Genomic DNA, 59974 nt, shown 5'->3' on the forward strand with positions numbered 1-59974 from the left:
GAACATGCATAGATATGTTAGGATAATTTTTAAAAGAAGTATAAACTGTCATGCAGCAGGGCAAAAGCCAAACATTAACTGAGGAGAGTTAGGGAGAATTTTCCCTTATGAGCTGATTGTTCCATAGTTGTCCACTATGTGGTTCTTGTCCCCTTCCTCAGGAGCAGCTGGTACTAGCCAATATAAGAGACAGGGTATTTAGCTACAGGTTTCACTGGCCAGCTCTGGTGTGGCCCTTCCTGCAGACTGATAGGCTGACCAGACAGCAAGTGTGCAAAATCGGGACGGGGGTGGTGGGTAATAGGAGCCTATATAAGAAAGAGCCCCAAATATCGGGACTGTCCCTATAAAATCGGGACATCTGGTCACCCGACAGACCGAGATGGCGTTAATCAATATGTTATCTGATGTTGTATATAACAAGAGCTCCCAGGCCAAAGGAGAAATAACTAGAGTTGAATGAAAATTTTCCGTTGAAACCTTTTTTCTTTTTAATTGCCTTTTTTTCTAAATGAAATTTTCACAGGAAAAAAAAGATTGTTGTGTTAGAAAGTTCCTGGTTTTCAATGTAAAACTGAAAACTTTTTTTTCCCCCCAAAATTTAATTTTTTTTCCACAAATGGAAAACCCATTAAAAAAAATTCTTTCAAAAACGCTCACAGAAAACACCATTTTCTGAGCAGCTCTAGAAATAGCCCAGTAATGGTGGCAACTTATAACTCTTGGGTCAAGATAAGGAGAATAAAAAAAGAGCGAGAATGCAAAGCCGATTTGCTCTAGGCACTAGAATAATGGGTCTACCCATTTTTAAACCAAGAGTGCCTGGTATAGGCTCCCTGGAGTGAATGACTCAAGGTCTTACATAAAACAAATGCTTCTTTCACACAGAGTTCACTGACTCATTTGAAGGTCTAAGGAATTGGATTAAGCATAAAGCAGCATTTTACGTATATGTTCCAGGGAGAAGTGGAATGTGTTGCACTGGAGACCAAGGAAAACAAGACATAGAAACTCATGACTTTGAGAAAACTACATCAGTTAAGGGAGAGGCCTCTTACTTTCACAAGATACTTAGGTAAAAGTTAGACCTTACCAAGAAGAGCCTCCACAGGTCAGATTGTGGAGCCCTTGTTGACTCTGGTGGGCACTTACTCTTTCAAACAGTTCCAGTGAAGTCCTTGGGACTGTGTAAGTAAGTGGGAGTAAGAGGTTCTCAGTCTGACCCAGGGTTAGCGGAAAGCCTGTGTGGTGCTTATCCCTGGCGCTATGTAGCTATCTGCATCCATTTTAGGGCCAGATTCTCGCCCCTTTACTCCTTTTGAGTCGTACTTTGCTCCACAAGTAGTAGGACTGCTCGTGTGGGTAAGGGTGTTAGAATCTAGCCCTTATGTAGCTGCAGTTGTGTTTACTCCACAGAATTTGAGCCCAGTCCTGCTCCCAGTGAAATCACTTAGGCACAGGTACACATTGGTAGAGCTAATGTAAATAGGCCTTCGGGAGTCTAAAGCTCTGTCTATTCTGGAGTATTTTGCACCAGTGTAGCTATACCCCAGCCAACCCTCCCCGGGCTGGGGCACTGCACTGGGGAAAGACAGGGAATGCACCAGTGCAATTTATCTCAGTGAATCACTGGGGTAAATCGCACCAACACAAGCACCGTTTTCACCAGTGCATTGTGACTACATTAGGGGTTTGCCTCAAAGTAGCTACATCTATGGAGCAGTACCTATGCAAATTTCCATAGGCTAGACCAGCCCTATTAACTAGTATAAAGGAATCGTAAACTAATGAAAGGGGGTCTAATTTGCACCACTCTGCATTGCCCCTGTGCATTTTGCCCTGCGTACTCCCAGCTACCATAGTGGGATGGTAGCACCACTTTAGTTAAGGTTGAGACTGGCTTACTGTTTAACGGCTGGTTGTTCCTAGTGCTGTAAAATCTACATGCTTACTGAGATTGTCTTGACATTTATTGTGCCTCAGGGGGATCTACGGTAGGGTCAGTGCTCTGTATCTGAGGGTATTTGGCAAGGAGTTGCTAAAATACAGCCTCCGCCCAAAAAGTCAAGGGTCTTTTACTGCACTTTTACGTTTTTCTGCACACAAATGGGGCTCAAATTGTCATTCTGACCCCCCCCCCCCACACACACACACTCACAACTGATATCAGAGGAGTTAAGTTCTGGAACAATCTTCCAAGGGGAATAGTGGAGGCAAAAGACATATCTGGCGTCAAGACTAAGCTTGATAAATTTATGGAGGGGATGGTATGATGGGATAGCCTAATTTTGGCAATTAATTGATCTTTGACTATTAGCAGTAAATATACCCAATGGCCTGTGATGGGATGTTAGATGGGGTGGGATCTGAGTCACTACAGAGAATTCTGTCCTGGGTGTCTGGCTGGTGAGTCTTGCCCACATGCTCAGGGTTTAGCTGATCGCCATATTTGGGATCAGGAAGGAATTTTCCCCCAGGGCAGATTGGCAGAGGCCCTGGGGGTTTTCGCCTTCCTCTGCAGCGTGGGGTACGGGTCACTTGCTGGAGGAGTCTCTGCACCTTGAAGTCTTTAAACCATGATTTGAAGACTTCAATGGCTCAGACATAGGTTAGGGGTTTGTTACAAGAGTGGGTGGGTGAGATTCTGTGGCCTGCGTTGTGCAGGAGGTTGGACAAGATGATCATAATGGTCCCTTCTGACTTTAAAGTCTATATCACCCGCTTGGGATTGATCTCAGATAGCAGACCTCAAGGCAGGGCCGGCTCTAGGCACCAGCAAAGCAAGCTGGTGCTTGGGGCGGCACATTTTTAGGGGCGGCATTCTGGCGCGGGCCATGCTGCCCCTAAAATGTGCCCCGGCCGCCCTAACTCACCTCCGCTGCTGCCGCTCGCGCGCCGCTGCTCGCCTTCCCTCCCAGGCTCTCAAACCCAGGAGGGAGGGGGAGATCCCGAGCGGCCGCGGCGCGCGAATCAGCTGTTTCGCGCACCGCGGCCGCTCGGGATCTCCCCCTCCCTCCCAGGTTTGAGAGCCTGGGGGGAGGAGGCAGGGCTGGGGATTTGGGGAAGGGGCGGAGTTGAGGCAGGGCCGGGGTTGGGGTAAGAAAAAAACGGGGCGGGGGGCGGCCAAAATTGTTTTTGCTTGGGGCGGCAAAAATCCTAGAGCTGGCTCTGCCTCAAGGCTGTATTTCCTAGTTTTCAGAGGTTTAAGTGTAGGTGCATTAGATGTTCTGGAAGGATATGGCGCTGCAGGTCAATCTTAACTCTGCGTTTGATTTACTGCAAAGAGGGACTTGGTGGCGGTAGCCACAAGTTAAGGTAGTAGTTACTGATATTGTGTTGTGTATGTTCCAGAGAGAGAACATTTACTGCTACGTATTAATTAGCCAACTTCACTTCCTCTTCTCTGAGAGGCATCATAGGGGAATCAGTGGATCATAATTTTTTGGCTTAAAATACCAACAGAACCCTACTTATTACCTGGATTCCCTGTAATAACTGCAGTAATCTAGGAGGAAAGAGTTGGGGGGTGCCCTTCTAAACTGCTATAGAAAGGATTCAAAGGAGACCAGGCCAGGCTAGGTTTAAAATGGTTCCCTTTATTTTGAGCTCCGTTGTGTGTTTTAGCCACCACTGCATGTTAGGGATGGTGTGAGAGGTGCCATGGTGTTTAGCTTGAAATGGTGGTGGGGTATGTAGGAGGTGATGGTGTAGAAGCAGCAGTAAGGTTGGATGGAGATGGAGGATGTGTGATGGAGACTTTGTGGGGACTGAAGAACCGGGAAGGAGTTCTTAGGCTCTGAGATGTGGGGTGGGACCTGGTTGGATGGGGAGTTGCAGGTCTCTGGGACCTTTGGCTTGTAGGGGGTTCTAGGGACATGTTGGATTTCAGGGTTATGGAGCTGGAATGGAGTGGAGGCTCAGTAAGGCTCAGAGTCTGGGGCAATAGAATAGGGGATTATAGGACTAGAGGGATTAGGAAGGGAGGTGAGGGGTTATAGGGCTTTAGTGTTTGAAAGCTAGTAGTGGAGACTGGGGGTTGTAGATCTTTGGGGAATCGTAGGACAGTGAAGATTGTGGATTATAGGGCTCTATGCGTAGGAGGGATGTGGGAGATTTATAGGGTTTTGGGGTAAAAGGGATTATACCACTTGGGTTTGGAGAAGGGTTACAGGTCTCTAGGAGTAGGAGGGGAGGTTGGGGGTCGAAGGGATTATAGGGCTTTAGGGATAGGTGGGGAAACTGGGGTTCATGGGGATTTAGGGGCTTCATTTAGGATTTAGGGGCATGGTTATAGGGCTCTAGGGGTAGGTGGGGTTAGAGGGCTCTAGGAGTGTGTGGGGGTCATAGGGTGGGGTGAGAGGGCTCTAGGGGTAGGTGGGGGTCATGGGGCGGGGTTAGAGGGCTCTAGGGGTGGGCAGGGCTCTAAGGCTCTAGGGGTAGGTGGGGGTTGTAGGGTGGGGTTAGAGAGCTCTAGGGGTGGGTGGGGCTCTAGAGGTAGGCGGGGTTAGAGGGCTCTAGGGGTGGGCGGGGATCTAGGGCTCTAGGGGTAGGTGGGGGTTGTAGGGTGGGGTTAGAGAGCTCTAGGGGTGGGTGGGGCTGTAGAGGTAGGCGGGGTTAGAGGGCTCTAGGGGTAGGTGGGGGTCATGGGGCGGGGTTAGAGGCTCTAGGGGTGGGCGGGGCTCTAGGGGTAGGTGGGGTTAGAGGGCTCTAGGAGTGGGTGGGGGTCATAGGGTGGGGTTAGAGGGCTCTAGGGGTGGGCAGGGCTCTAGGGGTAGGTGGGGGTCGTGGGGTGGGGTTAGAGAGCTCTAGAGGTGGGTGGGGCTCTAGGGGTGGGCGGAGTTAGAGGCTCTAGGGGTAGGTGGGAGTTGTGGGGCGGAGTTAGAGGGCTCTAGAGATGGGTGGGGCTCTGGGGGTAGGCGGGGCTCTGGGGGTAGGCGGGGCTCTAGGAGTAGGTGGGGCCGTGGGGCGGAGTTAGAGGCTCTATGGGTGGGCGGGGCGATAGAAGTAGGCGGAGTTAGAGGCTCTAGGGGTGGGCGGGGCTCTAGGGGTAGGTGGGGTTAGAGGGCTCTAGGAGTGGGTGGGGGTCATAGGGTGGGGTTAGAGGGCTCTAGGGGTGGGCGGGGCTCTAGGAGTAGGTGGGGGTTGTGGGGTGGGGTTAGAGGCTCTAGAGGTGGGCGGGGCGCTAGGGATGGGCGGAGTTAGAGGCCCTAGGGGTGGGCGGGGCTCTAGGGGTAGGTGGGGCTCATGGGAGTAATAGGGCGCGAGCGGCTGCGGTGAGTCCCCCCGGCCGCAGGGGTCGCTGTGCCCCGCCCGCGCGCCCAGCCGGTCTCCGCCGCGGACTCTCTTGCTGGCTGGGCCGCGGCCGCCGGATCAGCCCCTTTTCCGGGTTCGCTGCGCTGCGCTCGGGGCCGGCTCAGGCTGCCGCCGCCGCTGGGGATCGGGCCTCGGGCAGAGACCGCGCGGGACCCGGAGCCCGGCCCGCCAGCCCCGCCCCTTCCCCTCCCCCCCCCGCCGGGCCGGGACCGGCCCCCCCGCCCCGCTCCCCCCTGGGCCGGCCTGGCTCTGCTGCCCCCCGCCGCCGCCCTCCTGCGCTCCGTGCCCCGCCTCGGCAGCCCCGCCGGCCCCCTCCGCCGCCGCCTCCTGCAGCCGCCCCCGCCGCTCGCCCCCGCCATGCCCGGCCCGGCCGCCGGCAGCAGGGCCCGGGTCTACGCCGAGGTGAACAGCCTGAGGAGCCGCGAGTACTGGGACTACGAGGCGCACGTCCCGAGCTGGGGGTAAAGCGGCCCCCGCCCCGAGCCGGGCAGCGGGCGGGTTGGAGCCGGGGGGAGGGGCTGGGTGGAGTTGAGGCGCAGGGGGCTGGAGTGAGGGGGTTGGGCTGGAGCCGGGGGGCTGGGGAATGGCGGGGGAGGGGGCTGGGCCGCTAGGAAACAGGGGGCTGGAGTGAGGGGGTTGGGCTGGAGCAGGGGGGCTGGGGAATGGCGGGGGAGGGGGCTGGGCCGCTAGGAAACAGGGGGCTGGAGTGAGGGGGTTGGGCTGGAGCCGGGGGGCTGGGGAATGGCGGGGGAGGGGGCTGGGCCGCTAGGAAACGGGGGGCTGGAGTGAGGGGGCTGGGCTGAGACGCTTTGTGGGGGCCCGGGGTGAGATGGCGGGCTGGGGCTCTGGGGAGCTGGTGAGTGAGGGGGGCAGGCTGGAGATCCTTCCCACGATTCAGGGCCCTCCCCCAAATCCTGTCTCAGGGAGACCCCCGCTGCTGCCACCCACACTCCAGAGCTGGGGTAAGGGGGAGCCCGATATGCTGAGCCTTCACCCCTCTGCCAGATGCAGGGCCAGGGCTGGATGGATGGGAGTTGTCCCCCCTCCATGACCAGCTCTTCAGGTGGAAGATGGCTCAAATCTCACTGTGGGGTGGTGGAGTGTGGTACTGAGTGAACCCCAAGGATATGCATTAAGGGAGTTGGCACTGCCCCTCATAATGGCACTGTGAACCTGCCAGTGATGCCCACCCCAGAAACAACCTTGCCGTAGACTCTCCCTGAGGGCAGATGTCCAGGGGTGGGTGGAGATCTCAGAGCTGCCAGAGTGTCTCTTCTTCCCTGAGAAGGATATTAAAGGCTGTGGAGAGAGCAGGCTCAAGAAGGGGAGGGGGTGTCACAGTGCCCCCTCCCCTCTTCTCTGTGGGGTTGTGACACAGAGAGGAGGTGGTTGTGGGCACCTGTGCTGCTATTTGATTAAAGGCTTTTCTCAACCTAGAGAGACTAGTTTGGGGATGGGTTTGCAGAATGGTAGCTGTTTCAAGCCTGCCCCCTCATCAGAAAGCAGATCACTTAATGCACAGAGCTGTCTCCAAGTGCTTTGGATGTGAAGGGCTAATCTGGCAGGGAGGAAGGAGAATTCCAGCCCAGTAGCCTGTCAGTTATTTTCCTTTTCGCTGTCCACAGTAATCAGGACGATTACCAACTGGTTCGGAAACTCGGCAGGGGAAAATACAGCGAAGTCTTTGAGGCCATAAACATTACCAACAACGAGAGAGTGGTTGTGAAAATCCTCAAGGTGAGTGTCCAGTTGATGATCGTTAGTCTTTTTTGAGCTGGAAACGTGTAGGAAAGGGGACATCTTGCTAGGTTTATCAGGGGCTTGGGGAGGTCTTGGGTTTCATTCGGTGTCTCATAAATTTGGGTTTCAGCCCTGCCCTCTCTGATGTTGGGGTGCTGGATTACATCTCTGGAAACACATTTTCAACTTGTCCTGTAGTGATGTTTTGATCTTTCTCCCCTCCCACCCTGGGTAGTAGGAGTCATGGGGTGCTTGTCAGATTGAAACTGTGAGCTCTTTGGGACAGGAATGCTGTGCGTCCTGGTGTTTGAATGGAACTGGATGTGCTGTCTGAACTTAGTAAATAATATCTGGCAATGTTTGTCTAAAATGGCTTGTGAACCGTCCTGTCAACAGTAATGTGAAGCCTTGAGGGGGGAATCCTTCCATTAACCTTTAAATGATTGACATTTAACTGTGACAGAGCCAGGCTCTGTAGATTTTGGGAAAGCAAACTAAATCTTGGACTTGGGACTCTAGAAAGTATATTGGATGGCAAATTCCTGGCTATTTAATGTTAGGAGTAAACATAATTGAAAATCAAGGCAAAGGATGAAACTTGTTTACCATCGCTCACTGCATGGTATGTTCTGATATGGTAACAGCTCCATGATAGTGTCACATTAAAGACACAACTACAGAGGTAGCTATTAAAATCCTAATGGTTTGGTACAGCCAAGTGCTCCGTACTGGCATGTGGGGAGCGCAGTTTCTGGTATCACTGCTGCCTGCGAGCACTGGAAGCAGCATGCTCCGCCTATGAAAGGAGTGATCGCTGCATTATTTAGCAGCGGACCATTCAGCTGATTAAGGAAGGATATTTAAAGGGGAGAGAAATAAGAGATTGGTGAATTAACAGAATGCTTTGGCTTTGCCATAGTCCACCATCTTCTTGCTGTTCCCCCAATGTACAGAAGCCTGTACTCGAAATGCTGAGAACTCAGACATGCGTCAGACCTCAGTGCTCCAGTTCGGGTAGGCTGGCTATACTTAGGAAGTGGCCCCTCAGCCGCTGTGGCTAGTAGCTAACTGCCATGTATACATGCTGCTCTGCTGAAAAGGGCCATGCATCTGTCGGCCTGTGAACTGGCTACTAGGTGTGACCAAGTTTGCTCTGACAAATCCCCTGGGTAGCCCAGGCCAGCTAGCATTGGCTCTGCTCCTTTCCTTTCTCCTTCAGGACCAGGTGGGCCACTCATCCAGGGCCTCTGATTCCTCGACCTCGTCTCCCCGCTCAGCGTGTTCTGCCATGGATCTTGTTCTGCCTGGCAACAGTTGCTGAGTAGGGCATGACTTCCCAGCTGTTTCTGAGAAGTTAGCATCTCAGCAGCTTAACTAGGGTTCAGAATTAAGGTGGCAAAGTGATCTGAATCTTCAGTGAGCGTCCCCACACCAAACAGTTGGCTGGTTGGATTGTATATTCATATGTAGAAGTGAGGCTTGCATGTTGTAACTGAATTTTTTTGGTTTGCTGTTCAGGCCTGTCCCTCCTTTGGGTGCTGCTGCCATGGTCTCAGCATTTGTTTGTCACTCTGGGGGCAGAAAAGTCAGCATTTAAAGAGAGAATATTAAAAGATAGCCAGAGTATAATTGTTATATGGAGAGATGTCTCTTGACTAAGCACAGGAAACCGTAGGCTTCTGTTTACCACCAGTCCGGCTAGTCCACCCTACGACTTTGGTGATGGACCTCCGATGCTGATCCAGTGCCAGGAGAACCCATGTATTACCATATGCAAATTGGTGACAGTGAGCCACTGTTGCTAGGAAAGGATCTTCTGAAATCTTCCTGTCTTTCTTCCTCCCCCTTCCTGCCCAAAGGGCCTGCAGTGGGATGAGATCTTCTTCCTGTTGTAGATTGGGTCCATGTCCATTTTGGGAGCCTGTCAGCATCACTTGTGAGTCAGTTGGAGAGGCCGTTTGAGCAAGGCAAGGCGTTCCCTCTCCCCAGGGTCTATGTGTGCTGCTACAGCAATACACCTAGTGTCTGCTGGGCCTGGAAGTGAGATTGAACTGTCAGTGTGTTGTGCTGCCTGTTAGGCCTCAGGCTGACGTTGTTCACTCAGTGTGTAAACAGCATTCCTGGAGTCACATTGTGAAAGCAGAAAGTACAGGAAGATAAAGATGAGCTTTCTTCAGAGTGGAAACTGGATCAGTACAAGGCAACTTTCAGATTCACACCTTGTGTGTGTGATGCAAAATCATAGCACGTGTAGATAATGTCACAATCTGATCTACCTGGATTACTTAGTTTCCTGTCACTACATCTGTAATAATTAAGCCTATTTGTGTATTCTTGAGTTTTAGTAAATAGGACGCATCTTTCTGGCCCTCTGAATTCAGCCTCTAATCTGTGAAAGGAAAAATTAAACCAGAATGTAACAAGTTGTGCATGTGGCTTAAAAAAAAATCACTTGCTGATGGATAAACCTTTTTAGCATCTTAATTTTTTGTAACATTTCCTGAAGTGCTGAGCTGTTTGTATGGATTGCTGTACTTTCTAATGACATAATCACCTAGTATTTTTCTACAGGACCCATGCCTCATTCAGTGTGCAAGTTGACACAGTGCTTAGTGAACTAGACAGGTGTTCAATATTTTTACTCTCACTGTTCAATACAGCCCCGTGTCTTATCTGCTACACACTGCACTGAATAAAGGATATGTTTATAGGCTTTTCTGTGGCTCTCATCACCATAATGTCTGAGTTCCTGACCTCACCCCTGTGATATCAGGAAGTTTTATCATGATTTCTCAGATACAAAACTGAGCCACAGAGGGGATGGCGTGGGGCGGGAGAGAGACTTGTCAGAAGTCGCACAGAAAGTCTGTGAAAGAGGCAAGTCCCAGTCCTCTGCCTTAGCCGTTCTTCTCCCATAGCCTCTTGCCTCATTTGCTACATACCATACAGCTTTTACGGTGAATGAGGGCAGGATGCTGTGGGCTCCAGCTTTACTTCAGGACACACCATACAACTATGTGGTGAATAAGGCAGGATGCTCGGGACCGTATACCATTTCACTACAAAACCTTGCCTCATTCACTGTGAGCAGGTCATTAGGTATTGTCATAATGCATCGGCACAAGATTGTGCAGGCAACCGTAACTTTGTCACTTCCTGACTTTTGAATGCTTCGCTTGCCAACCGTAATACTCTTTTAATGTGACATTTTTGTATGAAACGTCCTAAGTGTGTGAGGTTTTTTTTAAAGCAAATGAAGAAAGCGAGTTCCTCCAGATCCCACTGTAGCTAGACAACAATGACATGCTCTGTGGTGCACATATGTACAGTCAGTGAGGCAGGGACCCTTGCCTTGTCCCCTACGCACTTTCAGAGATCACATTCCACAGCAATCAGCTGTTAACAGTGAGGTCCATTTGCTTGGCCTTTGCACTCTTCCAGTGGTGCAAAGAATCTGTAAGGTCGCCCATAGCAGGCACCACCTAGGAAGCAGGCTACTGAGGACTTTCCTAGTATGGAGTATTCTTTGGCTGGTGTACCTAGCTCTCTGCCAGCTTAGGGTGTGTGTAAGGCATGTCCTTCAGCTTCGAGGAGCACGGTCAGGGTGCCACTGCTCTGGTGATCCCCATCTGGTGTAACTGCCTCGCGGTGGGGATTAGCAACTGAAGTTAGAACAGCCTCCGGGATGCTCTAATGTTATGCAAAGGGCCAAACCAATCTGAGGATCAAGAGATATGCAGAGATGGCATATGGCCGCTGTTGCCTCCCACTCAGGTCCTATCCCAAGAACAGCTCAGCTGGACCAAGGGTTGAGCCCTGAAATTCTGCTGCACAGTCAAAGGAATACCAGGGCATCATCTAGTCAGTGACAGTCCCCGTTAAGTTTTATGTAATGTGCATACATATTATCAATGGACTAGCGGAGTTATCTAACCTAATCCAGTGCAGATGTCCAAAGTCTGGTTTGTTTTTGTTTTTTTTAAACATCATAACTCAAACCCAGTCAAACTGGATTTCCACTGGACCAGGGAAAGGCCCATCTACAATTTAGGTGCTGTACACCTGTCAAATTTCAGTTTTCCATCACCTTCTGCTGAGGTGCTAAAGCTATTTTTAAAAAAAACCCAAACTTGGCTGCAATCAGTTTTCTTAAGGGGGGAAAAATGACACTTTTTTTCAATCCCTCTGTGGCTGAAAATGTCTCCTCTGTTTTGGCTAAAACCTCAGGGAGCCCTTCTCTCACTCTCTCTCTCTTCCCCTCCCCCCCTTTTCTGAAGGTAAGAATAAGCATAGCAAATTGCAGCCCCAAAGATAAAACCTTGAGAAAGTTACAAATGAGTGAAAGAAGATGGGAATACTTGGGACCATTATAGTTAAAGTTGCCAGTGCACACCTATAGTGCCACTTCCTTGCTGATTTTCACAGCCTATGAGTTTGAGTTCTCTCTGGTGCCTGTTATCTCCAATACTGGTGTCTGCCCAAGGCAGTGACTATAGCATCTATATAGCCAGCTCTCTGTAGGATTTTTCCCACTTCTGTTCTCTCTAGATTTGTGTATTTTGTTCAGTGTGCTATGTGTTTACAGACACACAAGGGGAAAGGTTCCTCCCCTGAGGCGTTTACCATCTGAATAGGCAGCATCCACACGAAGGATAAGGATGGCCTGCAATAAAAAGCAGAGGGATCGAGTGATGAAGTGTAAGGGCTTGTGTTTGTAGCGAGAATGGAATTGTTCTCTCGCTCGTTTTGGTGCTTTCAACCCTGGAGCTGCTGCATTAGCTTGTACGCCTAATTGCAATGTGACAGTTTGGTCCCTTCCCCCCCATCAGAGTTACTGGGGGGCGGGGCCTAACCAAAGCTACGTCTAAGCAGCGGTTTTGATGAGCGGGCACTACAGACTACTGTACAGTAATATATTTTATCATATCAATGTAATATCCTCTCAGTTGGGCGAAAACCTCCTTATCCGTCTTGTTTTATTAGATTCTGTGAGAACCACTATATGGTTTTCTTTGAAGGCTAGAGTCTTTATTAGCCTTTTTGAAGAAACTAACTTTAAGATACTTAAATGACTTCCATATCGGTGTGAAAAAGAGAGCCTGGAGTAGGATCAGGTATGTCACTGGTTCCTCATGGCTGCAGCTTTTGACTCAGTCACCATCTCCATCCTAAAAACTGAGCGTGCACCGAAGTTCTGTGCCTTCCCCTCTACTCTTTCAGTTGGGGCGTGAAGAAGCGCCTCCTTTCTCTTGGCCCAGATCATCTGCCTGTTGCATATCCCACAGCACTCGTTTAAATGCGTCACTGATGTTTAGCTAAAACACCCAGAGAAACTATGAAATATACAGGCGGGGGAGCAATCTTTGCTGTTAGCCTTGTGCGGTTTAAAGCTTATTCTGTTGCCAGAGTCCTATAGTTGAGTGGCGTTGTGGTTGATTAAAATTGTGTACTTGATTGAGTAACATCTTTGTATTGCCACTTTAAGTTGCACCAAACTGCTACTGATTTATCACCCAACATGATCAATTGGTTAGTTACGAACTAGGAGAGTGTTCATGGCCGGGCGTTTGCAAAGTGGGTTTGTAATTAGTCTGTTCACACTGGCATTGGGCAGAACCTTGGTAAATAAGTTCTGTTAGGCTGGGCCAGCACGGAGGATCCAGGGTTGGGTCCTGAATATCTCAAGTGCAGCAGTCTTGAAGTGTCCTGGGTGGAGCCCTGTCCATCCATCCTCCAGCTGAAAGGATGAATGCTACCAGTATGCAATTTTAGAGGGTGGGAGAGGAGAATTATAAAGGCAAAAACAATTTAGCATTTTCAAATGCTTCCCCTCCCCCCCGTGCTGCTCTTGGGAGTTAACAAAAAAGTTAAAATTTCCTTTTAAAGGATATTTTGCAAGACGATGAAAGCACAAATTGTTGTTAAAACAAAAGGTCATTTTCACAACTGCTTTAAATCTGTATTACTTGGTTTTCCAGCTAACATTTGCTAATGACAAAATAAATTCAGCTGTCCTGAAGCCAGTTTCCCTATTGAGCAATCAATGTTGTGCTTAGTAGGTTGGTTATAATAACCCCTTGGTAACAATTGCTAGCTATAAAGAGGCCTTGAGTACAATCTACCTATTGAACATTGTCATACGGATGCTAGGCAAGTTCTTCTGAGGTTGGACTCTGTAACACCAAGATTTGCATACTGATTGATTGGAATCATTACAGCATCTGCCGATAGGATTTGGTGAACAAAGAATAGTCCATTTTTTTTAAAGGTTGAAAATATTAGTTTGCCTGATGAATGTTGTCATTTCCTGCCCTGGGTGATTAAAGTTGCATGCAATCGCAAATCTGTGTTACAATGAGGCTTTAATTGCATGCCCAGGATATTTCTCCTAAACAGTATTCTCTACAGTTCTAGTTACACAGGCTGCAGCATATGTATTTTTCATTCTCATGTATTTACACTGTCTTTGTCATAATCTGGCTTCCTATATGTAACCTTGTCTCTAAGGTTTCAGAGTGGTAGCCGTGTTAGTCTAGATCGGCAAAAACAACGAGGAGTCCTTGTGGCACCTTAGACTTTAATTAATAAATAAATTAGGGTATGTCTACACTACCCGCCGGATTGGTGGGCAGCGATTGATCCAGCAGGGGTCGATTTATCACGTCTAGTGTAGATGCGATAAATCGATCCCCGAGCGCTCTCCCGTCGACTCCTGTACTCCACCGCCACGAGAGGCGCAGGCAGAGTCGACGGGGGAGCGGCAGCAGTCGACTCACCGCAGTGAAGACACCACGGTAAGTTGATCTAAGTACGTCGACTTCAGCTACATTATTCACGTAGTTGAAGTTGCGTAACTTATGTAGACCAGGCCTCAGTCTCTAAGGTGCCACAAGGACTCCTCGTTCTTGTCTCTAAGGTATATTAAATGTGGTCAGCAAATGCACTGCACATCATGTTTTCAGTCCTTAATGCCTCTCTGTGTAGATGCTGTTTGGGAGAGGAGGCAGGTATCTACAAAAGTGAGGCCTTATTTACGCTAGAAGGTTGTCCTGCATTAACTATACTGATGTCACTAAAGTAGTACAAACGCAACACCCCAGCATGGACACACTTACTTTGGTATAAAGATGCTTTATATTGATAAGTATTCCTGCACAAGAGGAAGAATAACTATCACAATCTACGGCACCTTTATACTGGTATAACTAGGGCTTTTGCCGGTATAGCCATTTCAGTTAAAAAAATAGAAAGAAAGAGAATGGGGGGAAAAATCACATCTCTACCTAGAACAGTTATACTATTAAACTTGGAAGTGTAGCCCAGCCTTAGCTGTAAAGTGAGGTGCCCTTCTGCATATACAAGGGAACGTCCAGTATTATGTGCAGTTTGTGTACTCTTCAGCTAACGGGCTGAAATGGGCTTTGTTCGGCATTATGAGGCTAGTACCACAGTAGTAAAAGAGGGTATGCAGATATTTAAGGTTGTAGGAGAAAACTGTATGATGTATATGAGAGTGTGACCATACTGCACGTGTACAAGGGGGTGTATTGCATGCAGTTTTGAAAGGGTCCTAACTCAATCAAGTTGAAACCAGTTATTGCTAGAGCTCTCCAAACTATTTCTTTTTAATGACAAAGATAACCCTGTCAGATTTCAACGTCTACCTGCTGGCATTTCAACTACAAAGGTTTTAGTCACTCTCTTTGATTTGAAAAGTGGCCGAACAGCGTTTGCTCACATTTTGAAAAGAAGAGAAACCACTTTCAGCCAGAGACCAAGCCTGGAGATTTTCATGACAAAAGGCTAAATGTTGAGACATGTAGGAGTGATTGAAAAGTGGGTTAGAATAGAAACCTTTCTTCGTCATTAACTAGAGTGGTCATTGCTGCTATAATGAAGAATCTTAATAAAAGGTTCAGGATGGAGGAACCACCGCACCTCTGCCTACGCTGGTGCTAAGGCCCTCGGAGTTAATACAGTGGAAGGGGTAAGTGGGTTTTACACCTCACCCTGTTAGACTAGGACATAAAATACAGACGTTAACTGTCTGACATCACTTTGAGAGTGAGACAGGGAGGGTGAAATAATCTTTTTTTGGATCAACTTCTGTTAGTGTGCGAGACAAGCTTTTGAGGTGAAGAAGAGCTCTATGTAGCTCGAAAGCTCGTCTCTCTCACCAAGAGAAGTTGGTCCAATCAAAGATATTACCTCCCCCACCTTGTGTCTCTAATATCGTGGGACCAACACAACTACAAACGCACTGCAAATGATATCATTTTTGTCCTTTTGACAAGTTAAGGATGCCTCTTCAGCTTCCTGGCTGGGCCTAGATATTGAAGTGTATGTGACAGAGCAACTCGTGCATAGTTCTGAGACTACAGTACAGTAACTGGATTTATGTCCCTTTAATTCCATCTTGGCCTTTAGGTGATAATCAAACCACAGGAACAAAGCTAGAAGGTTTACCTGTCCATTCTGATATGGACAGAATTATAGTCCCATAATGAAACCTCTTCCTGCTGGGTCCATGACACACACAGGTGACTGCTCCCTTCCCCTGCTGCTGCAGATGTTCCAGTTCTGTCATTGTTACCTGTGTGACTCTTACTTTCCATTGTCATCTCTCCATTGGACACTGGAGAGTGGTGACAGTCCGTGGCACCGATTGACTCTTGTAACTGATGGGCACGATGCAATTTTATACGGTTGTATTATATCTTGTGCTGCAATTCATGTGTTATGGGAGCCTCAGTAACTGTTATCTGTGAGGGTTTGCTTAATTGTTTCCATAGTAAACCCATGTTTTCAGTAGTTCCTAACTTTCTGCAACTTTCATCTTTGAGTTGAAAATTTCTAACCTTGGTGTCTGTTGGAAGATGACCTGTTTTGGAAAGTTTGAGTCAAAATGGTTCAGCCGTGTTTGACAGCATATGAGAGAGGAGATACTTGCGCCGTTATACAAATAAATACAGTTGTAATGCTTTCAGAACAGCTCTAAAGCTAAAATGGTTGGAGAGGGAAAACAAAACTTAATCTGGCAGAGAAATAGCCCTTATTGAGGGGTAGTGGCTTTGGAGAATTCTGGTGAAAATGGGGTTTGTTTTGATTTGACCGACTTTTGAGATCTGACTCTCTCTTTCTTTGTGTACATGCAGTAAAGATGGAATGATTTTAACTCTTTGAAGGTAGGCTATGCAGCACGCCTGTATCTAAAATTTAATTACATACTGCAAAATTTACTGCAGGTTCACACTGAACGAAAGGGCTACATAGAATCCCTTGCCTCGTTCAATGCACATCTTGCAAACCTGACCAGATCCTCCTAAGTTGTTCAGGACACAGTCACACAACGAGAACACTATTTGTCTAGTTACTGTATGGAATTTTATCTTTCCAAAAGCCTAAAATGACTTAATTTGAGATTGTGACTAACTGTATAGTAGTGTTTATTCACAAGGAGGTAGAGTTAAGGTGGTATGTGCAACTTAACTTTCTTTTCCTGATTTGTGGGTGCTTAACGGTCCTACTTTAATGTTTTCTTAATGTAGATTTTAAATATAACTGGTTTAATGGGAGTCTGTTAACTGAAACTTCATTTTTTTCCTTTGGCTTTCTTGCTTTTTGAGCAGTCTGTTTACTGAGAATTCGTTGGTTTGTGTTTATGATATGCTCTCTCTTATAGGCGGGATCTGATGCGGGGGTTAGTGCTCATACCTGTGACTAAGGGGTTTTTCTGACTATTTTGTTTTCAAATTGAAAGCACTTAGAGACTTTAAAAGCCTCTCAGGGATCTTTAACTTTCAGTGCTTCAGGAGGCAGCCAGAATGAAAAAGGAAAGTTTTTCAATTCAGTGTTACAATGGTGGGTCTCTAAAGTTTCTCATTCTACAAACTGGGAGGGAGCGATATGTGAGTAGGAGAGAGTGCTTTTCAGGAACTGAAAGCCCTTCTCAGTACCTCACTGTGGTTCTCTCTAGCTCCGTCTGCAGATCACTCCTGGCCCAGGAACCATTGTTTATAGCCATTGTCTTAAAATCTTACTTGCTGTGCTGCTCTTTCCTCCAAGCAGGGGCAGGAATAGAGAGTCAACAACTGTAACTCCCCTTATGCTGAGTTATGTAAATTATCTCGTTATATGGAAATGGACAGTTGATCAGTCTGGGTGGGAAAAAAAAACAACCCTTTAATTTGAGAAGAACCCTCCTTCAGAAAGTTTGCTCCCAAAAACAGGTTTTTGGAGTGTGTATGTTTGAAGACAAGTTTACAGCAGTTCAAAATATCCTTACAATTTTTTTTTAAAGTGTGTATAAAAGCAATAACTTGTCAACAGGTGCAGTTTTACTGGGTGTTCACACTCCCTGGGGTAGTTGAATGACTAAATGGTGTGTAATTATACACTTAAACGTCTAAACTGCTTCATAAATGTTGATAACTGGAATTTCAGCAAATTTAAGTAACTGAAGAATGACTCAAGATAGGTTACTTCCAGAAGAAATAAGAACTGCACAGCAGTGGAACTAAAAAATCATGTGTGTTAAACCAGTAAACACAGGCTGTGGTACATCATCTGCCATATTTGTCATGATAATAAATGCAATAATGCATAACAACTAACTGTAACCTTTTCCGTGTTGGGTGGTTTTCAAGTGCTTTTAAACTTGGTGATGACCACAGTATGGGTAGCTGGTTTTGTCTGTAAAGTGCTCTGCCATTGCGTGCAACGGAAAAGTAACCCATCCTGACAAGAGGGAATATACTGTTTGAGACGCCTGTCGGCCCTGTGTCGGCCCTTTCTGAAAACTGCCGCCGCCTTGTGGCTAGGAGTGTTCTCATTCGCCCTCCCCCACGAGGCGGGAAGTAGTTCAGTCCAGTATAAATCACTGGATGAGAACTGGTGGTATCTTCTGAAAGGGTCTCACTTCTAATCACTTTTGTGTATTTAAGCCAGTGAAGAAAAAGAAGATAAAACGAGAGGTTAAGATTCTGGAGAATCTGCGAGGTGGCACCAACATCATTAAGCTGATTGACACGGTCAAGGATCCAGTGGTAGGTATCCGTATGTCCTGAGGTATCTAGTGCTGGGCTTGTCTTGAGCTGTAATCTGTAGGGTAATTGATGGAAATACATGTTTCAAGTGCAAAACTCCTGTTTCTTGCTGGTTGTCTTGTCACCCTAGTTTTCATCTTGCTGTTTACATCTTCCTTCACTGAAGAGCCGTGTTGGGTTTTTAGGTTCTTTTGAGAATACTTTGGTTTGGATGATTTGGTAATCTTCCCTGTACCCCAAAATCCTTGATTCACTTTCGGTATCTAATGATGCCTCTTGGGGGCGGGGGGGGAAGCTTTGTGACTCCACACGCGCACGCACGCATGCATATGCCATCTCTGCGTCATGGCCACTTGTGGCTTAAACAATGGTAAGATTTGTCCAGGTGAATTGATAGCAGGTGCTCATCCTCCCACTTGGTTACATCTTGTTGTCTTCCTACCTAACAGCTTATTGCTTATTTCCTCTTCCTTACTTCCTAAATAATATTTCTCTTGTTTGGTCTGGTTTGTTATTTAGATGCTACGTTTGCCCCTTTCCCAGAACGATTTCTTTGTTGGTTGGGGGGATGATAAGGGAAGGGGTTGTTGGGCTGGGTCACATGACCTTCTAGTTTATTGACAACTACAAGAGAAAACGATTAGTAAGTTCTAAGTATTAGCAAGAGAATGATACAATTTCATTTACCAGCTCAGCTGTGAGGCGATACATTTCACCTTGCTGTGCACTAACATCTTATGCTATCTGTGATCAACCAGCTGGAGGGGAAAAGCATGGTGGGAAATGCCTAGCTGATGCTAGCTGTGTGGGTAATAAGCATTTGTTCCAGCACACTTTGGTAGCAGAGTGTTCCTACCCTGTTGTGTGGGGCACAACAGTGGGCAAAAGCTTGGGGCAGGAAAGTAAATGCAAGTGTGTTTTTTGTCAGTCAGAATTACGGGGCTCAGAAAGGGCAGAAGGTACTGCTCTTGCAGGAAGATGGCTAAACCATTCACCTTTCTCTCTTGCAGTCAAAGACCCCAGCTTTGGTGTTTGAGTACATCAATAATACAGATTTTAAGGTGAGTTTGTCTCTGTACCAAACTGGGGGAGGTGGGAGGTCTCAAGGTCCTCTAAATTTGCCATACACCAGGTTTACTGGAGACCCTTTGAAAAGCCAAGTTGCTGTTGACAACAGTGGGGGAAATAATGGATTTGGTCTATACACCACCTTCCCTTGTAACTTCAGCCAACACAGATTGAGTACGGCTCTGAGAAATAAAACTCGAAACTGCCCAGCTGTCCCTCCTTGTGACTTTGAGGTGCGAGTTCCAAGGATATAGGAAAACGGGAGAGTTTATTGCATTTCCTAGTTACCCTCTCTCAACATAGCAACTGCTGCTGTGCTGTATTTTAAATCTAAGTTAATCCCTCTGCTATCATACTCTATTTATGGCAGGGCTGTTGATGGAGATGGTGGCATTGATTTGCATAGAAATTCTGCGGAGCTGGTGTGTAGAGTCGTGACTTAAGGTCTGAGAGTGAGTGTTCTCACTTGGAAAGATCATAGCCAAGGTGTGACATGGCCTATGTTGGAGGAGATGTAAAGCTTTTTTCCAGACTGCTGTATATTTTCTTCCTTTGTGTTAGTTGGGGAGCTGAGTGGAATATTTCTCTTTCCTCTGGTGATCCTCTCTAAGTTGGTCCATCAGTGAGCATATTTGCTACTGTAACAGTTTCTGGCTGGGGGAAATGAGCTAATCTGTGTAGTTAGTAACTTTCTGAAGTAGGTGTGGTTATCCCTCCTTGCTCCAGGTTATCCCGCCTTGTATTATAAGTTATTAACTCTGCGAGATGGCCTTTTAGCAAGTCATTCATAATTAATTCTAACAGCCGTCAGTTAGCACCCCACTGTCTCCGAGCCGTTTTCTTACTCCATATGTAGGAAAATACTGTCCTGTGATGTCGAATAACGTGACTGAGTGTGTGAACTGTTAGGAGATGCTCGCTTCTTAGGATTTAGGCCTCAAAGTACTGAAGAAATGTACAAGGAATGTCACTAGGCTGTTGTCGGTACAACTTGCTGTTACGGAGAGGAGCAGAACTTGGTCCTTCACTCCCGGTCAGCAGATTTTTAAAGGTATTTAGGTGCCTAAAGATACAGATAGGCACCTAATGAGCTCTCATTTAAATCAATGGGATTTAAGCACCTAAGCACCTCTATGTATCTTTAGGTGCTTCGACACCTTTGGTCCCAGGGTTATTACATTGCATCCCTTTGCTCTCTAGTGAATTTCTCTGCACTCCAGGATGGTCCCAAAAGAGTTCAAATTCCAGGCCTCTCAGAGGTGGAGTTGCTAGAATATGGGGAAAAGGAGGAGAGGAAGTAAAAAGAAGAAACCCCCTGAGTTCAGAGCTTAGAGAATAAGTGTTCCCTGTGTTCCACACATCGCATTGCAAACCTATGGGTTACCAAGAAGGTTAATACCCAGCCTTGGGAACCCTTTCCCTCAAGATGGGGCTACTATCAACTTTGGCCTCAGTCACTGAAAACTTGCAGGAGGCAGTGTAGTGAGTCAAGTGCTACTGTAATGTGCTGACCACAGCCAGTGCACGTAGTTAATCTGGCTGCAGCATTTTGGACATTATTTACGCTGTGTAGGGATTTAGCAGAGAGACCAGTATATAGTAACGTGCAAGAGCATCTGTCCTGTGAGTGTTTGAGGGGGAGTGAGCATTGCCCCATTAAAGTAAATGGCAACAAGGGCAGTGTTATGCAGCAACCTTTCTGGGCTAATTAAAATGACCTTGATTTGTCTGGGTTTAATTTGAATCAGCTGGATTGTGCAAACAGGGTGTACTGTTCTGAACTATGGACTTCTGTACACACCAAGCATGCTGCCTTTAGGCATTTGGCCCCCAGGACATAGCCATTTTGGTTGATGGCTGAAAATCTTTTGAAGTACTCATTACACTTCGTTTACACTTTTTAACAAACAGCATGAGATAAAGCCAAGCCCTAGGGTAGCAAATCAAATTGTTTTGAACAAGGATCCCTTCTTGCTATCCCGAAAAGCCACGTGTGCCTAATCATGTCTCTACACAAAAATCCAAAGCAGGGCATATTTCCAAGTCAGTGATTTGATTCTCACTTCCCCAGCTGGTATAGCATGGGGGGAGATATTCGATTTAACAACTCGAGACAAACACACATCAGGGATGGTCTAGATAATACTTCGTCCTGCCTTGAGTGCAGGGCACTGGACTAGATGACCTCTTGAGATCCCTTCCAGTTCTATGATTCTATGAAAACCTACCCAGTTCTTACCAGATAATGCTGTCTCCTAAATACTGTTCTAAACATGAAGATATCTGGGTATTATGGTCAGAGGATACAGTAACAGGGGAGTTAAATGGTCTCTCCTGATGGTTTGGTATGGATTGTGTGCCACATTCCTAGCAAACTGTCATTCCCACCAAGAACAGGAATAGTTGCTTGCTTTATTTTCCCCAGTGATTGCAAGCTAAGTTGTGCATTGTTACCCATGTTGTTCATATCTGAACAGGACGTCAGAAGTTGCATTGCTGAGTTGTGGCCATTGCATCAAAAGAAATTAAATGGTTTTAAAATGAATCATTACAAAGTAAATATAAAAGACTGAGTCTTGAGGTTCATCAAGACGCAAATATGAGTTCAAGTTTTAAAGATTCTTTATTTTACTGTCTGACTTCTGCTGATTGATATGCGACAGAACTGGAAAACTTTGCTTGAAACTGAAAATATGAAAATCCTGTCTACATCATGAGACATTCAGCCTGACTAGGAAAGAGTAGTAGATTTATAGCTTAAACCTCCGTAGCCTTGTTTAGGACCTGCATTTTTTGAGTTTTCAGGTTCATGTATTTACATGCACAGATGACTGAATGCCTATCTAGCCAATGCACATGCAAAAACGCACAAGAGGATCTCTCATTTTAAAATAAAGCCCCAGCGTCTCTTTCTCTCTATTAAGACAGGAGCGACGTGCTTGGAGGGCTGAGTGAAAACAGGTCCAATAATCCTTATGTCAGTTCTCACTGGCTCTCCTTGAACCCTATTAATAAGATGTCTGGAGACTTAAACTGGAAGCTTTCCAACTTGTTTCAGTTTTTTCCTTCTTTCTTTCAGTGCTCCATGTTTCTAATTCAAGTGATAGGGAATTGTCCTCTTACTCATTTTGGTGGCGTTGGTCCATATGCTAAATGCTTGAACTTGTGATCACTATAATTACTTGTACACCCAATGGCGGTGTGACAACCTTGTGTGTGTGTCTCAGAAAAAATTGTCAGAGCATGAGCGGAGGGTTCTCAAGCTGGTTCCAAGTGACTGTTTTGACTATGATGGGCCACTGCCAGATACTTGACGGTATTACATTTTTATCTTTCTCTCTCTCATTTGTAATATCCTCTTTGAAGCTAGAAAATGTCCTTATTGATCTTCTTTTCTGGCAAATGCTTTCCCTTGTGCTTTCAGCAAAATTACATTTTTGCTTAATGTTAATTGCTTGTTACGCTACTTGGTTAATGTCACTTTCTTTGGAGCACAAGCATTGCCAGTGGTATCTGCATAACCCTGAGAATAGTGCTGCTTGGACTCCCTTAGCTGCCTTATGGTCTGTCTTTGCAAGAGTGGAGCTTAAAACATTGTAGGTCCGACCTAAAGAAAAGCTACTGGAGTTCCCAGATTTAGGGACTCTCAAACTTTAGAATCAAAGGAATTTAAATATTTTAAAATGATATTTGGATTCTGTGGTGATAGGTGGCCCTAGAAATACCTTAAGTAGATGAATACCTTACCTTTTAAATTGGTCAAATTATAATCTTAAACTGCTTAATTGTATATCTACGGGCTTGATGAGCCAGAGTTTGAAAACTCATACTTAAATTATTTTCTCACGTGAAACAGAATGTCTCTACTTGAGTCTTAATGAGTGACCAACGTTTCTCTTAAATTTTGTTTATACTTATGGTTATCTTTGAGGTCACAAGCTACCCACAAATGATTGCCTTAAATTGTTACTTCAGACAAAATGAAAGTCAGGCAAATGGTCATTAGGTAGAGGCACAAAGTGCCCATTGTCTTTCTGTTTCCAACTGGAAGTTAAAACAGCTGACATGTCTCCATGCTCCCAAACCAGGGGCGGCTCTATGTATTTTGCCGTCCCAAGCACGGCAGTCAGGCGGCTTTCAGCGGCACACCTGCGGGAGATCCGCTGGTATCGCGGAGTCGGCGGCATGCCTGTAGGAGGTCTGCCAGTCCCGCGCCTTCGGTGTACCCCCTGCTGAATTGCCGCCGAAACCGCAGGACTAGTGAACCTACCGCAGGCATGCTGCCGAAGGCAGCCTGACTGCCGCCCTCACGGCGACCGGCAGGCAGGCCGCCCCCCACGGCTTGCCGCCCGAGGCACGTGCTTGCTGCGCTGGTGTCTGGAGCCGCCCCTGTCCCAAACGCCTACTTTCTCCCCCAACAACCTTCAAATGATGCATATTTGCATAGTACCAGAAATGTGTGGTACTCGTAGGTCTGCAAGATAATGGCTCCTGCCTCGAAGAGAAAGATGGAGTCTCTTTCGAGCAGCACTGCACACGTTGTGCTATCTTGTTTTTAGCAGCTCCCACTTTGAAAGGCAGGAGTAGAGTTGACAGGCTGTTTAGAAGAGGTGTTTGAGAGGAAGACATGGCAGGGGTGCACAGCAGATCAGGAAGGGAGATCCAGGCTGTATGGGGCAGAGTAGAAGAAAGTGAAGGAGCTTTATCCAGATAACTTTTGGAGCAATTGGATTACATCTCTACCCAGGATGGAGATGATCATAGAATATGAGGATGGGATAGCTGGTCCGTCCTCTTTCTCTGTGTATTGGGTGATGCAGGCAGGCTGCTAGGAGTCCAGTGTCCTGGGATTCCCTTTAGTTCTATTTTTCACCTCTTGAGTGACCGCTTCCCTGCACCTTCACACCCAAACTTCTGCATATTGAGGATAAATATACTTTCCCACTACATTTGCAACACATTCATGGGATATAAAGGCATGAAATAAAACTGCTTCTTAGCTTAGCTATAAACACCGGCAGCCAACAGGCAAATGGTTTTCAAGTGATCCCATTTGAATGCTTTACACCTCCAAGCAGCACCCCTTAAATGCAGTACTATGTTGAAAAGTCATAAAAAGAACAGTGCCTTGTTCCCGAAATCTGTGCCCCCTGCGTAGGCAGGCAGACTAGCTCACTGTAATGAGAAAAGTGTTTACTGGTTAATTCCTCTTAACCCTGCTGGTTCCTTCTTGGGCATCAATAGAATTGTTCAACGGCAATCAATTCCATCTGTACAAACCCACTGAAAGCCCTTGAGGGCTGTACAGGTGCCTCTGAAGGCCTGATTGGCCTGTGGAGCCTTTGTTGCTGGTGCTGATGCACGAGAAGGAAAGAGACCAGTTTGACTGGCAGAGCAGAGCCCAGGTTCAGTTTGATTGGGCTGGCAGTTAACCGAGCAGATGTTAACAGAAATCATCGAGATACAGAGCCTCACAGTGATGTTTGTCACCCTTCAGACTAAAACCACACTGAGAACAGAGCGCGAGAACGGAACTCTGGTGAGAACTTGGTGATGAAGGGACCTGCCAGGGCTCTGTAAATAGCTTTAAATAGAGAGAGTCTGGAACCCTGCTGGGAGGATGTTCATTTTAGTTCTCTCTCCGTGGACCGAGATTTCCCAAAGCTATGTTCTTATTGGTGCACCATGCTGTGGAGACCTTGGCTCTGGCTTTAAAAGGCCCCGTGCTGAGCAGGTTAAAAGGGTGGTAGAAACAATCAGTGGGCGTAAAATGGTACAAGGCAGCTAGAGAGGAAGGCTCAGGAAGAGAGTTTTAAAATGCCCCATTCCACCCTTGTGCCAAGCCGTCCATTCAGCAGTAGCGTGAGCACCTCCAGCAACTTCTCTGACTTTCTCTTGTGAAAACGTAGGGAACGGTTCTGTATTTCATATTCCGTTTGTACAAGGAAGTGTGTTGAAAGAGGCTGTTGGGCAACAAACTTCAGCTGAAAAGACAGCCTTGCTTCAGGGGAATGGTGCTGGGAGGGGATAATAGTTAGAATACGTTTGTCAGGCTCTTGGGAGAAGGCAGCCCGACATGGGACTAAGGAATGAGAGCACTTGGTTCTATCCCAGAGGTGGGCAAACTACGGCCCGCGGGCCACATCCGGCCCACAGGACTGTCCTGCCCGCCCCTTGAGCTCCCGGCCGAGGAGGCTAGCCCCTGCCCCTCCCCTGCTGTCCCCCCCAGCCTCAGCTTGCTGTGCTGCCAGTGCTCTGGGCGGCGGGGCTGTGAGCTCCTGCCGGGCAGCGCAGCGGGGCAGCTGGCTCTGGCCGGGCGGCGCGGTTGCCAGTCCTGGCGCTCTGAGCGGCATGGTAAGGGGGCGGGGAGCGGGGGGGTTGGATAAGGGGCAGAGGGTCCCAGGGGGCAATCAGGGAGCAGGGGGCGGTTGGATAGGCATGGGAGTCCCGGGGGGGCCTGTCAGGGGGCAGGGGTATGGATAGGGGTTGAGGCAGTCAGGGGACAGGGAGCGGGGGGGTTGGCTAGAGGGTGGGGTCCCGGGGGGGCCGCTAGGGGCGGGGGATCGTGGGAAGGGGGGGTCGGGGCCAAGGAGCAGGGGGGGTTGGGGATTCTGAGGGGGGCAGATAGGGGGCGGGGGCCAGGCTGTTTGGGGAGGCACGGGAGTTAGTTGCCTAAGTATTTTTGAGGATATGGGCCTCAGTCTCTCATTTTCCATCTGTAAAATGGGAACAATAATCTGTCCCAGCTGTCTCAAATCTACAGCGGAAAGGTGCTATGTTCGTGAAGATGATTATGGTCTGTCCTTCGTGGAAAGATTAATTTCATAAACCCCCAAACTTTTCAAAATGGCTTGTTTGAAAACTAAAGAAATGTTCAGATGAAAGAGCTGTGCTCCACTAGCACTAATCTGCTCCAGGGCACGCGTAAGAAGGCTGCTGGTGTGCTGGAGGAGAGCAGAAGGTTCTCCGGTGAGCCCCAGTAGCCAACAGACAGCCTGTTGTAGCTTATTGCTGTATCTTTGTCTCGTCCTTGCTGACTTGTGCCTGCTTCACCGAGTTGCGCTTGGATGTTAGGATCACCCGAGCTCATGAAAATCGAATTGAGTTTGCACCCCAAGAGGCACTAAACAGTTCCTGGGCTTGTAAATGTTCTTTGTACATTGCTGGATGAATAGGCAGCTTATTGGAGCAGGGATGGTGAAGGCTGGGCTGTTCAGGAGCGTTGCTGAGGGCGCCTTGGGCATAGGCGGTGACTTGTTTACATCACTCTTCAGCGTTTAACCGGACACCGCTCCAGAGCTGAAGAGAATTCAGGATCAGCTCTAGTTTCTTGGAATGTGAATCTCAAATCGCCACGGTGGGGTTTTCTTGAAACTACCAGGCAATGCCCTGAGCCAGCAGCTGGCTTTGAAGTTAATGAAATCAAACAATTTGACTGGGCTTTGAGGAGACGCTTGTTTATTAAAAAGGAAAAAAGGTTCAGTCCTGCTATTTTCTATAAAACTCAATGTGCATGTCATGCTTCGCATAGCTGCTGCTTCCTAGCGCCATGCTGGGCCTCTTGGGAAGGAGGGAAGAGCTCACCCCATGGGGTAAGAGCAGTGAAACCGGGTCGGGCTGAGGAAGGTGCCGATGATGGATATAAAGTGAAATGCTAAATCGTGACCCAAGGGGAGGCTCACGCTGGGCGTGACTGGGTGACAAAGATATTAGTGGTATTGCTGATGAGTTGTGCTTTAAAGTGCACCCTGGGTCTTAAATGCTTCCCCTGCTGCTTTCCAGTAGCAGTGATTACTAATCCCAATAGGAGAGAGTGAGATTGTGTAGATCACTTACACTGCCAGTAATGGACTCAATACTGTGATCTCTTTCCCACCTTGCGATGATGTCTCTGAACTGCTTTTCCCTTCCATGTTACTCTCTCTGTCCCTTTGCGGCAGCTGTCACTCTAGCCTTCTTGATTAGTGTAGAGAGTCTCGATACGCAGCGGAAATGTGAACGCTAATATTCTCCTAAGCAGCTGCTGTCTGATGTTGCAGGGGATCATCCAGTCTAGGGGAAGCAAAGGGGCAATGACGGGTCTGTAGGATGCCGACATTCCCCACTGCCGAATCTGTGTCCTCATCTCCATGTCCATATCCTGCTAACCAACGTAACCCTACACTGATACCTGGCACTCCCGTTGAGTTCAGGCCCTGGCTCCCGGCATTAGAAAAGGATGCAGAGTGGCTTCAGTACTTGAAGACGTGGGGGTTAGGAACTAAGAGGTGCAGTTTTAGACTAAAACAATCAAGATCTGAATATTTATTTTCCCTTCTCTTTCTCTCCCACAATCTGTTTCAGCAACTGTACCAGATCCTGACAGACTTTGATATTCGGTTTTATATGTATGAGCTGCTCAAGGTGAGTGATGGTCATGAAGAGTCTGGGCTGGGGGAATGAAGGTCTCTGAGGCAATGGCAGAATTCCTGGAGCAGCCCTCTGGCAAATTGACTCTTCGGCTTGTTCCCTCTCTGGTAGTTGATGCAGAATTGTTGTCACATAAGAGCCCATTGGGGAGGGTTGGCGTGAGAAGATCAAACCAACCAGCCTCTGTGGAGGAGAGAAGAAGGTGGGAGGTTCAGAACTGAACTGGGGCTCTTTAGTTGTCTTTTATACTGTCGGTATCTGGTCTTTTTCCAGAAAGGAGTTCCCTATCAGTAGTGACTGTGTAGGTAAGTGGAGAGTAAAGCACCAGGGACAAAGCGCTGGAAGTGGGTGGGGTGAAGGGAGTAGCCAAGGTGAGCTAGGCATGGTTGGCATTATGCAAAGCCAGAGGGGGTGGATCACCAACCCTGTGTTGTCTTGATCTCGCAGAACCTGAGCGCATGCCCAAGAGGGGCATTTTCCTGAGCTTTTACAGAACTTGCTTTGGTAGCCCCAATTGTCCAGAGTCACCAGGGCAATTAGGGAGTTGGGTGGGAGGTAGGTGGCTTCAAATCTTCCTTCCCCTGAATGAGCCTGTGGGTCAGAAACAAGCTGGCTGGTTAAATGCTTTGAAATCTTTCAAAGCCCCAAGTGTTTTCTGTCGGTGGGGCTGAGGCTTTAGACCCCCATGGCTCTGCTGGTATTTGACTTACATCTGTTAGGGTCACTAAGGCCCTTTGAGACCCGACTTAGGTGCCTTACTGTAAGTTTCTATTTGGCTGGTTCTTCTTTCAAATGACAGAGAGGGAAGAAAAGGGATGAATGCCATCCTCAAGTGAGCAGTGTGTGCCCTTACGCTCTTTTGGTTTCATTAGACTGCCCCACTCCTTCTCTTGAGAGGCTGGCGTACCACCATGTGGCAGGTTTTGAGATCTGCTGAACCGTCTCTATGGGATCTCAAGCTTCAGTGTGAAGGAGCTAGCAGAGCACTTCAGTTCTCAAAGCTGTGCTCTGGGCACTATCGTGTTGAATCTCTGCCAAGGCAGCCGCTGTTGTCTGTCTTGGTTCCCAGCAGGGCAACTGGATGATTAAAACTGCCATTTCCAGGCCTTTTGAGCTGGCTTTGGGTCTGGAAGTGTCAGAGAAGATTGCTCGAGCCCTGGAGTGTCCACTCCAGGAGTCAGTGACTCAAGATGACCACTTGGGATAGATCTCCTAGCCAGCCCAAGCTGTGGCTACCCGTCCGTGTTCCCAGTCCTTTCAGGGAATGATTGTGTCTGTCTACTGCCTTGTTCCTCTCCCTCATTTCAATAAAAATAGAAGAGCCTGGAGCTTCACAGCATGCCTTGAATTCAATCAGAAGGGGATTTCCCTCCCAGACAAACGGCATAAGGAATTCAGCTTCACAAAGACAGCGAAGGTAGAGAATGCGTTGGCCTCTTTCAGTGTCTTCCATGTGAGGATCTCCGAGCACTTGACAAACCTTGATAGATTTAGCTCCGCCATCTCTTAGAGGTAGAGAAGCTGCATACTCCTCACTTAATACACGGAGAACAGCTTCACAGAGACACAGCTGGTCCAGGGTCCTCAAGCTGAGAGTAGAACTCAGGTCTGTGCACTCTCTGCTTGTGTTTCCTGCCTTGTTCTTTGAACCACGTCGTCATTCCTTCCATAGTGTTCAAGTCATTATGCGCCTTGCACATGTGTGATCTTGGTTTAGAAATTATTGGTAGATCCAAGCAAATTCTGGAGGCTCAAAAGAAAAGCCATCCTCAAAGGCCCTAAAACATTGAGCAAATGGTAGAAATCGCTGCATTCCTGGGGAGTTCCTCTCCTGCCAGCAGTGACAGCGGAAATGACGGCCAGTCACTTGTGGTTGTGGACCTATCTACTGATAGGACATCTATCTCACTGGCTCTTGAGCTCTGAAGTACATGCTGGGAGCACAGATCCAGGAGTCGGGGCCTTGTACAACAAATGAACCAAGTGTAGAATGGCAGCTGCATAGTCCTCTTGTTCTCTACCAGCAACATGCCACTTCTGCCACAACCAGGATAGTGAGCGAAACAAGGGTCCTGGTTGTTCGGAGTCCTTCAGGTTCTGTACTCTCTTCATTCGGGCACACCTACTTTATTGGCCGGAGAACCATGTGCTACATCGTGGACTTTTGTCTGTGTTTACTGGTTTGTCTAACATAAATGTATATTGTCTGTCTGCCAGGCCCTGGATTACTGTCACAGCATGGGGATCATGCACAGGGACGTCAAACCCCACAACGTCATGATAGACCACCAACAGAAAAAGGTACTGCTGCCGTGGGGCCCAAAGTTATCGAGGTTTCAGGGCAGCTTGAAACTTTGCCACCACGGTGTCCATAGTCTAGGCTGCTGCTTTCTTATTCCCGCCCCCAACCACTCTCTCTTCCCCGAGTGAGATCACTTGTACTCTACATGTATTGGGGATTGTCTGTCTGAGCTAGCATACTTGACTTCTGCTGCCTTTTCTCTGAGCTCTACAGAAGCAAAGTGCTCTGACTTGGCCAGGATGGGGAGGGGATTGCTTCTAATTACTCCAATTCCTCTGGTTATTTGGGGAGTGGTTTCCAACCTTTGCTAAAAGAGAAGGGTTACTGCTACCGTCTGGAAAGCTTGGGGCAGGGGGGTAAGAGAAATAGAGGGAGGGGGATGGGGCACAAGTGAGAGGACAGATGGGCAGAAGTTCCTCTGTTGGACAGTGTGATCGTTACGATTGTTTGGATGTGACATCCTATCTTGTCTGAAGAGTACATGGATTTTATACACTGGGAACGTAAGCTTCTCCTGTCGTTGGATCCAGTGAAGTTATAGTCTCAATACAGAGTTTTGCTTTCTTAAGGGACAGGTGATATTGGTGCGTGGGGGGTGTGTGGAATCTAGCAGTTCTCTAGCGTTTGGTTTGGTTTGTTTTTAAACCTGCTAAGTAGAAGACCCTTCCCCCAGTTAAATCCCCAAAAGCCAAGAGGCTCAGAGTAGCAGCTGTTGCTCCAGCCCTGGCTCATCTGTATTATGTGAGACCACAGCATTTTCAGAGCCCTCGAGTAACTTCACTCCACTGGCTTGAGCGCTGTGTCCCCCTCTGAATTCTGTAGCTATTGTAGGTTTCAGATGACTTTTCTAAGTGGATGAAGTTAGTGGATAACCTCCTTTCACCTGCAGTCACTAGACTGGCTTGATCTCCTAGATGAAAGCCTGTGGCTTATCTGCACTGGCCTGCCATGTGCAATACTGTGGCCTCTTTTTCCACTTCTGTCCTGTGTCATTTTTGATGGACACTGGTCAATCCATGGGATAAAATACCTTAGTGGGTACTTGCCCATTGTGTCAGCAACCTGATGTCCAGCACTGGAGTGCCATCTTAACTTCATGGCTGCATGCGGCAGTGAACTGCTGATTTTCCCCTTTCCCATTTGGGGTAGATGCTGCATATACCAAAGGGACAGTGGTATCTCAGGGTCTTTCCCTCCATCTGCCCAGTTCAAGTGATGCCTTGGAGTCCTCCCACATGCATATTTCTCCTGAGCTGCTAAGCCACCGTTCCCTCCCTGTGAATCAGCAGTAGTGGTCTCCCAGCCGATGCCGGCAGCTCAGGGGTTGATAGTCTCCCTGGCACTTATAACGCCATCTGCAGGTCCATGCAAGTGTGGTGCAGTCTGCATTTCTCACCTGAAAGGGCAGCTCATCCCCTCTGCTCGAGCCAGTGACTCTCTCGTAGCTCTTCCCACTTGTTAGCATTGATGCTGCCTTCACGCCCAGCTGTGCTTTTGATTTTTGTTTAATGCGGCTGGTTCCTGCTTGTTCCCTAGCATCCAATTAACTGTCTTTTTATTTGACTGGTGGCGTTAGTAACACATGAGTCACCCAGCAATAGATTATTTGATTAGGGTTGCAAGGCAGAGAATTCTCTGAGCCATGGTAATGCCACAAAGCACCGCAGATAATAGAGTGAGGTGATAGCACGAGCAGAGTCCAGACGATACCGCATCACTGCACAAAGGGCTCCGGGCTTTCACCAAACCATTGAAAAAGGCTTTGGCAAACTTGGCTTCACCTGACTTGTTTGTACTTGGCAACTAAACCTGTTTGCTCCTACTCTGTGTGTTTTTCTTTTATTGCATGTTTAGTTGCGGCTCATAGACTGGGGTTTGGCAGAGTTCTACCATCCAGCTCAGGAATACAATGTCCGCGTGGCCTCGAGGTACTTCAAAGGACCGGAGCTCCTTGTGGACTACCAAGTAAGAGTCTGCATCCAAATCGCTACTTAGTGCGTTGCTTGTGGTTGCACTCAGGCCACTTTGGGTTTGTCCATTTGTCCTCTGGGGGTTACCAGGTTAGAGCAACTTTGCCATGAAGTTGAAAAACTGAGAGCCTCCTTTGACTAGGGGTCTTTTGGGGCTTGGACCTAAGGCAAGTGTGACCTTTCTCCATTTGATTTTCTTCTCCTCTCCTCAGATGTATGACTATAGCTTAGACATGTGGAGTTTAGGCTGCATGCTGGCCAGCATGATCTTCCGAAAGGAGCCCTTCTTCCATGGCCAGGACAACTATGACCAGGTGAGGAGATGCTGTCTGACTCTGAAAGGGGGAATTCTTGTTTGCCTCTTTCCGTTGGTTGGGGGTGAGGTTCCTGGGCTGGGACCATCTGATTAGTAAGGCATTGTTATGCATTTGGTTGAACTGAGGTGTCAGGACTTGCACAACAGAAAGTGTGTGCCTTCTGGAAGGTCCAGTGATATGTGGCACAAATTGTTGTGGTGCTGGAGAAACAAATTTGCAAGGGAGCTTTCCTGGGACCTCAGGATTTCCCCAATGCTGAGCTCCTAATGTCTGGCTGCCCAGGTGCTAACGGACTAACTTCCCACTCTTGTTTGTGGTTAACATGGATGCAGCAGCCTTCCATCCATCCATCCAGTACAGTGGTGGTGGGACATTCTCTTAAGTCAGTGACCTGCCCTTCTCTTGTTGCTTCTGTAAATCTGTCTTTTGTTGCAGCTGGTTCGCATTGCTAAGGTTCTGGGCACAGATGAACTGTATGGGTATCTGAAGAAGTACCACATAGAACTGGATCCGCACTTCAATGATATCCTGGGACAGTAAGTAGGGGAGGCAAGAAGCAAAACATGACTTTTGGTTTATTTTCCTTAAACATCCATCCCAAGAGTGACTCCAAAGCACAAGTGCTGCTTTAGGTCTCCTGGGCTGCAGTGTCATTTGTCAGCCTGTTATCTAGCTATTGATGTAACTTAGGTTTTTTTTCTATCCTCTGGCTGTCTATGCACTGAACAAGCCACTAGATTTTCATAGTAGATTTGGTTCTCTGCCTCTCCCGGGTTCCGAGAGCTCGTCTAGGTTTATTTTTCTCCCTATGTTAGGGGCTGCATCTCACATTCCTCATGATGCCAGTAAAATGACTGAAATGGATTGGGGGGGAACCTAACACAGATGCTGGGAATTGTCCCCTCTACGAATCAGTCATAGAGTTTAAGGCCAGAAAGGACCATCAGATCATAGAATCCTAGAATATCAGGGTTGGAAGGGACATCAGGAGGTCATCTAGTCCAACCCCCTGCTCAGAGCAGGACCAATTCCCAACTAAATCATCCCAGCCAGGGCTTTGTCAAGCCTGACCTTAAAAACCTCTAAGGAAGGAGATTCCACCACCTCCCTAGTATCAGGGGGTAGCCGTGTTAGTCTGTATCTACAAAAACAACAAGGAGTCTGGTGGCACCTTAAAGACTAACAGATTTATTTGGCATAAGCTTTCGTGGGTAAAAACCTCACTTCTTCAGATGCACCTCCCTAGGTAACCCATTCAAGTGCTTCACCACCCTCCTAGTGAGAGAGTTTTTCCTAATATCCAACCTAAACCTCCCCAACTGCAACTTGAGACCATTACTCCTTGTTCTGTCATCAGGTACCACTGAGAACAGTCTAGATCCATCCTCTTTGGAGCCCCCTTTCAGGTAGTTGAAAGCAGCTATCAAATCCCCCCTCATTCTTCTTTTCTGCAGACTAAACAATCCCAGTTCCCTCAGTCTCTCCTCATAAGTCATGTGCTCCAGCCCCCTAATCATTTTTATTGCCCTCCGCTGGACTCTTTCCAATTTTTCCACATCCTTCTTGTAGTGTGGAGCCCAAAACTGGACACAGTACTCCAGATGAGGCCTCACCAATGTCGAATAGAGGGGAATGATCACGTCTCTCGGTCTGCTGGCAATGCCCCTACTTATACAGCCCAAAATGCCGTTTGCCTTCTTGGCAACAAGGGCACACTGTCGACTCATATCCAGCTTCTTATCCACTGTAACCCCTAGGTCTTTTTCTGCAGAACTGCTTCCTAGCCATTCGGTCCCTAGTCTGTAGCAGTGAATGGGATTCTTCCATCCTAAGTGCAGGACTCTGCACTTGTCCTTGTTGAACCTCATCAGGTTTTTTGGTCCAATCCTCTAATTTGTCTAGGTCCCTCTGTATCCGATCTCTACCCTCCAGCGTATCTACCACTCCTCCCAGTTTAGTGTCATCTGCAAACTTGCTGAGAGTGCAGTCCACGCCACCCTCCAGATCATTAATGAAGATATTGAACAAAACCGGCCCCAGGACCGACCCTTGGGGCACTCCGCTTGATACCGGCTGCCAACTAGACATGGAGCCATTGATCACTACCCGTTGAGCCCGACGATCTAGCCAGCTTTCTATCCACCTTATAGTCCATTCATCCAGCCCATACTTCTTTAACTTGCTGGCAAGAATACTGTGGGAGACTGTATCAAAAGCTTTGCTGAAGTCAAGGAATAACACGTCCACTGCTTTCCCCTCATCCACAGAACCAGTTATCTTGTCATAGAAGGCAATTAGGTTAGTCAGGCACGACTTCCCCTTGGTGAATACATGCTGACTGTTCCTGATCACTTTCCTCTCCTCTAAGTGCTTCAGAATTGATTCCTTGAGGACCTGCTCCATGATTTTTCCAGGGACTGAGGTGAGGCTGACTGGCCCGTAGTTCGCCGGATCCTCCTCCTTCCCTTTTTTAAAGATGGGCACTACATTAGCCTTTTTCCAGTCATCTGGGACCTCCCCCGATCGCCATGAGTTTTCAAAGATAATGGCCAATGGCTCTGCAATCACATCCGCCAACTCCTTTAGCACCCCCGGATGCAGCGCATCTGGCCCCATGGACTTGTGCTCATCCTGGTCTGACCTCTTGCATACGACAGACCACCACCACCACCACCTAGCATCTGGTTGCTAACCCCAACAACCAAAATTAGACCCACTGGAGGCAAGCAGGCAGAACATAGGGGGACCGAGGTGCACCAGTATCTGAGGCCCCTGCAATGGCAGGGAAATCCTGACAAGTGACCGCAAACACATGCAGCAGAGGAAGGCGAGAAATCCCCCAGGCCACTCACAATCTGATCTGGGGGGAAATTCCTTCCCGACCCCACATGTGGGATCTGTGCTTTCCTTAGATCCCAGAAATTGCTTTGCCTTCATGCTCCCAGCTTGCAAAATTGTCACACACATTTGCCAGCCCAGACCCAGGACCTACTTGCCCACCCTTTCCCATGACGATAATGAGAAACAAGGGTTGATATTTTCTAAACAGGGCAAGGGATTTAATCACACCTCTGCCAGTAAAATTAGTGGGAGATGTGTGGCTGAATCCATTGCATTGCTTTGAAAGTCTTTTGATGATGATCTCTTACTGGTCTGTCAGAGTAAAATTACCCATCTCGCGTGATGGCAAGTAGAAATTTGCAAGGCTGGCTTCAAACTAGAGACATTCTCGCCATTCTGAGCCTGCTTTTGAAGCCCTTGTATCTGATAGACTAAGGCCGGAAGGGGCCATCCTGATCATCTAGTCTGACCTCCTGCACATTGCGGGCTACCGAACCTAGCTGTCACCCATGTTGTTTGGAATTCATGCCTGTTCTTTATTGAATGGAACCCTGGACAGCAATGGACCTCTGTAAAGCTGGTCATACAGAGAGCACATCTGAATTAGCCTTACTGTGCGGTTCTCTCCCTCTCATTGGGATATCCTAGAATATCAGGTTGGAAGGGACCTCAGGAGGTCATCTAGTCCAACCCCCTGCTCAAAGCAGGACCAATCCCCAATTAAATCATCCAACCAATTTTTGCCCCATATCCCTAAATGGCCCCCTCAAGGGTTGAACTCACAACCCTGGGCTTATGCTCAAATCACTGAGGTATCCCTCAAGCCCAGCGCTGCCAAAAGCCAAGTATGCTGGCTTGTAAAGGAAAAGGCTTGAGTGGCACTGTCTTTGTTGGGTGTCACTAGTGAAATGCTGGATTCTGCATGTAGAGGGGGTTGGTAGGTAGCTCTAATTAGATCCAACACTGCCCTTTAAATTCACATATGGGGTGTGGTAGGTGAACCCTCCTAGGGTCTGATGGTAGCTGCTGTGCCATTCAGAGATTGGTCTGTACAATGAAAGACATCCCTCTGCTACAGGCACTCGCGAAAACGCTGGGAGAACTTCATCCATAGCGAGAACAGACACCTGGTCAGTCCTGAAGTCCTGGACCTTCTGGACAAACTTCTGCGATATGACCATCAACAGAGACTGACTGCCAAAGAGGCTATGGAGCACCCATATTTCTGTGAGTCCTGGGGGGAGCAAGACCTGGGGTCAGAGTCACATGACTGGGCTGGAAAAGGAAAGGAGGGTTTGTTGATCAGGTGGGAGGTGGGTCTTCCATTCAGTACCTCCCTATGGATCTTGCTATCATATTGATGGCTGGAATTCCAGGTTCTCCAAAGTCTAATGGAAGCTTGTGCTGCTTGAAGGGGGGTTCCTTGGAAGGACCTAAGCTTTCCTGAAAGTGAAGCTTTGATATTGCTCGTAGTAATGCTGCTTCCCGTCCCTGGCTGATCCTTGTGTCTCTTGCAGACCCGGTGGTGAAGGAGCAGTCCCAGCCCAGCTCAGAAAATGCCGTGCTCTCCAGTGGCCTGACAGCAGCACGATGAAGACTGGAAAACAACGGGTAACTCAAGATGTTTACAAATAAAAACAAAACCTTCAGTCACACAGTGAAGGGACTAACCAAGACCCCTCCCCCATTTATACTCAGCAGAAATCTAACCTTTGGGGGGCTAACACCTCTGTTCCTCTCTGGTGGTTGTGGATAATGTAACTCAACCTGTGGTACCAAAGCCCTGGGCAAATGGTTTGCAAGATACCCAGGGCTCACGGCGACTGATTCTTGTTCACATTTCCATGGCGCCTGCTCTTCCTTTCCAATCCAGCCTTTTCCTACCACGCTGGTGGAGCAAACTTGCCATTCCACCAGTGGACCATAGCATGCATCTAGATAAATAAGCCCTTTGGAACTGTGGACACTTGGGGCCAAATTCAGACTGGGTATAAGCAGATGCAGCTCTGAGGTCTGGGAGTCGCACCCGCTCACTCCAGGTCCGAGTTTGGCCCTTTCATTTCGGTTTCAGTTGCAGAGGAAAAGTGTGTCTCGGGATTGGTTTGGATCATTTAAAACCAACAGCCACCTTCTAAGTTGCTCAGAGAGAGGTGAGCACCCCTGCAAGTGCATTCAGAAAAGGTGGTGGGCCTGTTAGGGAAAGTCCTGAATGTAGAGGCAGAAGGTTTTTTCTGTAGCAGGCAAAAGACTTTCCCACAGACCTCAGGAAAGCCGATCCTGCAAGACTGTCTGTAATGAGAGATACAGCCATGTAACACGTGATAACTCACGCCAGGTGAAGTACACTTCCAGAGGGTGAATCTGGAGTGTTTCACGCCAGCACCATTGAATGAAGATGTGAGGAAATGCAGTAGGAGAGCTTGGGGATGCAGGAGTGGGAACAGCAAGGGGGGAGGATCAGGAAGCAGAGGTGTGGTGGGAACAGGGAGGGAGTGGCGCTATTGGGGTGATTATAGCTACCGAGACAGAGCTTGGGTCCATGTAGTGTGTTAACAATCAGCCAAATGCTGAATTCTGGGGCTAAGTTTCTGTTGGGGGGCAGGGTGGTTCTCTTGTGGCTTTTCATCCGATCCCTTGATAGCTTTATAGCCCCACAACTCACAGTTGCCACCTCTATTTGTTCTGTGTGTAATTTCATCCAGCGGTTCTAGAAACCTCCTAAACCTAGAAACCGGAGATAGTGTTTTGCCACCAGCACCTAAACACAGAATTTCCTTCTCCGGCATTGTCAAATATTTAATTTTTTTTTTATAATACAAGGTTAGAATGTTTCTATTTGAAACATCTGTTTACATTCCATATCCCAATAAAGTTATATTGGCATTGATAGCAGGTCAAATCCATTTGTATAATTCACTGAAACCAATAAATATCTATACGTATGAACGTCTGTTGTCTTCTAGTCTATGGGGAGGTGCAGAAACGCAGAGCAGCTGAAGGCTTTGCATCCTGTAGTTAGGGTTGAGTTCTAACTTCTGTTCCAGTTTCCCTTTTTATTAGAACTGGCTCTTTAACTTCCCCTCACCAGCTCCTTTTGGCCTGATACTTTTCATGCTTGGTCTCAACCCAGAGGTGAAAGTCTCCGCAAAATCACTTTAGCCGCTGTTGAGTTCAAAGGGAGTCGCTCATGCCCAGGGAATAAACTTTTGTGCTTGCCAGACTCTCGGGGTACGGCTACAGTGTAAAAAACCCGCTTGCGGGGTTGCAGGACTCTGAAATTACAGTGTCGATGTTCAGGCTGGGGGAGGGTCTCAGAGCCCAGGTTCCAGCCTGAATATCGACACTGCAGTGGTATAGGCCTGAGCCTGCGTTGCCCCAGCTGTAGTTTTATGTAACTACAGACATACCCTCACCACTGAAACGTCAAACCAGGGTTGTTTTCTAGAGCGCTCCTTCCGGGAAACCCAATGTGTCCCACTCCTTGAAAAGTCCTGAATTCTTAATCTGCATGTTCACTCACTCACACGTACACTCACACACGCTTCTCCGTATGGGTGGCTGGACTGTTCTCTATTAAGGACATGCTGATATAGCAACAGCTCTTCATTTCTTTCCTGGTTTAGGACAAGAAATGTAAGGACCAGTACTAATGCGGTGGCCAAGTTGAGGATTCAAGCTCTTGAAAGTTGGAACATTTCAAAAGTGAAGGTTCCTTGTTAATTATGGCCCTCCAATGGACTGTTTGTTTTAACCTATACTAATGGTTCTCAGGGGGTGTTCACTCTGGGATGGTGTCTCCCCCACTGCCTCCCCATTCCCTCTCCTGCCTGTCTGGGACCCACCCCCATTTTTAGACATGGATTGAACAGTTGTGATTGCCTGATGTGTTCACAACCCCAAGTCCGAGAATCCATGATCTATACCAGAAGCTTTCAAATTGTGGGGGGGGGTGGACACACAAGGAGCTGATGGGGCCGGGCTGAAGGGCCAGGAGTGGGCTCTGTCCGGCAAGGGAAGCAGATGTGGCTGCGTGCAGACATCTCAGCTGCCAGAAACAAGCTCCCCCATTTGCATAGCTGCAGCACCCACCTACTGGCAGTTACCCTGGGGAGGTTGATGGGGACTCTGAGCAGGGAGCTGAAGGCTGCACCCTGGGAGCACTGGCCCCCTGCCAGGCAGAGCCCCCTGCTGACACTGGCCCTTCAGCGTGGCCTCAGGGTAGAGTCCCATCCACTTCCCTGCTGGACAGAGCCTCTGCATGGGAAGCGGACGTGGCTGCACTTGAAGGGTTGGGGTCAGCAGGGGGCTCTATCTGGCAGGGGCCAGTACTCACTGGGTGCAAGTTTCTGCTTCCCTGCTGCCCCCAGCCCTTAGCACTACCCTGTTCACTTCCCCTGCGCAGTGGGGGAGCGAGACAGGCAGGGAGCTGTGTCCCGGCAGCTAAGACTGCTGGATCATGCATGCAGCAAGTGGCTTCCTCAACAACCACATGGTGAGTGCCCCCTTAGGTACCCGGCATCCTCTCCCCCCTTGTGTAGAAAGAGTGGGGCACACATGAGACAGGTATCTCTGAAAGGGGAATGTCTGATCTATCCCCGTAAAACACCAGATGGCAATGAGGTCAAGTTAGCGTTGTGGTAGGACCTTAACATGGGGAATTTCCTGACTTCTGATGGGTTGGCTTCTTAGCCTCAATGCTGCATTAACTCCATTTTTTTGTGTTTAGCATTAAATTCCAACCCGTTAAACCAATGCTAAGTGAATGTGCACGTTTGGGAAAGGCAGGGGTTTACATTTCTTGTAGCAATGGGGGCAAGCTATTCATACTGCAGTGAGAACCATCTGCATTGCCCAACTCCTGGGTTTTACATTGGTAACTAATGGGGTGTGGATGTAGAATCTTCACCCGGAGCCCTTTTTTAGTCTGAAGAGAGAAAAGGGGTGGAAGGCTCTGGGGGGGGAGAGGTCCAGGGTCATAAGACCCTACTTCAGACCTCCCACTGACAGGTGTGGAGACCTCCATGCATTCTTCCCTCACACAGCCATACCAACATGCAGCACACACCTTGTCCTCTCCCCTGGCAGGACCTTTTCCTCTGGAGTTTCAGCAATGCTTTCCAATCCCAAAGTAAGTTAGGAAGCGAAATCATGTTCCCATCTTAAAGAAGGGGAACAGTGAGGTATAGAACGGTTAAGCGACTTGCCCCAGTCACCCTGCAAATTCAGCCCAGTCCCACCACTTTCCCCCCCTCAAAGCTGGTGTTGAGACCAAATGTGAGAAGCTTCAGCCCAAAAGGAAATGAGAGCTGATTTGAAATGGCTAGTATGGAAATACCCTTGCAATCTACCATTCCTTGCTGCTGCAGTGAGTAGTACGTGTGTGCACATAGCTCTCTCTGTTACATGCCCAGAGCCGGAAATGCCACTTCCCCCTGTTCAGTAATACTTCCCATCTACTTTTCCTTATGGCAGTGAAAAACGCTTTGCCTTCAGAAAGAAAGGGGGCAAGGGTGATCCCTAATCACACGTCGTCTTGTTTGCTCAGGAATCTGGCACAGATATGGCAGTGAGACAGGGGTGAGCTCACAAATGTACAGTGAAAATTCCCTGCCTACCGACCCGGCCCAGTGCTACAGCACCAGGTGACGGGCTGCAGGTCACAATCTCAGCCTGATACCTTGCTCTCAAGAGCAGCAGGGCCTGGGAGCACGTGCATGGGGAGACTTGGGGTGATGCAGGCATCTGAGTGAGGGTGAGATAACGTGTTGGGGGCCCAGAGAGACTCCTACTGGCCCCCAATAGGAAAGTTATCCCAGGGGAGCATTGCAAACCGTAAGTATGGGAGGCAAGGTGGAAAAAACAGATTTTGATTCACCTGCCATTCCATGCTATAGTAACTTAGCACTCCTACAATGCTGACATCTTCAAAGCACCGCATAAGCCTCGCACCGCCCTTGGGAATTGGGTCAGTATTCTCCTACTTTACAGACAGGGAAACTGAGGGACAGAGGTTCTGTGACATGCCCAAGCCTGTGGAGGGAGTAAGTTGTGGGGGAAGGATTAGAACTTGTTTCTGTCTCCTTGGCCCTGCGCTCAATCTACTAAGTGCTGAAGAAGGAAAAAGTTCTGGCAACACATTGGCATCAACTGCGGCTCGCGTCTGATGCTCACTTCCCTCCTCCCATCTCTCCCTAGGTCCGATGCTGTTCCTCCCAATTTTCCATAAGCAGAACAAGAACCAAATCAAACGTCTTATCAGCGTGTGTACAGAGCTGGCGGCCAGACGGCGTTGCGGTGGCAGGGGACGAGACCAGAGACCGCACCGGCTCCATGGCACCCACCAGTTTATAAACACAAACCTTACTTCTGAATGTAAAAGGTTCCTCTGCCTTTGACTTCCTGTTGACCTCTTCCTGACCCAGAAAGCATGGAAAATGTGAAGGGTATGCAAAACGGTTGTTGGCTAATGTTGCTCCCCCCCATGCTGACCTTTGCCCCCCCTGAACCCCAGCATAACGTATTAACTAGCTGGCTCCAGACTTGATGCGGCAGGGAGGGGGCAGCGGGGGGAAATACGGCATGATGGACAGTTCTATATTATAATTAAAGGAATTCTATATTATTGAATAAAAGTTTTAAAAGAAATGTATGGAGAGTATTCAGTGTGGAAGGAGCCCTGGGGCATGCCCCCCTCAGTGGAGGATGCTGAGGTTGGTCAGAGCCCTTCCTGGTGCTGTCTCCTGCCATTCGCTTGTTTTCTGTGGTGGGAAGAGAGTGAATCTGTTGTACAAGGGTGGGCTAGAGCCCGCCGCCTCCAGCTACTGGGCGGGCTTAAGCAGCCGGGCTACTGGAGGACAGGACCTCGTAAATCGATAGGAAAACTCCACGCTGGGCCTAGCATCTTTCCCTCAATATCAAGCTCCTTCGGAGGCCTGGATAAACACTAGACGCTTGGTCCCCCATGTGGTGTCTGCACCGCAGCAGAGGGTGAGACTGGCTGCCACTTTTAGCTAGTATCCCATTTTCCTCCCCTCCACCTCTGAAGGAATGGCAGAGCCAGGAAAGGCGCAAATGCTTTCTCCTTCCCTACCCCAGCTGAGAAGGATGTGGTACAGGGTGAGGTCTCTCAAGAGATGTCCTAATCAAGGGAGGCCTTTGCAACTGTAGTTCAAGATCTGGCTGCCTGGAGATCTCAGCTGGATTTAAAAAAGGATAAGGAGATAGCCCCCGTGTCTGCACCAACACCCCTGCCATGGACACACACAATGGGTGACTTCAGTCCTCTGAGCCTCTCCCCTGCTCAGGAGGGCTGGGGCATTCTCATTAATCCTAAACACAGCAGACTCCTTATCCTCACAGTTCTCTGTGGGGACCACTGAGCCCTCCTGTCTGTCTCCCCCCAAGGACCCCCGGGCAGAACCAGCAGTGCTCACAATGCTTCCTCTTTACTGAGTGCTCCCTGGAGCGCTTCTGACTTCCTCCTCGGCCACTGCCTCGAGCTACACCTCCATTTGGGTAGTGAATCGAACGGGCTGGTAGAGTAAACCAGGGCTTTCTCCCCGCTCCTTCCGTCCCTCTAACCCCCGCTCATATCAACCCGCCTTCCTGCTAGCAGGAGTGGTGCCACTTGTGTTTCCTGACACCCTCGGTTAAGGAAGAGATCTCTGTCAGACGGGTGGGCACATCCTTGTCACGGCAGCCAACTCCTCACCTGCTCAGTCGTCAAGTGTTTATCCCAGCTGTGTCTCTGCACTGGGCAGGCAGCATTTCCAAGCCAGTGAGCTTGACTTGAAATTAACAAACCCAGACGCTTGAAGCTACTTTTTAAAACCCCAGCAGGACTCCAATTCTATTTTGTCATTTCTTTTCTCGGGCCCTCCTCTCTGCCTCCAGCTCCCCTTGCCCTCCTCTCTGCCTCCAGCTCCCCTTGCCCTCCTCTCTGCCTCCAGCTCCCCTTGCATAGTTTTTATCCAGCGCCTTGGTACTGAAGCTGTCTGTTGTAAGGCTACCTCTGATATAAGGCTATCTGCTGTATGTTTTGTCTCCTGGCTCTTTGGAAGCTCATTATAAATACCTCTTTATAACAAGCACCTCCCTGTAATGTACGTTTAGTATCTTCTAAGCCTTATAGAAGTGGTGCTATGTATGTGTGCGTGTGTATATAAACTCTGTATTTATTATCTGTTTCCACGTGTGGGTCTGTGTATCTAGGGCAGTGCTGGGCACTAAGTGTGCAGCTGAGGGGTTTGCTTAAGGGGAACAAATCTGCAGGAGGAATGTTAAAATGGACTCTATGCCTTTAACGTGTTGTGGCTTCTGCCACTCCCCACTTACCAGCCTCCTAGTTGTGAGCGTGTTCCCAGGAATACATGCTAGCCCTGCTTGGGTTTTCAGGGCTGTGGAGCTGATGGGGAAGGGTCCCTGGGGATGTCTTCAGTAAGCCTTCCCCAGAGGCAATCGATCTATCTCTAGGTATTAACCCTGGGCCCATCCCTTTAGTATCTTGGCCCTTTGTTCCAGGAAGAGCAGCTACCTTCTGGGGGTCACAAGGTCACTCTTTGGTGCTCAGTTAGGTTTTAGCTGTAGTTCCTATCAGCCCAGGATTGTGTGTAGGCCCTAAAGCATGAACCCCGAGTTGAAAGCCAGCATGAACCCCAGTTTCCAGGGTAGAGGATGAAATGCATCGACGTGGTAAGAGCACAGTGAACTCGTTCAAGAGTGAGGGCAAATGAGCACCTGATGCACTCTGATCCAGCAAAGAACTTTACAGGAAAGAATTGAAATAAGCAAGGTGCATTTGTTGCCTCTTGGCCTCCAGTCGGCTCACCTGATGGGGGCGAGGAAAATAGAGACCTCATTTGAGGACTAACTGATACCTTCACTGTGTTGGAGACCCACCTGCAATATGCTAGTTCCCTCCACACAGTTAAAATATGCTTCCGTTGGCTGGGTCAGGCTGTAGCCCGTGTCAGTCACACCTGTTAGAACGTGGTCCCATCTGCACAGGCACAGCACAAACGTGCCATGGCGCTGCTGTGTTGTAACTGAGTACCCCAGCATTGCAGTCCTTGTAGTGTAGATGGGACAGCCTGGTAGCTACAGTAACCTGACTCCCATCATGTTTAAATCCAACCTAGGCCTTCCTTTATGCTTAACATCACCTTGTTAAAATGGCCTGGCCCTGAGAAACAGTTTCACCAAGGAAAGGAACTTGATGTGCCATCCATACAGGGTGCTACAGAAGTCGCATAGAGAGAGGTCTATTTTCAGTTACAATAGGCCAATTTGCATAGAACAGTGGCTTCCTGCTGCATCCCAGCCTCCGTCTCATCACTCGCCTTTCTCCCAACGCCCTCCCTCTGCTTGTCCTTTCCACCATGTGCGCCCTACCCCCATCTTGATACATCCTCAATCGCCTGTCTTTAAAGGGGCACTGTTGACTACTTTTTTCGTTTTAATTTTCTTTTTACACTCCCTTATTTGTAATACCCTCAGAGAAGCTCCAGAAATAAACCGCTCTTTGCCTACCGATCGTTGTCTTCCATTTGTCAAAATACTGAGCCTTTTCCTCCCCCCTCGCTCGTCTTTTCTAATCTTGCTCAGGCAAACGTGACTTCCATCCTCCCCACTTCCTGGCCTTGTCAGTGTCCGCACAGGGCTAGACCTGTCCTGATCGGCTGCTGCAGGAGCAGCACTGTGGATGATCTATCTTTTTGCCTGGGTTTGGTGAAACTAGGAAGTAGCCTAAAAAAAATAATAATTCAGCAACAAAGTGGATTTAAGAGGAAAGAATTCTGCATAAAAAGAGAGAACTTCCTTCTGGCTGGTACTGATCGTTACGGTAGGTCAAATTTTGGAACTTGAATTACTTGACAGTGCCCCTTTAACTTTTTGAGCTCTTGTCTAGCGACAGACACACCTCCTCTGCTTTGTTCCAGTCTCCGCTTAGTGAGTGTCTGTGTGAGTCAGGATTCAGCAAGTGCGACAGTTCCAGAGCCTCCATCCTTGGTCTTCCTGTGTCCAACTTTCCCATCCGTAAGGAGCCGTCTGTTTGACAACTGCTCCTGCCGTCATGTTGTAGACGTTCCTTTCTGTCAAAGTTCTTTTCTTGGCCTGCTCATTGGATGGGCCCTTATCCATTCCCTCTCCTGTGTGGTCATGTGGTTCTACCTTCTCTTCAAAGAGCTGCCAGTGAAATCAATGGGAGTTAGGTGCCTAAATACCTTTGTAGATCTGGGCCTAGCTTCTGGTCCCTTTTCTCCTGGTGAATAGTATTTAACGTCACTGAAGTCAATGGAACCATTCATGGAGTTCAGATGATACTCAGCCTAGGTGACGCTGTCAAAATCCGGCCCGGCGATGTTTTCCCTTTTCGTAGTTTCCTGCCCCAAAGTTAACACAAAGTGTAGAACTCAAAATCCTATTGATCACCGCAGCATTTTGCAGTGGTCAGCTTCACCCAGGAAAAGTTCTCACAAGCATCCCCAGGCCATTAAACTGGCAAAACCAGAGACCTCATAATTAGTCAAAGCTCTATATAATTTAAATGGTGACTTGCTGGTTTGTCATCTCTTGCCACCAGGATACAATTCCAACAAGCTCTGAAAGTTCCCAGTGTATGAACTATGTGCAGGGAGGGGGGAATGGTTACATTTTTCAAAATAATTCCTGTCACCATGTAAACGTCCTTTTTTTAAAAAGAGAAATCTAATTTTCAAGTTGAAATCACTGGAATGTCGAACTATGAAAGTCTGGGGCCTCTATCACACTAGCTGTTCTACTGGCTTTAAAAGCATCAGACCTCAAAGTCTGAGGCACACTCTGTTAAAAAGTCCCCTGAGAAATGTGCTGTGGGATTCCGGTACCATCATCCTCTAGGCAAAGATTTGCTCTGCTGCTTTGGCCTCTTAAATCCACGATCTCATTATGGTCTGGTATATTATGGAGTCTCATCCACCTGCATATATTTTTCCCTTCATTATGGCTAAGGATGGTGGCATGAAAACAGGATTTCGGAGTTAATCTGCTCTTGCTTCTACTTTTTCACCGGTAACCAGTTCTAACGTCCTGGCGATTTGCTGGGCAAATAACTGTTGTCCCTCTTGTAATTGTAACTTCAGGTGGGACATGAGCAGAAGGCTTAACACCTTCTGTTTCCATCCCAGCTGGCGTTAGAACTGGAGAACAAAGGGAATAAGAAGCTGCCTAGAAACAGGCTTGTTTCTGTCTCTTCCTTTCTAAGTCTTTTGTAGAGTCAGTGGCTGAGAAGCTTGGGTCTTGCTTTGGTTGGCTTGTGCAGATAACCCCATTAGGAATAATGGTGGTTTGTGCTGTCCACTCTTCATTGAGCGACAATGACCACTCTCAAAACCACATGTGGCATTTCTGCTCTGTGTGAGTTGCACGGTGATTTTTAGCTCCAAGCAAACAAGTATCTTGCTGTCTTCCCCATCAGATGCATTTATATCGGCATAGATTCCAATACCTCTTCTAGACAAAGGTTTGTTCTCCAGTTAGTTTAATCTTGGGTATGTTCTATTCCCTGTAGAGGGAATAGAGACTCTGCGTGAGTAGATTAAGCTTTTCCGTTGCTCAGGGCAAAGATTAAAGATATTGTCTCCTGTCCATGCCACCCCAAAAGGTGGGCAGGACGTAAAAACGTGCATCAAGCCCAGTTGTGAGCCAAGAGCCGTGTGAGGTTCTATAGCAAAACGCACGACTGAGTAGGATTAAATAGCAAACGGAAAATGTTGATGAAAAATCTTCTGGCTCCCTTTTGACAACAAGATGTTGAGCTTGTCTGGCCTATAGTTAAATACAGATTGTTTCCTTGCTCTTCAAAGATGGTATAAGGGCTGGTCAAGATAATGCCCACGGCTGTGTTTTGTCTAACAGGGGTTGCTAGTCCCTGAACAATGAGCATGTAACATCTCTTTATGGGGAAAAGAGGACTCCCGGTTGTTCTGAAAAAGCTCTGTTAAGATTGCTTCTTGTAGACCTCCACAGCCAGGGCTTGATCCTCAGCCCATCAAAGTCAATGGAAAGACTCCCATTGATTTCAATGGGCTTGATCATGCCCTCACTCACGTGGCATTTACAAGGTACTGTGAAGTGTGTGTATGATTCGGATAAGCAATAGATGAATAATTATTGAGAGGAAGGATTTATTATCTTTATCATTCCTTTCCGTAAACATGTCCAGCCCTGTTGGATTTCAGAGGGGCACCTAGATTTGACATGTCTTATGCCAGTATTTTAGAGGGTTCCTGAAGGTCTCACCACCTTCTGATCTCCAGGGTACTCTGGGGGGGCGGGGGGGGAATTCTTTGGAGGATGATTTTATTTTTGGAGATGGACCTTCATTTACTGTAGGATTCTGCCAGGATGGAGGCCTCTTCTTAGCGTATTTAATATGAAAAAAGCATAGTAGAAACGAGTGCACAGTTGCCAAAACCCAGTGCCCACACACATTGGAAACGAAAAGGAGACTGTAACATACCAACGGCTTCTCTGCTGATCGGACGGACTCGGAAACAGCTGCCATTTTCAGGGAGTGCTGCCAGGTCCTGATCCTGCCCACTGGGCAGACTCCTGTGCCTATCTGGACTCCCCACTGACTTCAGTGGGGCTCCACACAGACACAGGGTCCAGGTCAGCCTGCAGGATCAGGGCCCAGGTTTGTACAGCTGGAGACTAGGGACTTGCTCCTGCTCAAATGGGAGCCAGACTGGGACACAGGTTAAAAAGTTTTCTCTCCAGCGTAATACTGGGCTGGGCTTTTCAAAGGCGCTGAAAGGAGTTAGGTGCCTAAATCCCATTGCAATTCCACGAGTGCTGGAGATCTATCTTCCTACCTTAGGCATCTTTACAAATTCCAGCCTTCGAGATTGACACACATTAGCATTCCGTTAGGTGACTGTGTTTTTTATGCCTGTTTTTAGCATCGTTTCCTGCATTACACGTCTCTTGGGAGGAGGAGAGAGAATGGAGATGCCTGGGATAAAAGTTGAAATTGCCTTGATTTTTCTTTAGAATTCACTGAGAAACTAGGACAAATGGTTTGAAAACACACAATGTTTCCATGTATATTGCTTCTGCAAAACAGCTAGCAGTAAGTTGTGTGCCTGGCCAGCGTCTGCACGGTGGATGAATGCGGGGCTGGGCTAGTCAGGAATGGTAGCTGTGTATTTGCCCTCATCTCATGTGTTAACAGATTGGATTTATGGAGTCATTTATTTAACTGTGTTGTATAAAGTGTTTGTACTCTAACCAATTGACTAAATATAGTTCTAATTTTTAAATAATGTGGTATTACTTCTGGTGTGTTTTTAGTTGCTTGTGGGGGAGGGTGGGCACGTGTTCAGTTTGTGAGAGGCGTGACAGTAAGAGACTGTGACTGGGGAAGAAATAAGCCACTTAGGGCCCTGCTCCAGCAAAGATTGATGTATGTGCTTAACTTTAAGGACTGCGGACTAGATCCAAAGGCAATTGAAACTAATGGACATACTCCCATTCATTTCAATGGGTTTGGGATCAGGCCCTGTGAATTGTCATTGAAGGCAATGGAACTACTCAGGTGTATAAAGTTAAGCATGTGAGTAAGTTGTTGCAGGATCAAGGCCTTAATTCATTTAGATCTTGCCCTGGTATCTAGTTGGTCTTGATAAAGTTGGTGTTGATAAAGACACTGGTCTTAATTATTTTGGGAGCTTAAATTTTTTGTGCTTAAAAATGCCACTCCAAGCTGAAACGGACAACAAAGGGATCTTGTTGGATTGCTTGAAAAACTCAGTTTAAAAAGATGTGAAATAGATGCATGTTTGTTTAAGGCAAACTCTACTAACTGCAGATATGGGTCTACTCAGAAAAATGATTGTAAAAATGGCATTTTGGGGCTCCTCGTTTTGCATTTTTTCAGTGATTCCTGAGCAAATCTGCTTAATTATAAGTAATTAGATGGGGGGGAAGTGTCTTCTGCCAGCAGCTCAAATTCAGCCTGGGCTTTGAGATTCAAGCTGTGATCTTTCTTATGCATCATTGCCAATAATAAAGGGTTGGCAGGCTAAATTATGTCCTCAGTGACACCTATGTGGTCCCATTGCCTTCGGATGTAACTGATTGGAACTTAGTAAACAGTTCTGTTGCTGATGCACATGGAGGAATTGAATCCAGCTCATGCTGTCTTAGCTGTGTTGCTCTGGAGGGTTAAAAGGTATAAAAAGCAGCAAAAAATGTATTTTAGGCCCCAATCCTGCAATCACTTCTGCTGGTGTGAGTAGTCCGATTGATTGGAACGGGACTCCTGGGGTGAGTAAGGTTACTCATGTGAGTGTTTGCATGATTGGGGCCAAAGTTAGCAGGCACGACTCTTACTACAGAAAGAGAGCAGATCTCAGGCTACGTCTTCACTACGGGGGGAGGGCGGGGTGTCGATTTAAGATACGCAAATTCAGCTATGCGAATAGCGTAGCTGAATTAGACGTATCCGAGCTGACTTACCCCGCTGTGAGGATGGCGGCAAATCGACCTCTGCGGCTCCCCCGTCGACGGTGCTTACTCCTACCTGTGCTGGTGGAGTACAAGCGTCGATTCGGGGATCGATTGTCGCGTCCCGACGAGATGCGATAATTCGATCCCCGAGAGATTGATTTCTACCCGCCGATTCAGGGGTAGACGGGCTACGTCTTCACTACCTGCCTGAATCGGCGGGTAGAAATCGATCTCTCGGGGATCGAATTATCGCGTCTTGTCTGGACGTGACAATCGATCCCCGAATCGACGCTTGTACTCCACCAGCGCAGGTAGGAGTAAGCGCCGTCGACGGGGGAGCCGCGGAGGTCGATTTGCCGCCGTCCTCACAGCGGGGTAAGTCGGCTCGGATACGTCGCATTCAGCTACGCTAGTCGCATAGCTGAATTTGCGTATCTTAAATCGACCCTCCCCCCCCCGTAGTGAAGATGTAGGAAAGTGCCATTTTTCCATAGTCCCATTTCAGAGCACGCTCACGCTTTAAAGAGCTCTCTTCTCTGGTGGAATTCAAAAAGAGTTTTGATTTTAAAAATAAAATGAAATTGGGCAAATTATTTATAACCCAGTATATTGAAAATGGTCCAGCTATTTCCATTGGGAAAGTGGCAGTCAGGTATTAGCTGCTGTCAAGCCAAAATATGTACCTAGCACAGCAGTTACCCCATAACTAATCCTTTTCATTAAAAAAATTTCGGTGAGGTTCTCCCCCCCCCCATCTCATCCATGCTGCATCATTAAAAATAAAAGATTTGTGACTTACAGGAACACTATCAATTGATTTGGGGTCCAAAATGTAGACCTCACTCCTGCAAACACTCCCATGCTTAGCTTTTCCACGGGAATAGAGCCATTGACGTCAACGGGTCTGCACACATGCTTAAAATTACTCCCTCGTAAAACTGCTTGGGAAATTTTTGTCAATAGAATCTTCTGTCAGAAATTGCCATTTTTGTGAAATTGGATTCATTTAGACCAAAGTTCCGGTGGGAAAAAATGTCAGTGAATTTTTTTTTCAGTATTTCCATTTTTCAGGAATTCCGATTCTGAAAAAAATAAATTGTGACGTCACCATTTCCCGCAAGCAGAGGTTCTGAATTTCAATCGGCTCTACTGCTGTGTCTGTCTATGGCACTGGGATATTAGATGTTTCCATATTATAAAAGTGAGGTGGGTGTGAGAAGGGATTTATTAGGGATCTAGCAGGAATGTGTGCATGACGATTTTTTGCACAGGAATATTTTAAATGTTCCCCAAGCTGCAGTGGTGGAAATGCAACTCCAGGAGCACTGGGATGTTGCATTGGAAACGGAAAGTGAAAATGATTAGAAGCAAAGTGAAAGTGATCATCGCTCTGCTTTCACTGTCCAAGCAGTGAAAAATCAGGGTTGTTTAATTCTCTACACTGGTTTTGATAGTACACAGATAAGGAACATTTCTGAATATGAAAACAGATTTGGACAGTGTTCCATCATGGAGACTTCTAGGAAATAAATCATCCCCAGGCAGCATGACTGCAGATGCAGTAGCACAAAGACCTTCACACGCATCATGTGTTTATGCATGAAAAGTTGGGGCCCAGACCCTCAAAGGCATTTAGGTCCCTAACTACCTTGGAAGATGTGGGTCTTTGTTAGAGTCCCGATTCACGAACACTGCCAATGCCAATGGTTGGAATGGGCAGAAGCCACCATGTTGGTTTCAGCAAGAGCAATAGATAATTTAATCAGATTGGTTCAGGGGGCTGCGTAGGAGCTGTTTGAATTACATTAAGAAAAACACTACCTTCATGCACAGCCCACAATAGAGAGAAAAATAAGGTAACCACTTGTCTGTTTTCTAGGGAATCAGTATTATGTAGGGATTCAAACAGGAGGGGTCAAGACTCCTGGGTTTTGTTGTCAGCTCTGCTACTGATTCACTGATGACCTTGGGCAAGTCACCTAGGGACAGCAGTAGTAGTTTCTTGCTTCTTGAATAGGCCCCTGAATGAGTTGAGACAACACACAGAGTAAGGTACTACTCCACATGAGTAAGGGGTCTGAACCTGCTACTGACCTCTTTGAACCACAGTTCCCATCTGTACATTGGAAATGATACTCCCTACTCCACAGGTGTCTCGAGGCTCAGCCCATTCATATTTCCAAAGGGCTCTGAAGGCTAAACAAATGCAAAGGGATTATTGAGACTCACTCTAATGGCCTCTTTGTGGTGGGGGAGGGGGCATGTTACTTGGGGCTGTATGGCAAGATGGTGGTGGTAGATTGTCCAGTCCTTTTATGTAACTTGCTGCCCATCACTTGCGGACCTGAGCACACCTCACCCCATGACTGGAGTTGACCTTCTCACGGTGCCACATCAGCTCTTCTGACTATTGGTGCTACTTCCCCACCCACAGCCATGCACCTACATACATTTAAAGCTGTAGGAACAAAACAAGATCCCTGTATCTAGGCCCAAATTCATGACAGCCTCTAAATTGTCATTGCTCCCCTCCTAGGCGCTTTGTCCAGCCCTTCCTTGGGTGCATGGTGCTGGAGTGTCTCCCAGTGGCTAGGAACTAGGGGGACTAACATTATGTACAAACGTTATTTATACGGAACACTTCCCTTGTAATATGCTCCATGGTGCCCGCCCTGCCCCACTGAAGCCAAGGGGAGCTTTACCATTGATGTCAGTGGGTGCAGGATCAAGCCCATTGTGAGTTTTCTAAATGTCAGTGAAATAATTGTAGTCTAAATTCACTAAAGAGACATGCACCAGTAAGCACTAACTGCGAGGCTGCAGTGAGATGCTTTTTACAGATTGTTCTCTGTGTGTGGGAGGTTCTGGGTTTGGTTTAGTTTTTGAATCGGTCATCCTAGCGATACTTTAAAAAGGCTGATCCAAACCGGCAGAAGCCTCCAGCATTAAGGCTTTCCCCTTAGTGCTGCATCGGTGGCTGGGAGAACTTCAAAACTTCAGGCATGTAGCTGCAGCCTTGAGCCAGCTCCAGGCTGGCAGGGAACCTGAAGCAGTGAGCTTGCCTAGCTGGGGGAGGAAATGCATGCTGGGTTTTTAGAAGAGGGAGATCATTGCTATTCATCAACAAAGGTGCCCGTGTTCCTGTTCCCTCTGGCCAAGGAGGTCTAGGAACTGACTCTTAAATACCGATTTGTGGAACTGAATGAGGGAACCATTTGAGAACAATGTGAGATGCTGCCCTCCAGGGGCTAAACTCGATGTTACTGCTGTTCAGTCGGAGGCTAGACCTCCAATTCAGATCGCTGAGTCACATAGTGTCTAAATGACTGATTTTATTAACCAGACTTTCTGGTGGATTCATTGGCATTTTACATCAAAGTCCAGACTAGGTGACGTCCGGAGTGATGCAAACACATTCCACAAATGCTATCTCCATGCTGATCCAGCAAGAAGAAAATGAAAGCAGGTACCTAGCGAAAACACAAGAAGCCGCAGCTCTCTGAGGAATCAAAAATTATGAGCTGCTGTAGCTATAAACCAACAAACCAAAAAAAAAAAACCCTCCTGCAGAAAACTGCCAGTGGCTGCAAAAGGAAAAGTGGGACATTTCAAAAATGTATCCAGGCAATAAGTGTTCATTAGGGATGAGATCAGTCATTTCATTAGCTCCAATGTACTGGCCACGGGGACGTGGGCTGGAACAGCTTTAGTTTAACATTAAACGTGGCTGAGTGAACACGGGAAGGGAAAGGAGCTCACACTCGCCCAAAATGGCTTGGCTTCTTGTGGCTCAGTTCAGTTCAAGAATACTTTATTGGCAGTACCAATTGCAGAGTGGGGTGTGTTGACACAGCCAGCAGCTTGCCAGAGGTGGGTAGACTCTGCCCAAGCCAGGACTAAATGGTACATTGAGGGGTTCATTTCTGCTGCAGGAGGTCTATGGTCAGGCTGTCGTTTCAACAGTCTGGTTATCCCTGTGTCCGTTTGTCATTATCATGTACAGCTGTGACTCAGGGGCAGCTTGCAATGGCCTGAGACTTCAAAAACGGTTTAGACACCACCCAGAGCCAGTTCGGAGTCATTGCACTGCAACCATCTCCCAGGGATTCGCAACCTTTTTCTTTCTGAGCCCCCCATGGGTGGCAGGTATAATAGGCCCCTGGCGCTGCTGCCGGACACCCAGCCCTTCCCCGAGACCCCGACTGCCTCCTCCACTCCACACACCCCACCCCGGAGGTCCCTGCTGCTCCCCGCATCCCTCCTCTTTGGGACGGGGTGGGGAGGTGAGGAGGGATGTGGAGGCTCAGCCGGGCGCAGGGGCCAGCGGCTCGGTGGGGGGCAGGAGCCCCCTTCAGGGGTGGGAGGAGCTGGCGCTCTGGGAGGCCATTGGCTCAGCCCGGCGCTGGGGGAGATCTGGCACTCAGGCTGGTGGCTCAGGCTGGTGCTCGGGGAGTGGTGGGCCGGGCGGGGGAGCCGGCGGTGATGGCTTGGCCTGATGTGGCTGGGGTGGGCATGCCGCGGCTCCCCTCTCCGGTTGCGGGAGCCCCTCAGGGCTTCTCCTTTTACGGGGGGGGTGGTATTCGGGGCTCTGGCATGCAAGGGCGGGGCCTTGGGTGGAAGGGGCGGCGCTGGCAGGCTAGCCTCCCTAAAGCGGGGGTTCACCCACCACCCATGGAGCACCCCCCCAACATGCTATAAAACCTCCACAGCCCACCTGTGCCCCAAGAACTGTTGTTCTGCATCTAAAAGCCAGGACTGGCATTAGGGGGGTAGCAAACAGGGCAATTGCCTGGGGCCCCACACCACAGGGGGCCCCGCAAAGCTAAGTTGCTCAGGCTTCGGCTTCAGTCCCAGGTGGCAGGGCTCAGGGCCCCGGGCTTCAGCCCTGCACAGCAGCACTTCAGCTTTCTGGCCTGGGCCCCAGCGAGTCAAACATTGGGCTCTGCTGGGCAGATGTTTGCTGGGCAGATGCTGGGCTCTGCTGGGCAGGCCCCTGAAACCTGCTTGCGGCCCCACAGAGGGCTCCAGACTCCTGGTTGAGAACTGCTGCTTCACACTATCTTCTGTATCAGCGGGCATTTGTCTTTTATCCATTCCAGCAACAAGCACTTGTGATTCATTCCTTAGACCCGGGTTCTTTGGCTAGTGTCTAAGGGGACTCTGATGAGGTGTCCTGAGCCCTGTGAGGCCCCCTGGTCCTATCACACCCCGCCCTAGTAAAGCAGCTGTAAAGGTGGGTCCTTCAGGCCTGCCTAGAAAGGCTGCAGGGAAGCAGCCAATCAACGCTCAGTGGGCTCAGATAAAAGCCACTGCAAGGCCTGAGCTAGTCAGTTCCTGGCAGGGACCAGAGGAGCAAGAAAGGTGCTCGTTGCTGGAGTTTAAGGGTTCTGGTGACACTGGTATTCGGTGAGGAAGAATTTCAGCCCTGAGGCAAGGGTGAAGTAGAAGGTGCTACGTGGGAAGTGGCCCAGGGAACAACCGCAGCAGCAGCAATTATTACAGGAAGCAGCACGTGGCTGCTATTTGTAGGGTCCCTGGGTTGGGACCCATAGTGGATGGGCCTGGGTCCTGGACGGGGGTAGGGTGGTGTAAGCTCCAAAAAGGGGATAATGCTTGTTTAGAGGCCCAAGTGAAGGGCAGAACTTAAAGAGTCTCCAAGGAGAAAGCCCTGGGGCACAGCTTTATACCAAGGCAGACGTAGACTTCAAGCTAGCCCAGAAGAAGCTGAGAACTGAGCCCAGAGACAGGGCTGCAGATATTGACAAGGGCACTGTGATAGGCCCTATTGGACCTTTTACCCCAGATGGGATTCCGTCATGTGATGAGCCACTGAAGACCCTCTTGACAAGGGTAACTGCCGACAGGGGGCACTGTGAGCAGAGAAAGAGAGTGCCGGTTTGCACACACCCGACAGGAGGCGCTCACGAGAGGTGAGTGTGCCCCCTCACTGGGAGAAAACATCAAATCGGATTTTCTTTTTAAGGTCTCTCTCTGGCTTGGGGTTTATCAAGCATGAATTTTCACATGAATCTTTTTACTCCTGAAAATTATGGACCTCAGTGCTTCACAGATCTGCAGCAACACGTGGTTGCCAAAGAGCAGAACAGATAGGGAAAGGAAATGTATTCATTGCTCATAAATGGGGAGCCTGGGGGACCCTGAATCTAGGTTCTTGGAGAGGGCTGTGTGTGTTTTTTCTCTTCTAAATGTATTTTTGGAGCCACTTCACAAAAACTTAAAAAAATAAAACCCCTGCCCCTGTTGATCTGTCCCAGAACAGCAGCCTTAGCTCCTGGGAGGGAACTTATTATTCACGTCACAATAAATCATCAGTGTATTCTTAATAGTTATATTGGTGCAGCACTTAGTGACTCCAGCCAGGACCCCATTATACTGGGTGCTTTACACATACATAAAGGAGAGACCCCAAGGAACTTTCATTCTAAGGCCATGATCCTGCAAGACTACTGCACCCGCATTACTCCTGGGGGAATTTTGTGCCAAAAAATTAAAAATTCTGCATGCCATATTTTAAAATTCTGCATATTTTGTCAAAATAACCCCATATAATCATGCCGCTTTCAATTATTTTCATAGCTTATTTCAAAATACCTGTTAGCAAGTATGTCTGTAACAATAGAGACAACAAAAAAGATTCAGGAAATGTTTTTGACAAAATAGATTCCTTACCGAATTCCCCCAGGAGTATAAGTAAGAAAAGATCAAACAGCATGTCTTACTGACACATACAAAGCAAAGAGGAAAAACATCAAAGTTAATAGTTCTAATACTTTATTTGCCCTCAAAATCTTCTTTTTTTTTTTTTTTTTTTTTAAATGGGTAAGGAAAATGGTTTTCGTTCTGAATGATGGCATGCCTAGGCAGGTTAGTTTTCATTACAATGTTACGAAGCTATTTGTACTAGTGGTGAAAGCAAATCAACTTAATCAATATAAAAGGGGGTTCAGCAGGTAAGTTCTTTTTTAGCAGTTGAGTAAAAGTGGGTACTCCGGAACCTCAACACCACTCATCGTTGCTAGCCATTTTTCCATCTACCTACACACCAATTGAACCAACAGATATATTTAAGACTGTTGAACATTATGAGCATAGCAAATCTGGACGCTTTCCCCTCAGATTAGTTTTACATGTTTCATGCCTCCTGCTTCTTTCCTCTAATAAATGAAGTTACTGAATTGAAAAGCAGAGTTGGAGCGGGGGGAGGCTATCAGTCAGCTAAGAACTTTCTCCCCTTCCTTTCAACCGCTGTTTGAAAGAAAACGGCCTGGCGGAGGCCCAGGTGCCCTAGATTAGAAGGCAATTGGAGTGGGGGTTCCAGCAAGGTAGGCCCCCACGCGGCTGGCTGGGCTTCGCGCTGGTAGGTTCAGGCTCTAGCCGGTTTGGCTCAGACAAGCAAGACGGGAAGGCTCCATTGCCCCGCCGCGGCGGGCCAGGCTCCGCACAGGATCCCAGCCTGATGCCATGCCAGCCAGTCAGCTACTCATGGAAACTAAGGGCAAGGACAGGGCTTGGCCAAGGCTCCCCATGGCTTCCCCACAGCTGCTTGTGTCAGCCCCATGCCTCTGCAGGGCAGGCCCAGCAATGGGGGCAAGGGGCGCGCACTGGGGCTGTCTCCATGGGCGGCGGGTGGAGCCCCCCTTTGGGGAGGCTAGTCCCCAGTTCGGCCCCTTCCGCCCGTGCCCTCCCCTTGGCCGAAGCCCCGAGCCTCTATATAAATCCATGGTACACCCACATCTTGAATACTGTGTGCAGATGTGGTCAGCCCAACTCAAAAAAGATATATTGGAACTGGAAAAGGTTCAGTAAAGGACAACAAGAATGATGAGGGGTATAGAACGGCTTCCGTATGAGGCGAGATTAATAAGACTGGGACTTTTCAGCTTGGAAAAGAGATGACTAAGGGGGGATATGATAGAGGTAAATAAAATCATGACTGGTGTGGAGGAAGCAAATACGGAAGTGTTATTTACTCCTTCTCATAACACAAGAACTAGGGGTCACCAAATGAAATTAATAGGCAGCAGGTTTAAAACAAACAAAAGGAAGTATTTTTTTCACACAATGTGCAGTCAATCTGTGGAACTCCTTGCCAGAGGATGTTGTGAAGGCCAAGACTATAACAGGGTTCAAAAAAGAACTAGATAAGTTCACAGGGGATGGATCCATCAATGGCTATTAGCCAGGATGGACAGGAATGGTGTCCCTAACCTCTGTTTGCCAGAAGCTGGGAATGGGCGATGGGATGGATCACATGGTGATCACGTGTTCTGTTCATTCCTCTGGGGCACCTGGCATTGGCCACTGTCAGAAGACAGGATACTGGGCTAGATGGACCTTTGGTCTGACCCAGTATGGCCGTTCTTATGTAATATAGTTAAGCATGTGCATAAATATGTGCAGGATCAGGGCCTGAGTATATGACTGTTCGTGTTTTATTCCAGTCCACTAGATGATTTTTTTTTAAATAAAAAAATAAAATGAAAAAATCTTGGTGTTCACCTACAACACTTCAAAGGAAAAAAAAGGTGGGGTATCCTCTTTTCTGCCTCTTTGTGATAATGAAGGGTGTTTAGTTTTTAAAAAAAAACCTCAGTGGCGTTTGGGTTTTTTTTGGTTCTGCTTGTTTTGTTACCTTAGCAATTCACTCTCTAGATCAGTGGTTCTCAGCTGGGCAGGTTTCAGGGGGTCCGCCAAGCAGGGCTGGCATTAGACTTGCTGGGGCCCAGGGCAGAAAGCCAAAGCCCGGCACCCGTGGCTGAAACCAAAGCCCGAGCAACTTAGCTTTACAGGGCCCCCTGTGGTGTGTGGCCCCGGGCTTGCTACTCCCCTAACGCCAGCCCTGGCTTTTATATACAGAAAACCAGTTGTTGTGACACAGGTGGGCTGTCGAGTTTTTAGAGCATGTTGGGGGGGCCTCAGAAAGAAAAAGGCTGAGAACCCCTGCTCGACATGACCAAAGCGCTAGTAGGATAGGAGAAGAGGGGGCATGCACGTGAGACCCAATTTAGGGAGGGGAGAATGAGAATCTGATGAAGACTTTTTGCTGGCTTTGTTACAAACTAATTTAAACTCCAACACTTGTATAAAGAGTTGGGAGAAAAGCTCTTTGGTCAAAGATTTAGCAGCCCGTTCCCCTTCTTTAAGGGCGGAGAGCATTCCCACTCAGAGCTCTGAGTCCTCCACTGAGACCCCCAGCAAAAGCAGGAAAGCAAGGCTTGTCCTGCCAGGGGCTGCGAAGGCTAAAACAAGCAGGGAAAAAGCGTAACCCTTGCAGGTGTCTCAACAGCCCAAAATGCAGCTCCAGGGCTCCAGCCCAGCGATTTCCCCCGCGCCCCGCACCAGGAGGGAACTGCAACAGGGAAGAAGATAAACCCACAGGGGAAACTTACTGAGGACCAGAACTAGCTCCTCTACCTCCCCGCCCCCCAGTCTCCCCCTTCCTTCCATCTCCCCACCCCCTCCTCTGCCTCCTCCCAGCCACCTCCTCCTCTCCATCTCCATAACCCTCCTCTGCCTCCTGAGCCTTCATCTCCCGCTCCCCTCCATCTCCATAACCCTCCTCTTTCCTCCAGCCACCTCCTCCCCTCCATCTCCCCACCCCTCCTCTGCCTCCCCCTCCCCTCCATCTCATGCCCCTCCTCTGCCTCCCCCAGCTTCCCCCGCCCCTCCTTCTATGATGAGATAACTGGCTCTGTGGATATGGGGAAAGTGGTGGATGTGATATATCTTGACTTTAGCAAATTATTTGATATGGTCTCCCACAGTATTCTTGCCAGCAAGTTAAAAAAGTATGGATTGGATGAATGGACTATAAGGTGGATAGAAAGCTGTCTAGATTGTCAGGCTCAATGGGTAGTGATCAATGAATTGATGTCTAGTTGGCTGCCGGTATCAAGCGGAGTGCCCCAGGGGTCAGTCCTGGGGCTGGTTTTGTTCAACATCTTTATTAATGATCTGGATGAGGGGATAGATTGCACCCTCAGCAAGTTCGTGGATGACACTAAGCTGTGGGGAGAGGTAGATATGCTGGAGGGTAGGGATAGGGTCCAGAGTGACCTCGACAAATTGGAGGATTGGGCCAAAAGAAATCTGATGATGTTCAACAAGGACAAGTGCAGAGTGCTGCACTTAGGACGGAAGAATCCCATGCACTGCTACAGACTAGGGACCGAATGGCTAGGCAGCAGTTCTGCAGAAAAGGACCTCGGGGTTACAGTGGACGAGAAGCTGGATATGAGTCAGCAGTGTGCCCTTGTTGCCAAGAAGGCTAACGGCATATTGGGCTGCATTAGTAGGAGCATTGCCAACAGATCGAGGGAAGTGATTATTCCCCTTTATTTGGCACTGGTGAGGCCTCATCTGGAGTATTGCGTCCAGTTCTGGTCCCCCCACTACAGAAGGGATGTGGACAAGTTGGAGAGAGTCCAGCGGAGGGCAACGAAAATGATTGGGGGGCTG

General features: G+C 48.1%; 1 protein-coding gene across 3 annotated transcripts; it reads left to right on the forward strand.

Moving 5' to 3' along the window:
- The first annotated feature begins 5314 nt into the window (after positions 1-5314).
- On the forward strand, positions 5315-44534 carry CSNK2A2 (casein kinase 2 alpha 2). Of its 3 annotated transcripts, none has more exons than XM_065566843.1 (12): positions 5315-5715; positions 6939-7050; positions 17997-18098; positions 19109-19159; positions 27510-27569; positions 29793-29876; positions 31732-31842; positions 32060-32161; positions 32600-32700; positions 36084-36232; positions 36523-36616; positions 41201-44534. In XM_065566843.1, the coding sequence occupies exons 5-11, from the start codon at positions 27552-27554 to the stop codon at positions 36597-36599; spliced, it is 642 nt and encodes a 213-aa protein (XP_065422915.1). In that variant the 5' UTR covers positions 5315-5715; positions 6939-7050; positions 17997-18098; positions 19109-19159; positions 27510-27551; the 3' UTR covers positions 36600-36616; positions 41201-44534. The 3 variants fall into 3 exon arrangements, with proteins under 3 accessions (XP_065422915.1, XP_065422914.1, XP_065422913.1); XM_065566841.1 differs by having other exon boundaries at positions 5536-5774; XM_065566842.1 differs by lacking the exons at positions 17997-18098; positions 19109-19159 and having other exon boundaries at positions 5535-5774.
- Positions 44535-59974: the final 15440 nt, after the last annotated feature.

Source organism: Chrysemys picta, chromosome 14 (genome assembly GCF_011386835.1).
Source record: "Chrysemys picta bellii isolate R12L10 chromosome 14, ASM1138683v2, whole genome shotgun sequence".
Classification (NCBI taxonomy): domain Eukaryota; kingdom Metazoa; phylum Chordata; order Testudines; family Emydidae; genus Chrysemys; species Chrysemys picta.

What these genes read in the sequence shown, in the direction of transcription:
- CSNK2A2 (XM_065566841.1), top strand. Translation starts at nt 5,671, where the DNA reads ATGCCCGGCCCGGCCGCCGGCAGCAGGGCCCGGGTCTACGCCGAGGTG. An exon ending in ATATGTATGAGCTGCTCAAG is followed by an intron (nt 27,570 to 29,792) that starts GTGAGTGATGGT and finishes TCTGTCTGCCAG; the next exon opens with GCCCTGGATTACTGTCACAG. An exon ending in TATGGAGCACCCATATTTCT is followed by an intron (nt 36,233 to 36,522) that starts GTGAGTCCTGGG and finishes TGTCTCTTGCAG; the next exon opens with ACCCGGTGGTGAAGGAGCAG.